A 72089-nucleotide genomic window follows, 5' to 3' on the forward strand; every position below is an offset into this window, starting at 1 on the left:
TCTAAGATCAAAGACTCAAGAGAGTCTTTGCTGGTAGGAATGCAAACTTGTAAATCCGCTCTGGAAATCAATCTGGTGCTTTCTCAGAAATTTGGAAATAGTTCTACCTCAAGACACAGCTATACCACTCCTGGACATATATCCAAAAGATGTTCCAACATACAATAAGGACATTTGCTCAACTATGTTCATAGCTTGAACTATGTTCTATGTTCATAGCAGCATTATTTGTAGTATCACAAAGCTGGAAAAAAAAACTAGATGTTTCTCCACAGATGAATGGTTATAAAAAATGCAGTACATTTACACAACGGAATACTACTCAGCTATTAAAAACAAAGATTCATGAAATTTGCCGGCAAATAGAAAAGATCACCCTAAGTGAAGTAACCTAGACCCAGAAAGAAAAAAATGGTGGATGCTCACTTATAACCAGTTATTAGACCTATAGCACAGAATAACCATACTACCATCCACAAACCCAAAGACACTACGTAACAAGAAGGTCCCAAAGGAGGGTGCTAGAATGTCACTCAAAAGGGGAAATAAAGTACACAGCAGAAGTAGATAAAGAGAGGGAACAGAGGAGGAAATCGAGTGGGGAGGGAAATAAGGGTAGGAATCAAACATGAGGAAACAGGGGTGGGAGGTGAGAGGGTTGGGAACAAGACAGAAAACTGAGAAGGGGTCACCTCTTTGTGAAGCTGGAGGCCTGCAACAGGATAGGCTCCTGGGAGGAAACGGGTGTGATGCTAGCTGAGTCTAACAAGGTTGGGGAAGAGGGTGGCAGGAAGACTAAAGTGACTGCTTCCTCGCCAGGCAGGAGTAGTGGAAGGAGGACAACACCCACCCATAAAACCTGCCATCTAAAAATTACCCTGCTTACAAGAAGTGCAGGGAGACATGGAGAAGGAGGGAAGACTGAGAGAAAGTCCAACCAACAACCGGCCCAACCTGAGACCCATGCCATGGCAGAGACCCAGCCCCTGACACTAATAATGATATTCTGCTCTGCTTTCAGACTGTCCTCTGGGATACTGTAGCCAGCAGATGATTGAGACAAATGCTGGGAACTTGTAGCCAAGCATGGGGCAGATCTCCGGAGGTCATTTGGAAGTGTTGGGAAAAAGATGGAAGGACCTGGAGGAAACAGGAACCTCACAAGAAGACCAACAGAGACAACTAACTCAGTCCCACAAGGGCTTACAGAGAAAAACACATCAGCTTAGGAGCACACATGATCTGGACCTAGGCCCCGTGTACATATGTAGCAGATGGGGTTCTAGCGGTGGAGGCCCACACAGGTAGGATTTGCTAATGGAGGCCCAGGCAGGAGGATCATGAGTTTGAGGCTAGCCTGGGATACACAGTTTGTTTGTTTGTTTTAAGAAATGTGGCATAGGCCCTTTAACTGAGAAGGAAGAAGTGTTTGGGGTTAGATATTGAGGGAAAAACTAAAGGTACAAAATAGTCTCAAGTGTGGGACATGATTAGACTGGAGAGACATATTAGATTTCTAGGCAGTGTTGAATTCCTATTTGTCGTATGTGGTCATGAATTTTAAGTGAAACCAGTAGGGAGGAAAATCAAACTTTGCCTTGGGTTTGATTTTGCTCTGTCAGAGACTATTTCATTTCATTTTTTTTAATGCTTCCACAGGAAAGAGTGAGGCAAAATATTCCCATGTGAGTACATATTCAACATGATATGTTTGCTTACAGATTAAATAAGCAAATTCTTATACTAAATCTTTCATATTTAAAATTATAAATCTGATGACAAATGATGCTTACAGCTTTTATGATCATCACATGCCTCGTAGTTAAGGATTAAATTTAGAGGTTTTTCAACAGGAATTTTACACATAAAATTCTGTTTTGTGATTCTGAATTATGAACTTTAATATCTTTGATTTAAATATGGAAATACAAGTTACAACTTCATTGGATGAGGAGCCTTGAGAGGGCTATAACTTTGATAATATAATTATTCTGATGGTGTTAGAAAAGTATTCATTTCAGAAAGAGAAAGTTAGAAAATGTTTACATTTCAGTAATACTACAAATAAAATGATTTCATGAAAGCTTAAAACAGGGAACAAGACAGGAGCCAACCACACAGGGCCTCTGAAGGATTCTACTGATCAAGTTATTGAAGCAGAGGCTGAGACTTATTGCCAAATTTGGGCAGCGTGCAGGTAATCTTATGAAAGAAGGAGGAGATAGAAAGACCTGGAGCGGATAGGAGCTCCACAAGGAGAGCAACAGAGCCAAAAAACTGGGCCCTGGGGGCCCTATAGAGACTGATATCACAACCAAGGAAGAAGTATGAAGAGGACCTAAAACCCTTGCACAGATGTAGTCCATAGACTCAGTGTCCAATTGGGTTTTCCTAGTAAGGAGAGCAGGGGCTATCTCTGGCATGAACTCAGTGACAGGACTTCTGATCACCTCCCCCTGGGCTGGGGTTGAGGGGATGCAGCCTTACTAGGTCATAGAGGAAGACAATGCAGGTAGTTCTTATGAGACCAGATAGGCTAGGATCAGAGAAAAGGGGAGGATGACCTCCCTTATCACTGGACTTGTGGAGGGGCTTAGGAGGAGAAGGAGGGGAAGTAAGATTGGGAGGAGATGAGGGAGGGTGCCACAGCCTGGATACAAAGTAAATACATTGTAATAAATAATAAATAAAAAATTTACAGGAATAAAGAACAAAATGAATGTGGAAAAATACGGCATGATGAATGCATAATTCTCTACTTCAGCACCAGCTATGTTGAACAAGAAACAGGCTTCTCAGTCACTCTAAAATAGAAATCACTTAAAGTGAGCTTTGTATGAAAATAAGATGGCTTCTGAGAAGGACCCAATGTTCCAAGTTGAGGAGAGAAACAAAGGTAAGCTCCTGTTACTTTCTGTTCCGTATTTAGTTTGCGTCCAGAATTTTTGATGCTTTTTATCAGGAGTGGCACCATCGAGCTCCAGGGATGGGCTGTGATCCTACAGAAGGAATAGCACACAACACCCTACACCTGTGCCTTCCTTCAAGACCCTTATTAAAGTCAATATGTGTGATTATTATGTTTTGTTTTGTTCTGTTTGTCTCTGATAGCTACCCTGTTGTTACTTGTAAATCTCTCCAGCAGACCATTCATGGGTTATGACCCTGACCTTCCAATTTCTGACTTTGGTACACCTCACATTGTGTTCAAATGCCATTAATTTCGTTAATATCAAAAGACTAGTCCCGATTCCAGATTTATATTTGAATATACTCATTGTACATATTTACATTTATAATGATATTTTCAAATATGTTCAGCACACATTTTGATCAATATCTTATTTTTTGGTTTTCACAGTTTTTGACATTTTCACTACTCCTCTTCCGTTCCCCAACCAACCAGGTCTGCTTTTCTGTCATGGTTTTCAGACACTTTGCACACTGGGCTGGACTGCAGGAAGTGAAACTTTGTTGGGGAGGGAGGGAGGCAAGCAGGATCTGAGACAGCGTGAGTGCTAGGGAATCAGCCTTCTAGGAAAACAATTTATAGTGAAATGGCTCTCTTTATGATGGTTGGGAGTAAAGGCTAGACAAACCTTGGGGAGATGGTAGGGGTTTTGAGGTGAGTGTACTTCATTGCCTGAGACTGAGTGCTTGGAATGCTTAATTTACTTGAAGAGGAATTTCCAGTATTTGCTGGAGAGACAAAAGCAGCAGAGGTGGTTGTCACAAGGCTATCTGTGCCAGGACACACAGGCCCAGAGCAGGAAGGAAGCAGTCCTGTTCCTGCTGGTTTCAATATGAGATTTTCTGGATTTGAACATTTCTGTACCTCACTCTTTATTAGACCAGCTCCTCAGATTGCATGGCTTTCTGGCTCCACACCACCCACTTTTTGTTTTATAAAGGGGAGGCATCTCCATAGTAATCAGTCTCTCTGTTGGGAATGGTTTGGTATTGAACCAGAGGCTGACTGGCAGTGATTTTTGCAATACTAGTACTTATCAGCCATTTTAGAAATTAAATGAGGCAGAGTACCAGGAGGAGGAGGGCTCCAGTGGACAGGGTGGGGCCAAGGAGGGGAATAAGCCAACAAACCACCACGGAGTTTGAGCATCATGGGGTAGGAATGTAGGGCACACAGTCAGCACGGAGAACTTGCTGGAAATCTTTGAGCATTTGTATATATTATTCTAGAAGTCCAAACTCATTGATATAGAGGCAACATTCCTTCCCCAACACAATGCAAGTCTCTTTGTCCAACAGCCAATAAGTCCAGAGCTCTCTTGTTTTGTGGAAAACCCCAGCAAGGGAGGTCATCTGTTGCTGGAGGGACTCAAGCCTCTCCATCGTGGGGTAGAAGCCATGGCCCAGTCAAGTAAAGTGGTGAGCCAAATGGTGTGTTTGGATGAGGGCTGCTCTAGTACCTCCTGTGGAAATCAGTGAAGTGATGAGTCCCAGTCCTATAAGGAAAGGAATGAAGGTCTCCCTATTTTTCAGTCCCCTCCCATCTGGAGAGTGAGTTTTTGGACTCATAGAGATAAACCTGGGAACAATCATTACAGAGGTGCAGAAACCTTGAAGAGTGGGTTTAACACAGGAACTGGTAATGTTTGCGCCAGAGAAGGGGTGGTAGTGGGTAACACATATTGATGTGGTGACGGTGATTTTCACAGGGATACAGAAGATGGGACATTGAAGCAGAAAATGGGGAGGGATAGAGGGAAGAGAGGAATGTCACTTCTATGTAACTTCCGTGTGGGTGAGGGCCAACAGGCTTCCTGGATCAAGATATTAATGTGCACAGCTGGCATTAGTGGCAGGGAGAGCGAAGCTCAGATAAAGCACTGAGGAGTTGGGGTGATTAGTTACTGGAAGGAGCTCAGCTCTGTATTAAATGCATTACAGTCAGAAGAAAGGGTCCTGCATATTCTGGATTTTTATCCTCCTGTTGAGGAATGGTAGCATAGGTAAAGACAGGCTTGGAGGCAGGGACAAGCTGGTGGGAGACACATAGGTCAGCTACAGGGTATTTACTATAATTATTAGGATAGATGTAACCCACGACTTCCACAGCAAAAGCATAGGAACCCATGACTGCCCACCTGAAGGATGCAGGCACCATATTGAGATTCTTCTACTCCTGCATTCCATTACCATGACCCACAGCCCTTACCTCTGCTTTCCTTACTGCACACAGGTGACGGCTCCCAGGAGGCCTCCATATATGGAGGTTGAAGATATTGAGAAGCTGACTTGAATCCACCAGTTTTGGTGGCACTGGGCTTGCCAAACATAAAACTAATTTTCAGCTTTCCATCAGAATCCCTGGGAAGAATGATATCTTCTTAAATTGTTTCAAAGTCTTGATGTTATAATTATACAGGTCTTTCATTTGCTTGGTTGGAGTTACCCCAATATATTTTATATTATTTGTGGTTATTTGTGAAATGGGTTGTTTCCATGATTCCTTTCTTACTTAGCCTGTTTGTCTTTTTTATATAGGAGGGATACTATTTTTTTTTTTTTTTAGTTAATCTTGTATCTAGGCATTTTGCTGAAGGTGTTTATCATCTGTAGGAATTCCGTGGAAGAATTATTGGGATCACTTATGTATACTATCATATATCTGTAAATAATGATATTTAGACTTCTTCATTTCCAAATTCTATCCCCTTGATTTCCTTTAATTGTCTGAACGCTGTAGCTAGAACTTCAAATACTATATTGAATAGATATCAACAGAGGAGGGAGCTTTGCAGAGGAAAGCAACTAGAAGGGCTCTTGTTTTAAAGTCCGCTTTATTTGACATGTTCAGGCCACTACCTCCTTCCCACCAACACCCCCCCCATTTAAGTAGGAGAGAGGAATGATTAATGGGGAGAGGTGACCCAGAACCCTTCACTTCTCCTACCTAGTTAGGGTCAATGGGGCTCTTTTAGGGCTCTATACCAATCTTCATCAAATGTAGATGCAGCTAGCCTTCTCCTCCATGCCGCCACTGTGTCCCAAAGCATTTCTCTCCATCTGTTTGCTCCAAACTGCCACACTGTCTCTGATCACTGGTCTCTTCAGTCTCTCCAAACTGCTCTACACTACATACCAACAGTAAACTACAATCTAAACACCACCGAGTACCACAGTCTCTTTCTCTGCCTCATATTTACACTCTCAGAGTCCTAGACCACACCTCTCTCCATGCAGCATGTGGAAGGCTGTTACCTGCTGCAAAGATCATTCTCTGACAGTTAACAGGCATGGACAAACTACAGCCCAACTACAATCTCACATTTGGGATTAAAACAAAAGCATATATACATAACATACAAATAAACCAAAACTTCCATTACACAGCCTTGTCTTATTCCTGAATTTAGTGTAATTGCTTTGAATTTTTCTCCATTTAATTTGATGTTAGCTATAGGCTTGCTGTAAATTACATTTATTATGTTAAGTATCAAGAATCTCTCTCTAAGACTTTTATCATGAAGGAGTATTTAGGCTCTTTATCAACATTGAATAAGATAATTCTTTTTCTTTCAGTTGTTTATCTAGTGGAGTACATTGACATGTATTTCTTTTTTAATTGATTTAATTTTTCAAAGTTATAAATTATTCACTTTGTATTTAATCGTAGCACCCTCCATCATCCCCTCCAATCGCCTTCTCCCTCCCTCATATCCTCTCATGACCCTCCCCAAGTCCACTGATTGGGGAGGTCCTGCTCCACTTCTTTCTGACCCTAGCCTATCAGATCTTATCAGGACTGGCTGTATTGTCCTCCTCTGTGGCCTAGTAAGGCTGCTCCCACATCAGAGGGAAGTGAGCAAAGAACCAGCCACTGAGTTTATGTCAGAGACAGTCCCTGTTCCCATTGCTAAGGAACCCACTAGGAGACTGATCTGTCATGGGCAGCTAGGTTATCTTCATGCATGGTCCTTGGTTAGAGTGTCAGTCTCAGAAAAGTCACCTGGACTCAGATTTCATGGTTCTGTTGCCCTCCATGAGGAGCCCCTGTCCCCTCCAGGTCTTTCTATCCCCCACCCCCTTCTTTCATAAGATTTCCTGTACTCAGGCCAAAGTTTGACTGTCTCAGCATCTGTCTAAATATCTTGCTGGGTAGAGTCTTTCAAAAGTCCACTGTGGTAGACTCCTGTCCTGTTCCCTTTTTTTCTCCCTCTCTGATGTCCATCCCATTTGCCTTTCTGAGTGAGGATTAATTGTCTTTACCCAAGGTCTTCCTGCTTGCTTAGCTTCTTTAGGTGTATAGATTTTAGTATGTTTATCCTTTATTATATGTCTAATATGCATTTATAAGTGAGTATATTCAATGTGTGTCTTTCTGCTTCTGGGATATCTCACTCAGGATGATCTTTTCTAGTTCCCACCATTTGCCTGCAAATTTCATGATTTCCTTGTTTGTCATTGCTGAGTAGTATTCCATTGTGTAATTGTACCACCCTTTCTGTATCCATTCCTCAATTGAGGGGCATCTGAGTTATTTCCAGATTCTGACTATTCCAAATAAATTTGCTGTGAACATGGTTGAGCAAATGTCCATGTTGTATATTTGAGCATATCTTAGATATATGCCTAGGTGTGCTTTAGAAGAAAAAGTGGGAAGAGCCTTGACCTCACTGGCACAGACGACAACTTCCTGAACAGAACACCAACATCAAAGGCTCTAAGATCAACAATCAATAAATGGGAACACAAGAAACTGAAAATATTCTGTTTAGAAAAGGACACTGTCATCAGATCCAAACAACAGCCTACAGGTTGGGAAAGGATCTTCACCAACCCTATATGTGACAGAGGGCTAATATCCAGAATATATAAAGGACCTAAGAAGTTGAACAGCAACAAAACTAGTAATCCAATTAAAAAATGGGGTACAGAGCTAAACAGAGAATTCTCAATAGAGGAATATCAAGTGGCAGAGAAACACTTAAAGAAATGCTCAACATCCTTAGGCATCAGGAAAATGCAAATCAAAATGACTCTGAGATTTCACATTATACCCATCAGAATGACTAAGATCAAAAACTCAAGTGATAACACATGCTGACATATTTTTCTATGTTGAACCATCCCTGTATTTCTGGGATAACTCCTTGATAATCATGCATGATCTTTTGTTGTTGTTGTTGTTTTATAGTTTCAGTTTGTGAGTATTGCACTGAGTAGTTTCCATCACTGTTCACGAAAGAAAATGTATTTCTTTCTTTGTTGAGACTTTGTGTATTTGGAAGACTTTTAATGACTGCTTCTATTTCCTTAAGGGCTGTAGGTATACGTAAAGTGTTTATCTGATCTTGATTTAACTTTGGTAGATGGTATTGTTCATTTCTTTAAAATTTTCCAATTTAGTGAAGTACATGTATTTGAAGTATGATCTAAAAGTTTTTTGGATTTCCTCAATGTCTGTAGTTATGCACCACCACCACCCTCCATTTTGTTCCTTATTTTACTTTGGATGTTCTTTCTGTACCTTTTAGTTAGTTTGGATAAGGCCTTTCTACTTTGTTGATTTTCTCAAAGAACAAGCTCTGCTTTTCATTGATTCTTTAATTCTTCTCTTTGTTTCTATTTTACAGGTTTTGGCCCTCAGTTTTTTTATTTCCTGCCATCTATTCTTCTTAGGGGTGTTTGCCTCTTTTTTCCTAGAGCTGTTAGGTGTGCTGTTAAGTTGGTAGTATGAGATCTCAGTATTTGCTTTATGAAGATACTTGGTGCTGTGAACTTTCCACTTAGCACTTCTTTCATTGTTTTTCATAAATTTAGGTATGTTGTGCATTTTCTTTTAATTCTAAGAATTGTTTAGTTTCTTCTTTGACACAGTAGTCATTCAGTAGAGAGTTGTTCAATTTCCATGAGTCCATAGGCTTTTTCTTGAAATCCTGCTTTAATCTGTGGTGGTCTGATAGAAAACAGAGAGTTATTTCAATTTTTTTTTCTGTGTGTTGGAACTTACTTTTTTTTTTTTTTTGAATTTTCCAAAGAGTTTTATTGGATTGTTTTATGAATTAAATGTTCAAATTGTCATAAGTTACAGTTCATGAATCTGAGGCAATGTTAGCTCAATTTTTTTCCTTCCTTTTTTTTAATTAATTACACTTTATTCATTTGTATCCCCCCATAAGCCCCTCCCTCCTCCCCTCCCGGTCCCACCCTCCCCCCTTTCTGCATGCATACCCCTCCCCAAGTCCACTAATAGGGGAAGTCCTCCTCTCCTTCTTTCTGATCTTAGTCTATCAGTTCTCATCAGAAGTGGCTGCATTGTCAGGGTTCTAGGTTATCTCCACGGATATTCCTTGGTTGGAGTATGAGTTTCTGGGAAGTTCCCTGTGATCAAATTTTCTTGTTCTGTTGCTCTCCTTGTGGAGTTCCTGTCCTCTCCTGCTCTTACTATTTCCCACTTCTTACATAAAATTCCATTCACTCTGCCGGTCAGTTGGCCATAGGGCTCAGCATCTGCTTTGACAGTCTGCAAGGCAGAGGCTTTCAGGGGCTCTCTGTGGCAGGTTTCTAGGTTGTTTCCTGTTTTCTTTTTCTTCTGATATCCATTCTCTTTGCCTTTCAGGATGGGGATTGAGCATTTTTTAGTTAGGGTCCTCTCTTTTGCTTAGTTTGTTTAGATGTTCAGATTTTAGTGGGTTTATTCTATGTTGTATATTTATATGAGTGAGTATAAACCGTGTGTGTCTTTTTGCTTCTGGGACAACTCACTCAGGATGATCCTTTCCAGGTCCCACCATTTACCTGCAAATTTCATGATTTCCTTATTTTTCATTGCTGATTAATACTCCATTATATAGATGTACCACAGTTTCTGCATCCATTCTTCAGTTGAGGGGCATCTGGGCTGTTTCCAGCTTCTAGCTATTACAAATAAAGCTGCTACAAACGTGGTTGAGCAAATGTCCTTTTAGTGTACTTGAGCCTCTTTTGGGTATATGCCTAGGAGTGGTATGGCTGGATCTTGAGGAAGCTATTCCTAGTTGTCTGAGAAAGCGCCAGATTGATTTCCAGAGTGGTTGTACAAGTTTACATTCCCGCCAGCAGCGGAGAAGGGTTCTTCTTTCTCCACAACCTCTCCAGCATGTGTTGTCCCTTGAGTTTTTGATCTTGGCCATTCTGATGGGTGTAAGGTGAAATCTCAGGGTTGTTTTTAGATTTGCATTTCCCTAATGGCTAATGAGGTTGAGCATTTCTTTAAGTGCTTCTCTGCCATTCCATATTCCTCTACAAAGAATTCTGTTTAGCTCTGTTCCCCATTTTTTAAGTGGATTACTTGGTTTGCTGCTTTTCAGCTTGTTTAGTTCTTTATATATACTGGATATGAGTCCTCTGTCAGATAAAGGGTTGGTGAAGATTCTTTCCCAATTTGTAGGCAGTCGATTTGTCCTACAGCTGATAAACACCTTCAGCAAAGTGGCCGGATACAAAATTAACTCAAAAAAATCAGTAGCACTCCTGTATACAAAAGACAAAAGGGCTGAGAAAGAAATTAGAGAAATAACACCATTCACAATAGCCACAAATGACATAAAGTACCTTGGTGTAACCCTAACCAAGCAAGTCAAAGACTTGTATGAAAAAAATTTCAAGTCTCTGAAGAAAGAATTAGAGGAAGATATGAGAAGATGGAAAGATCTCCCATGCTCATGGCTTGGCAGGATTAACATAGTAAAAATGGCCATCTTACCAAAAGCAATGTACAGATTTAATGCAATTCCCATCAAATTGCCAACACAATTCTTTACAGATCTGGAAAGAAAAATTCTCAACTTCGTATGGAATAACAAGCAACCGAGAATTGCTAAAACAATCCTCTACAATAAAAGATCTTCTGGAGGTATCTCCATCCCTGATCTCAAGCTGTACTATAGAGCATCAGTTATAAAAACTGCATGGTACTGGCATAGAAACAGAATGGTGGATCAATGGAACAGAACAGAAGACCCAGAAATAAACCCACACACTTACGGACATCTAATATTTGACAAAGACGCCAAAAAAGATAGCATCTTTTTTGATGCTTCTTCAACAAATGGTGCTGGTCCAACTGGATGTCTACATGTAGAAAAATGAAAATAGATCCATACTTATCACCCTGCACAAAACTGAAGTCCAAGTGGATCAAAGACCTCAACATAAAACCAGACACATTAAATTGGCTAGAAAAAAAAGTGGGGAATACCCTAGAACTCATTGGTACAGGAGAGAACTTCCTGAACAGAACACCAACAGCACAGGCTCTAAGAGCAACAATCAATAAATGGGACCTCATGAAACTGAAAAGCTTCTGTAAAGCAAAGGACACTGTCATCGAGATTTACTTTTTGAGCTAGTATGTGATCGATTTTGGGAAAAGTTCAGTTATTATTTTATATTTGTGAAATGTTCTGTAAATATGTTAGGTCTATTTGAGTCACAGTGTCTGTAAATTTCATTATTTCTCTGTTTAGTTTTTGTTTGGATGACCTGTCCGTTGGTGAGATTGGGGTGTTGAAGACTCCTACTGTTAATGTGTAGAGTTCAATAGGTATTTTAAGCTTTAGTAATGTTTCTTTTTTACAAATGTTGTTGTATGTGTATTGGATGCATAAATGTTCAGAACAGAGACATCATTTAGGTGAATTTGTGTTTTGGTCAGTATGAAGTGTTCTTTCCCAAAACGTTTAATTAATTTTCCTAGGAAGTCTATTTTGTTAGGTGGCTACACTACTTTGTTTCCTGAGACCATTTGCTTAAAAAATCTTTTTTCAAGCCTTTACTCTAAGGTAATGTCTTATTTTTGATGTTGAATTGTGTTTCTTGTAAGCAGCAGAAGGATGTTTTTGGATCCATTCCCTTATCCTGTGTCTTTTTACTTTAAAATTGAATCCATTGATATTGAGAGATATTAATTACCCATGACTATTAATTTGTATTAATTTTGTTGTTGATGATGATAATGGTGATAGTTTTGTGTGTGTGTGTTTCTGTGTACATACACATACATATGTGCTTACATTCTTTTGATTTGCCCATGCAAGTTTTTTTTTTATTTCCTGTATTTTTATGGGTGTATTTAGTCCGCTTGAGGTGACGTTTTTTTCCCTTAGTACCTTTTGTAGGGGAGTTTATGGAGAGACTCTGTTTAAATTTGACTTTGTTATAGGATAGCTTATTTCCTCCATCTATACTGATTGAAAGTTTTGCTGGTGCAATAGTCTGGATTGGCATTTGGTTGGTTTATTTCTGGATCTTCAATTCAATTACATTGATCCACCAGTCTGTTTCTTTGCCAGCACCATGATGTTTTTATTACTGTTGCTCTATAGTACAGCTTGATAACAGGGATGGAGATACTTCCTGAAGATCTTTTATTATATACGATTCTTTTAGCTATTCTGGGTTCCTTCTTATTTCATATGAAATTGAAAATTATTCTCTCAATATCTGTAAAGAATTGTGTCAATATTTTTATGTGAATTGCATAAATCTGTAAAATGATTTTGGTAGGATGGCTATTTTCACTATGTGAATCCTACCAATCCATGAGTGTAGAAGATGTTTCCATTTTTTAATTTCTCCTTCAGTTTCTTTCTTCAGAGACTTGAAGATTTTTTCATACAGGTCTTTTACTTGCTTGGTTAGAGTGACACCAAGGTATTTTATTTGTAGCTACTGTGAAGTGTATTGTTTCCTTAAGTAGTTTCTCAGCCTGTTTGCAGGAGAGTTTCAGATGTTTTTGAGTTAATTTTGTATCCAGTCACTTTGCTAAATGTTTTTTTCTTTTCAACTTTTTTTTTTTTCTTGACACAGGGATTCTCACAAAATCTGGAATGTCCTTACAAATTCAGCAAGTGTAGCTGGCCATTGGAACTCCAGGACTGTAGTAGGATTATAGTTACACAACAGCAAGCCTGGTTTTTAAATGGATGCTGGCCATCAAACACAGATCTTCAAAGTGCAACAGTAACTCATGTTCTAGCATGCTAGAAAAATCTCACAAGACAATATGCTAAATTTCCATTCATTTATGTAGTTGTATTTGATAGGGCAGGATCTCAAATATGCCTCCCTGCCTGATATAAAATTTACTGTGTAGATCATGCTGGCCTCAAACTGACAGATCTACTTGTCAATGTTGGGATTTAAAGCTAATGCCACTATCCCTGGCATTTTCTAAGTGAATTCTAGATGTTGCTACTTTATTTATATCACCTCTAAAGACTTTTCAATTCCATAATTATAGGTGATTTTGATTAAAATTAGGTGTTATTTTACTTTCCTCTTTTCTGTTGTTATTTTCTTTCTTTCCCTTGTCTTATTGCTGGGTACATCTTTAATCACTTGAATTGAATTATATTGAATAAGAGTGGAGAAAATTATTAGCTTTCTTGTTTCTAATTCTGGTGGCAGTATTTGGAGTTTTCTCCTTTTAGTACAATACAATCTGTATATTGGTCAAAATGGCTGTTAATTTTTTGAGTTGTCTCCTTCTTTCCATCATGAAGATATTAGATGTTGTCAAAGAGGGATCCAGTTTTGTCAGTTAACCAGATATATTCATTGTAATTATAGCTTTCACTTTAATGTTAGGTATAATTTTATTTTTATTATTAATAAAATTATTATTATTATTATTATTATTATTATTATTTACAATTTATTCACTTGGTATGACAGTAGTACCACCCTCCCTCATCTCCTCCTGATCCCACCCTCCCTCCTTCTTCCTTTACCATCCCTCTTCCCTAGTCCACTAGTAAGGAAAGTCCTCTTCCCTACTGTCTGACCCTAGCCTATCAGCTCCCATCAGGACTGCCTGGATCTTCCTCTCTGTGCTAGGTAGGTAGCCACACCAGAGAGAAGTGATCAAAGAATAGGCAACTGAGTTCTTGTCAGGGAGGGACTGTCTCTTCCCTGCTTACTAAGGAACCCACATGGAGACTGAGTTGTCTATGAGCTACATAGGGGGAGGGAGGTCTGGGAACTCTCTATGCATGGTCTTTGATTGATGCATCAGTCTCTGCAGTACCTCCTGGGACCAGATTTTTTTGGCTTTGTTCGTCTTCTTGTGGGGTTGCTGTATCCTCCGGGGTCCTTTTATATCTCCTTTCTTCCATAAGACTCCCTGTGCTCCATCCAAAGTTTGGCTTTGAGTTTCTGCATCTGCTTCAATCCCCTGGGTGGAGTCTTTTAGAGGACATCTGTGGTAGGCTCCTATCAGACCTAAAGAAACAGTAGAAAAGAGATATAATTTCTTAGTGTTCCAACAGTTGAAGACACTGAATATTGATGCAGGGTCTAAACTTTTAATGCCAAAGACTAAGGTTATTCTTTCTTTGTTTGTTTTGATGACTGACTCACATAAGGAGACATTATACATGGTGCATTTAGATACTGAGAATAAACTGTCATATTTCTATCATCCATCATTGGTTGCTTCATTTCCATATTTCCCATTACATGTGACTTTAAATGACTATAAATATATGAGAAACTGTTTAAAATCTATGAAAGTGAAATGTGGGTATTAAAAATGAACAGGTAGCAGCATTTCAGTCAAAATCTCTTTTCTCATGTCATCACAATACAGAAAGGTCATCACCATGGCAATTGCCAATGTACAAAGTGTTCTGTTCTCATTGATTTATGGTTATGAACTTACAACATCTATTCCAAACAGTGAAATGATGAAAGATGAAGGATTTCAGTTTCACAAAATAAAGCCCCTGAAAGTTTAAAGGAAACAAAAATTCATGGAAAGAACATACTTTCATTTTACATTTTTATCAATCCTCTTTAAATTTCTGCTCAGATATTTCTTTTAAATTTTGATTTTTCTTTTGAATTTTAAAAGTATTTATTTATTTTCTGCATGTGGAAGAGTACATGTGTGTATTTGTGTAGGTATGTATATGTGTATATATGTGTGTGTTAACTCTGTGTGTGTGTGTACATTTTCGGAAGGGGTGAGTGCCTTGCTATAGGCATGCAGTGGAAGGATAACTTGCAGAAGTTCCATTCTCTTCTTTCACCACATGAATTCCAGAAATTAATTCAGGCTTGGCAGCAAGTATACTTACCAGATGGGCTTCTTACCCAGCCCCCAGGTAATTCTTTCTACATAAAACATTGGCATCCGCCTTTGCTAACTTTTCTCCACACCTGAGACAAAGGGAAAACATCATCAACAACAAACATTTACATTCACTATATATGAATTTGTACAGACCTTTTTGCTTCATATATGTCTCATGTGAACAGCAATGAAAGTAATGAACTACCCTCAATAATTACTTAAACTTTTACAATATACATAGTAATTAAACTACTTTTATACAAAATTTAATATTTAACACAATATATTAAGTTACTTCAAAAAGTTACTTCAAATCTCACTGTATAAGGTGCTATGCTTTATCGAAAAATATAAAAATTAAATGTAGTTCATACATGCTGTTTGCTGTTCTGGTTTTAGTAGATGCATTATTGCACAAGGAGCTTACCCATTTGCTGTGTCTCATTTTTCTCACTTAAAATACTAGATATTAATCAGCTCCTCCACACTGTTGTATAGAAAATAAATTTGTGCATTAAAAAAACATACAAAGGCTCACTTGCATTAATAATCAGATTCTTAACATAGTACGATTAACTGACTTAATATCCACTGATATTAAACACTATGGGACTAAAAGGGAAGGCTTAATATTTCTTTTTAGAATAAGAATTATTATAAAAATTATTTGATATATAATCTCTGCAGAAAGAATGGACAATACCTGGTTGGTGGAACCTATAAAGGGTAATTCCAGAAAACAGTGAAGACGCCTCAAAATAGATGTGCCAGAGTGCATCACACTTTGAACAATTCAAGCTAGTGTTGCAAAGCTTAAATTACAGTCTCTAAAAACAAATTGCTGAAAATGGTGATAGGAAATATATTCCAGGGTCATATCTTAGCACACTCCTTCAAGTCAAGTTATTTTACCACCACTTTATTATTTACCTACAAGTATGCGAATTGCTAAGTTTTTTTTCAGAATAAAATCACAAAGGATAGCTGCATGAAGATGTATCCAATTTTATTAAGTTCATTATATATGGTCTTACTGTAATGTAGACCTGAGAGAAAAGGAAACCAAGTGTGAGATAACTAAGGAATGCAGCTATCAGGATGGATCATGCTGTGCATTGAATCTGAAATAATTCAATCAGGCTCAGGATTTTTATAATTGATCCATAGTTGGTGACAGTACTTTTAAGGCCATAGACAGTATGGAGACTTTAGACGGTAGAGCCTGGCTAGAGAAAAATAACACACTAGGAGTAGGCTCATAGAGATTATAACTATGATTTTCAGTCTAGTTCTACTTGGTTTATTTGTCAACTACCAAGAAAACGAACTGCTAACAAATTCTCTCATAAGATATAATCAACTTCTATGTCAGGCCTTATATACATCTACCCTCTAAAACTCTAGAGCAAAGTTAACTTTTCCTCTTGCGATATTTCCATCAGGTAATTTAGGCACAGCAATACACAATCATACACACACACACACACACACACACACACACAGAAGGGGGGTAATTCAGAAGTTAGGTTAAAATTGCCCTTTAATAGTAGAAATAGTCATTGTTTTTCTTTTTTGTTGATGTTTCTCTCAGAATTTATTTTTATTAACTCAATTTATCTTTAACAAAATGACTGTATTAAAATTAGGACAAAAAACTTATTCCTAAACTTTTTTTCTATGAACACTGGACACTTGTTTATCTTTATCGATGATCTGATACTACCAATACCCTGTTATAACTCATGCCAATACTTTGGCCTTCTAGATGCTAAAAAAATAAGTGTGGCATTGGTTTGTTTTCCTTCCTTCATTAACTTTTTTTTTGTGTTTTTCTAATAGTTCCTGGAGAAGTCAAGAAAGTTAAAAAAAAAAAAAAAAAAAAGCAAGTTTCATGCCATGAAGCCAACAACTGAAAGCAGAGTCTAAAGAAGGAAAACATGCACAATAGAAAATGTTAGAAACATTTTTATAACTCAAATTCTCCAGTTCTGCATTATTTATATTTTATTTTTTCATTTGTGACAGGGTTCCACAATGTAGTCGCTGTGGGCTTCAAACTAAAGACGCTCTAGCTTGAGTCTAGCGGTTCCCGGGATTACAGATATGGGCCATCATCCTTAGTTCATGGTCTGCATAGATATGAGCCCTGTGGTAGGTGACCACTGGTATAAATTTTGTTACAGTACATTTAATCGTAAAATGTAAGTAAAGGCTGCGCAATGTTACTCTAGACAGTATTAAAACAAGTAAACAAACCATAACAAAGCTGCTGCTCAGAACAAGAAAGAGTGTTTTCAGGAGAGAGATTTGGGCAATAAATCTTACAGTGACAGAAAGAGTGTACACATAAAAGACCAAAATCTAGCATCTCGAAAGAATTGAAAATACTTGGCAGAATGAGACTCTTAAGACTATAAACAAAAACTGGGCACAAAACACTGGAAGAAGTATTATGGCTTCCGTATAAGTGGAGTAAAAATAGCTGATATAAGAAAAAATGTACCAGCAGGTAGGTGCAGTGCAGAAAGTGCTTAAATATCATTCTCTCTCTTTCTCTCTCTCTCTCTCTCTCTGTGTGTGTGTGTGTGTGTGTGTGTGTGTTAGTGTGTTACTATCAAGAGATGATAATAATCCAGAGAAATTTACAGCTGCAGAGAGCTGGCACAGGCAGGGCATAGAGCTGTGCGAGATCTCACAATGGTGCGAGATCTGGATATATCCGGCTTTAGCTAATACAAGAAAACAATTACAACTGAACATATCCAACAATATTCTAAAAAGTGACAGGATTTAACTACATTGAATTACCAAACCTATTGATTGTTAAGGATTTTTAATTTAATTTTTTTTATTTTAATCCAGCACACCTTTAATTTTTTTTTTAATTTTTTATTAATTACACTGTATTCATTTTGTATCCCCCCATAAGTCCCTCTCTCCTCCCCTCCCGATCCCACCCTCCCTCCCCTTTCTGCATGCATGCCACTCCCCAAGTCCACTGATAGGGGAGGTTCTCCTCTCCTTTCTGATCTTAGTCTATCAGTTCTCATCAAAAGTGGCTGCATTGTCCTCTACTGTGGCCTGGTAAGGCTGCTCCCCCCTCAGGGGGAGGTGATCAACAAGCAGGCCAATCAGATTATGTCAAAGACAGTCCCTCTTCCCATTACTATGTAACTATGACACTGAACTGCCATGGGCTACATCTGTGCAGGGGTTCTAGGTTATCTCCACGAATAGTCCTTGGTTGGAATATGAGTCTCTGGGAAGTTCCCTGTGTTCAAATTATCTTGTTCTGTTGCTCTCCTTGTGGAGTTCCCGTCCCCTCCAGCTCTTACTATTTCCCACTAATTTCTTTGGTTGGAATACAGACTTTACTACACACCGTTAATTCCAAGCAATGTAGATGAGGTCAGCTTGTAGAAGTAAGTAACTATGCTTGAAAATGGTATGTAACTGAGGGGCAGACAAGTGAAAAATCAGGGAAAAGTCTGACAGAATGAGTCAGAGAAAGGATATGCCCAACTCTCAGGAGAATGGAAAGGAAGCCAACATTAAGAGAGCAGCAGAGAAAGAAAAATAGGAGAGTGACAGAAACAGAGATAGAGAGACATACAGAGAAACAGGAAAAGAGAAAGTGAGAGAGCAGTTTTACCAGGAAAGTTTTCCAGAGACAGGTTGAAGAGAGAGCAAGCTAGACACAGGGTAACACAAAATGAGCCAGATGGCTCAGCAATTAAAGACTAGGCTTACAACCATATACATAATTTTTGTCAATACATTTTTTATTGGATGTAATATCAGGGTAATAGGATAAGTTGATATAAATTTCCACAACAGAACAGGTAAATCTAGTGATCAAAAACTGAATTTTTTCAAGAATGAATTGTATTGAGCCATGTACCTTTGGCTATGGAACAGAAGTGATGATAAGGGGTACTAGAATAAGTGCCTGGATCAAGTTGATTATAGAATTAAAGAGTTCAGAGTGGGAAAAGATCAACATACTCCATAGCAACAGCTACAGAAGAAATCAAAGATGAGGCAATAGAGAATACTTTTGTAGAAGACACGTTTTCTGATATGGCAAGATCCATTAGGCTACCACCAAGAGCTTGATGTGACACAGTCAACAAGAGAGAATTACAACCAAAGATACAAGTACAACTGGCTGGATTCCATCTACTAGTGGTCTTATTTAATGTAAATTTAGATGAATATTTTCAACCTTTGAATGATCTACTTTTTCAGAATTTTCTAGAAACCTAACAGATGTTCACAAGAGATAATTTTAATGTCAGAAAGAAAATCTATTTAAAATTCAAAGGAGTAAACAAATTTTAGTTCTCAGTGCATAAGTCATACATAGCAAGTCATTGACTTACTTTGCCTAGTGATTGAATTTTTAAATTTATGAAAATAACTACATTCACTAGTTAAAAAATTTAAAAAGGTATGAAATGTTTGAGAATAATATGCATGATGCTTGATTTTTAACTATAATTTTTATTATTTCATTTATCATCTTTAGTTATTATTATCAACAGCAGTACAACTCACAGTTGGAATGTGTATGCAAAATAAATACAGTTGTTCAAAGTCCCCAAAAAGAATGCTGCCATTCTCCCAGGTCTATGAAGAATTGTTGGTATTTTGATGGAGATTGCATTAAATCTGTAGATCAATTTTTATAGGATGGCCATTTTTATTATGATAAACCATTCTCAACTTAATATGTAAAACAAAAACAAACAAGTGTAATACAGAGAATAGCTAAAAAAAAATCCTATAAATAAAATATCTGAAGGTATCTCCATCCCTAATCAAGCTGTAGTATAGAAAAACGATAATAAAAATGACATGATACTGACATAAAAAGAGTCTGGTGAATCAATGGATCAAAAAGACCCAACACAGCTATGGACACCTTATTTTTGATAGAGAAGCCAAAACCATACAATGGAAAATTGTATATCATCTTCAACAAAAGTTGCTGGTCTCACTGAATGTCTACTTGTAGAAAAGCACAATTAGACCTATCTAACTTATTAAAAATTAAGTCCAAGTGTATCAAAGGCCTCAACATAAAACCAGGCACACTAAACATATTAGAACAAAAAGTGCGGGAGAGCCTTGAGCTCATTGGCACAGGAGAGAACTTCCAGAGTAAAACATCAAGCTGTCAGGATCTAAGATCAACAATCACTAAATGGGGTCTCAGAAAATTAAAAGCTTCTGTAAAGCAAAAGACACTGTCAACAGTACAAATATACAGCCTAAAAACTAGGAAAGGTTCTTACTAACCCTACATCTGACAGAGAGCTAATATCCAGAGTATATAAAGAACTCATTAAGTTAAACACCAACACACTAAACAGTCTAATTAAAAAATGGGGTAGAGAGATACACAGATAATTCTTAACAGAGGAATATCAAATGACAGAGAAACACTTAAAGAAATGCTCATTGTCCTTATTCATCATGGACGTGCAAATCAAAATGACTCTGAAATTCCATCTTACACCTATCAGAATGCCTAAGATCAAAAACTCAAGGGACAACACATGCTGGAGAGGATGTGGAGAAAGGGGGAACCTCTTCCATCTCTGTTGGGAATGTAAACTTGTACAGTCACTTTGGAAATCAATTTGGAAATTTCTCAGAAAATTGGAATAACTTTACCTCATGACCCAGCTATACCAATCCTAGGCCTATATCCAAAAGGTGCTCAACCACACCATAAGGACAATTGCTCAGCTTTGTTCAAAGCTGCTTTACTAGTAACTGCCCAAATCTGGAAGCAATGTGGATGTCCCTCAACCAAAACTTAGGGTACATTTACACGATGCAGTACTACTCACATGAAATTTTCAGGCAAATGGATAGAACTAGAAAAGATCATTCTGAGTCAGGTGATCCAGAAACAGAAAGACATGTGTAGTATATACTCACTTATAAGCAGATATTAGCCATATAATATAGAATAAATGTACTAAAATCTGTACACCTTAAGAAGCTAAGCAAGAAGGAGGACCCTAGGTAAGATGATCAATCCTCATGGAGAAAGACAAAGGGGATGGACATCGGAAGAGGGAAGAAACAGGCAACAGGACAGGAGCCTACCACAGAGGGCTTCTGAAAGACTCTAATCAGGATGATATCGAGGCAGATGCTGAAACTCATAGCCAAACTTTGGGGAGAGTACAGGGAATCTTATGAAATAATGGGGAGGTTGAATGACTTGGAGCAGAGAGGAGCTCTGCAAGGAGACCAACAGTGCCAAAATATCTGGTCACAGGGGGTTCTACAGAGACTGATGAATCAACCAAGGACCATTCATGGAGAGGACCTAGATTCCCTTATCAGATGTAGCTCATGGACAGCTCAGTCTCCATGTGGTTTCCCTAGTAAGGAGTGCAGGGGCAGTTTCTGGCATGAACTTGGTTGCCTACTTTTTGATCACTTTATCCCTGGCGAGGAGGCCTTACTAAACCACAGAGGAAGAAGATCCAGGCAGTCCTCATAAGACATGATAGGCTAAGGTCAAAAATAGGCGATGAGGACTTCCCTGTCAGTGGACTAGGGTAGGGAGATAAGGTGGAGGATTAGGGAAAGAGGCTTGGGCAGGAGGAGGTGAGGGAGTGAACTACAACTGAGGTACAAAGTGAATAAAATGTAAATAATAATCATAATAATAAAGATTTGAATGCAAAAAAGAATGCTCCCATTCTCACTGTCTGATCTCTATTTCACCAAAGAATTGAGATTTGTTAAAATATGCTAGCAGATTATCAAGGGAAATGTAGTTTAATTACTTGCTTTGGGAATTTGTTTCCCACACACTGTCTTATTTTTATTATAGAAAATTGAAGAAATTAATAGATAAGATTATTTTATTAGATATACTCTCTAGTGTTTAATTATCAGTTTCAAATTATTCTTGCTGTACTGAAGAAGTTTACACCCTTGACCTTTTTTTTACATAAACACCTAAAGCCAAGGACCAAGAATACAGAACAGGTTTTGAGGAATTTGGCTCCTTTTGACATTGACATGTCATGCTGTAGAGTGCCTACAGAACTCTAAATTTTCTCTTAAGGTTAAAAATATATCCTTTTGTATAGGAATACAGTTTACATATTAATTAACATTAGAATATGATGATTTTTTTGTAGGTTAAAACAAACCAAAAATAGAAAAAATATATGTGTTTATAGAGTACGAAAAAAAAATGGTTCTGTGTTTAAGAGCTAGAAAAGATCAATCTGAGTGAAATATCCCAGAAGGAGAAAGACAAACACAGTATATACTCACTTATATAGACCTATAAGATATGATAAACATAATGAAATCTATACACCTAAAAAAGATAATCAAGAGAGCGGACATGGAGTAAGATGATCATTCCTCGTTTAGAAAGACAGATGGGATATGCATTGAACATATGACAGGAATCTACTGAAGGCATCTGAACGACTCTAACTAGCAGTGTTTTCAAAGCAGACACAAAGACTCATGACCAAACCTTTGGCAGAGTACAGGGAATCATATGAAAGAAGGGGAGTTATTATGATTGGGAAAGGATAGGAGCTCCACAAGGACCAAATATATCTGGGCACAGGGTCTCTTCTGTGACTGACATTCAACCAAGGACCATGTATGGATATAACCTAGAACCTCTGCTCAGATGTAGCCCGTGGTAGCTCAGTAACCAATTGGTTTCCCATAGTAAGGGGAACAAGGACTATTTCTAACAGGATCTCAATGGCTGTCTCTTTGACCTCCCCACCCCCCAAGGGAGGAGCAGTCCTGTTAGGACACAGAGGAGAGCTTTGCAGCCAGTCCTGAAGATACCTGATAAAACAGGATCAGATGAATGGGGAGGAGGTCCCCCCCATCAGTGGACTTGGAAAGGGACATGGTGGAGATAAGGGAGGGAGGGTGAGATTGGGAGGGACTGAGGGAGTGGGATATAGCTGGGATACAGAGTTAATAAAATGTAACTGATAAGAAAAAAATAAGAAGAAAGAAAGAAAGAAAGAAAGAAAGAAAGAAAGAAGAAAGAAAGAAAGAAAGAAAGAAAGAAAGAAAGAAAAGAAAAGAAAAGAAAAGAAAAGAAAAGAAAAGAAAAGAAAAGAAAAGAAAAGAAAAGAATTAGGAAAAAAAAAACTACCTACCTGGAGAACAAAAACTGCATTATGTATAATATAGCACTGTTTCTTGACTGCCATAATGCATATTTCATTGTTCCTGAGTGATGCTGTTTATTACATGTTTTATGAGACAATGATATAAGACAAATCCAATTAGAACTTAAAAGTGTAATACACAGCACTTAATATGTATGTCCATCAAATGTTTCCTAAGATCTTGAGTGCCAAAGCAGCCACATGAGTTATATCAATTTTAAATATGATATTCCTTCAAATACAACTTGAATAAATCTTTAAACAGTTACAAAAAAAAAAAGAAAAAAAATGTCTGTCTATTCTTCTTCATACTCTTCCACAAGGCTCCCTGTGTCTAGAGCAATGTTTGGCTGAGAGTCTCAGCATTTGTTTCAATCCAATGCTGGATTGAGCCTCTCAGAGGACAGCCATGCTAGGCTTTTACCTGAAAGCATAGCAGACTGTCTTTAATAGTGTCTCTCTCATTGGGAGGGTCTCAGGTTGTGCCAGGCACTAACTGCACATTTCCTTCTTCTCTGCCCTATCTTTATCTCTACATATCTTATAGGCAGGGTAAGTTTAGATCAAAGTTTATGTGGGTAGGTTGGTGTTCCCCTTCCCCCCATACTCATATTCCTGTCTAGTTAGAGGGTGGCCTCTTTAATTTCCATGACCCCCACAACTAGAGTCACCCTCATATCCTCCCAGGAGCCTACTCTGTTATAGGTCTCCAGCTTGTCTCAGAGGTGCCACGCCCATGGTTTTGTTCTCTCTGCAAGCCCTCTGGCCTCCCATCCCAGCTCTTCCAACATCTGATTGCCATTTCCACTCCTCACTCCCTTTCCTATCATGTTCAATATTTTCAACCACTTTTGCTGTGTATTCTATTTCCCCTTCTGAGTGACATTCTAGCATCCTCCCTTGGGCCCTCTTTTTTACGTAGCTTCTTTCAGTCTTTGGTTTGTAATTTGATTATTTTGTATTATATGGCTAATATCCAGTTATAAGTGAGTACATATCATATGTGTCTTTCTGTATCAGGATGCTCACTCCCAATGATATTTTCAAGTTCCATCCATTTGTCTGAAAATTTCATGATTTCCTTGTTTTGAGTAAGGACAGGATCTCTACAAGAAGAGAAACAGAGGCAACAACCCTGAGCTCAGGGAGGAGGGGCGCTTGTGGAGACTGAAGAACCAACCAAGGACCATGTCTAGACTGGACCTAGGCCCCTACCCATAAGTAACCAGTTGATGCATTGGCCTTCATGTGAGTTTCGTAGTAAGAAGAACAGGGACTGTCTCTGACATGGACCCTCTTGCATGCTTTCCAATAACTTCCACGTGGCAGCGCTGCCTGGCCAGGCCACCACAGAAAAGGATGCACTTAGTCCTGACACTACTCCATGTGGTGGGGTGAATGAAATGGAGAGGCTTCCCTTTTGCTGAGATGAAGATGGGAGAGTGTGGGACAAGGAGAAGAGGAGGGGTGTGATTGGATTGTAAAGTGAATAGCCACATACATAAATTCAATGAGAAAAAATTGTGTCCAGAAATTCTCAGTAGCAATCCACTAGCAGTATTTCTATGTTCGGAATATTTGAATCTGCAGAAGGACAAGAGAAAGTATTACCAATTGCTAGAGAAAATGTTACTTTAGAAGAGACTAGACACCGAGTGAGGAAAAACCTAGGCTTGTAAATCCAGTACTTAGGAGGTTGAGGGGCCAGAGTCAAGATTTCAGTCATCCTCTATTACATATTTTTACTGCAAGCAAGTATGGACTCCATAAGGCCTTGTCTCAGAGAAACAAGTGCTGGCCTCCCATATAAGAAAAGATAATTATAAACCATGAAAAATCTATATAATCATTGCCATACAAATCCATCTAAAGTCTGATCTTTTAGTCTGTAAAGCCTGATCAGGAATGAACATATATATATATATATTCACACACATATGTGGATTTACTATTTAAAATTTCCATTATTTGAAGAGTTTTAGTTTCATAAACATACCATGTATTGTTTCCAAATGTTTGTGAATAAATACCGCGTATTGCTTGCCTTTGAATATATGTTGCAGTGCTGGATAATTGCTCCCAATGATAGTGAATACAAAATAAGTGTTCCCCCTCTTTATCCAATTTTTCAGTGATATGCATGCTCTGACAATTAAAACAGTTGCTGTGTATTGATCCAAGCAAATGTTTACAGTCAAGAATTGTCAAGTTTGTAAAGTAAATATTGGCAGTTTCTGATTACTATAGACAGATGGTAGATATATAAAATAATTCTCTAGCTTAGCTGCCTTCAAATATATTACTGTGAAAGTAGGACTCAGAGTAGATTCTGCTACAATTAAGTTTTTGTTATGAAGTGCACACAAAACCAATCACATAATTTATTCTATGATTTGGTGTTTATAATGTTTTTAGTTTTTCAAACAGGATATTGAAGTTTTTAACTTAATGAGAGATACATAAAATGATATATTGATGATTAGAGCAGGCATCCTAGCTTTGGTTATGAAAAGGAGAAGAGTGAGGAAGGTTAATGTAAATGCATTCTACACTTTTTCTAAGCAACACTTAATAATAATCATAATGTATTTCTTCCAAAAATCATTTTAATGTTTATAATGCTAATCATGAGCCTTCTGTTACATATTTACTTAATGATGTATAATGAGCTCATATGGGAGCTCTGAAAATATAAATTCTTGATCAAGGGCCTTATGATAGTAATCAGTCATTCTGGATTCTGAATCCCCAATTAGAGACCTACAAACACCTTCTAAGTATCCCTGGTGTATATGTGAAAATGAGTTCAAACACATTAACACATACTGCTTTTCACACTGAAAGCCTTATATATGAGATATTGTACATTTCTGCAGTAACCAATATGATATAATAAAAGGAGAAAGTGGCCATCATATCATTTACCTGTTTGGCTTCAGATGGGGGATGGCATGAGGAGGACCCAGGCCCCCAAGGCTGTCTCTGACATGAAATCTGTTGCCTGCTCACTTTTCACAGGGAGACAGCCTTGCAGGGCCACAGAGGAAGAGAATGCAGACAGTCATTATGAGACTTGATAAGCTAGGGCCAGATAGGAGAGGAGGAGAACTTCCTCTTTCAGTGGACTTGGGTTAGGGATTAGGGTAGGATGAGAGAGGGAGGGTGGGACCAGAAGGAGATAAGGGAAAGAGATTTTAAAAAAAGACTTTGAAGCACTAACCACAGGCAATGACTAGACAGGTGACCTCTAGAAAGCCTGAAGATGACACAATGCAAAGAAGGAGGAATGGAAGATGAGACACTTTTCCAAATATTCATCACAGTGGCTACAAGGACCATACCACCCTTGTAGTCTTGAAGATATGGATTATTTTTGCTACTACAAGTTAAACTGAGAAGAACTAATTATCATCTTTCCCTACTCTGCTTTGAAACTTAAAAAATAGGAGGAATGGATGCAGAAATGGTGGTACATTTATACAATGAAATACTACCCAGCAATAAAAAAAAAAAAAAAAAAGGAAACCATGAAATTTGCAGGCAAATGGTGGAAACTAGAGAAGATCATCCTGAGGTATCCTAGAAGCAGAAAGACACACATGGTATATACTCCTAATAAGTGGATATTAGACATATAATATAGGATATACATACAAAAATCTGTAGTCCTAAATAAGCTAAACAACAAGGAAGAACTTGGGTAAGATGCTCAATCTTCATTCATGAAGGCAAGCAGAATGGACATCAGAGGAGGGATAAAAGAGGGAAAAGGACAGGAGCCTACCACAGGGGCCTCTGCAAGACTGTACCCAGCAGGATATTAAAGCAGATGCTGTCCATATGAGTGAGTATATACCATGTGTGCCTTTCTGCTTCTGGGAGAGCTCACTCAGGATGATCCTTTCCAGGTCCGACCATTTACCTGAAAATTTCGTGATTTCCTTATTTTTCATTGCTGAGTAATATTTCATTGTGTAGATGTACCACAATTTCTGCATCCATTCTTCAGTTGAGGGGAATCTGGGCTGTTTCCAACTTCTGTCTATTACAAATAAGGCTGCTATAAACATGGTTGAGCAAATTACCTTATTGTGTACTTGAGCCCCTTTTGGATATATGCCTAGGAGTGGTATGGCTTGATCTTAAGGAAGCGCTATTCCTAGTTGTCTGAGAAAGAGCTAGATTGCTTTCCAGAGTGGTTGTACAAATTTACATTCCCACCAGCAGTGGAGGAGGATTCCCCTTTCCCCACAGCCTCTCCAGCATGTGTTTTCACTCAAGTTTTTCATCTTGGCCATTCTGATGGGTGGAAGGTGAAATCTCAGGGTCATTTTGATTTGCCTTTCCCTAGTGGCTAATGACTTTGAGCATTTCTTTAAGTGTTTCTCTGCCATTCAAGATTCCTCTACAGAGAATTCTCTGTTTAGCTCTGTTCCTCATTTTTTAATTGTATTACTTGGTTTGCTGCTTTTTAGCTTCTTTAGCTCTTTATATATACTGGATATGAGTCCTCTGTCAGATAAAGGGTTAGTGAAGATTCTTTCCCAATCTGTAGGCTGTCGTTTTGTTTTGATGACTGTGTTCTTTGCTTTACAGAAGTTTTTCAGTTTCATGAGGTCCCATTTATTGATTGCTGCTCTTAGAGCCTGTGCTGTTGGTGTTCTGTTCAGGAAGTTGTCTCCTGTACCAATGAGTTCTAGGGTCTTCCCCACTTTTTTTTTCTAGCCGATTTAATGTGTCTGGTTTTATGTTGAGGTCTTTGATCCACTTGGACTTCAGTTTTGTGCAGTGTGATAAGTATGAATCTATTTGCATTTTTCTACATGTAGACATCCAGTTAGACCAGCACCATTTGTTGAAGATGCTATCTTTTTTCCATTGTATGGCTTTGGGATCTTTTTCAAAGATCAGGTGTCCATAAGTGTGTGGGTTTATTTCTGGGTCCTCTGTTCGGGTCCATTGACCCACCATTCTGTTTCTATGCCAGTACCATGCAGTTTTTATAACTATTGCTCTATAGTATAGCTTAAGATCAGGGATGGAGATACCCTAGCTAGAAACCCACCACAGAGGGCCTCTGAAAAGCTCTGCCCTGCATACTATCAAAGCAGATTCTGAGACTTATGGCCAACTGTTGGGCAACATGCAAGGAATCTTATGTAAGAAGTGGGAAATAGTAAGATCTGGAGAGGACGGGAACGCCACCAGGAGAGCAACAGAACCAGAAATTTGAACACAGGGGTCTTTCCAGAGACTCATACTCCAACCAAGTACCATGCATGGAGATAACCTAGAACCCCTGCACAGATGTAACCCATGGCAGTTTAGTTTCCAAGTGGGTTACACAGTAATGGGAAGAGGGACTGCCTCTTAATTTGATTGGCCTGCTCTTACTCACCTCCCCCTGAGGGGGAAGCAGCCTTACCAGGCCACAGAAGATGACAATGCAGCCACTCCTGATGAGATCTGATAGACTAAGATCAGAAGGAAGGAGAGGAGGACCTCCCCTATCAGTGGGCTTGGAGAGGGGCATGCGTGAAGAAGGGGGAGGGAGAGTGGGATCGGGAGGGGAGCAAGGAAGGGCTTATGGGGGGATACAGAGTGAATAAAGTGTAATTAATAAAAAAATAAAAAATTAATTTAAAAGAGAAAATAAGAAACTCAAAAATGTCTGATATATTCTGGTTTTTGCCTTATATTCCTTTCCAGATTTTCTGTAAACTAAGAGATTTATATGTTGCAAACACAGCAATCAAGTGTATACTGCAACATATGTGCATTTAAATTTTTGTTTCACATTTTGGGTAATATAATTGATACATTTATTTCATATATGAATCTTAAAATGTTCCAAACTAAAGCTCTTTGTGATAAAAAGTTTAAACATGGAAAAAGCATTATTCAAATGTGCCATAAATCTTGAGGAGGGAGACAAGCAATATAAAACTTTCCATAAACATTTTAGTTATTTCTCTATATTTATCTCCAATACAAATATAATTGTCACACAGACAATTACTTACAGAGTACTATAAGCTGATGCCATAAATCTGTTTTCACTCAGTTAAAAGCAAACTGCATGCAACATTGTAATTTTCATAGACAATAAGAAATCAACATATTTTGTAATAATTATCCCTCCATTAAAGTTCTGCATAACAGTATTTAGTATATTTAAATGATGTTGTAGCTATCATCTACAAAGTTTAGACATTATAGTCACGGTACTATATAATAAAATTTTAGTGATTGTTGACATATTTTGATGCTTAATTTTATTTTGAGTTCTAATAATTATAAAAACGTAACTTTATGTTTCATGTTAACAATTTTGTTACTTTGTTGTTAAAATAAATGTTTGATAAAAATTCATAGAGGCAAACATGCCCTAAAATCTCTTCCTACCCTTCCTTCTTTCCTTCCTTCCTTCCTTCCTTCCTTCCTTCCTTCCTTCCTTCCTTCCTTCCTTCCTTCTTTCTTTCTTTCTTTCTTTCTTTCTTTCTTTCTTTCTTTCTTTCTTTCTTTCTTTATTTCTCTTCTTATGTTGCTCAAACATCATTATAGGTATCACTAACATTTGGCACACTATTCACTAATTATTTTGTTTATTTTTTTCTGCCTAATAAGTCTGAAGTAGTTTTAGTGGATTATTTGAAGATACCTGAACACTACTTTCTTGATTGAGGGCAATCCAGAAGAGGTATATGGCAATTATTTGTAATCACATAATTTGGATATGTGGCTACTGTATTTTGTAGTATGCACAATTCACAAGATTGTTCAATAAAGGCTTATTAGAGTGGTAATCACAATTCTCATCAATGGTATAAGCATTGGTGTCCTGTCTCCAAGAACATTTTGCTCTGTGTCTCAAATTAAATGCCCAATCTTTTCTTTATTCAGAACTCTACTGAGATCTGTTACACAAGAGGTGCAGAAATTATTATAATTAAGTATTATTAGACTGGAAACAAATAACTCAACTGAACTACAAAAATATGGAAATCATGGTTATAGTAGACAGCATGGGAGAATAGAATTTGTTAGTGAGAACTTACTGAGGGTAAAATACAGTCTCAGATCAGGGGATTATAGTGAAATTTATCTACTAGAATTTTTGCTGGAGGTAGAATGTCTATACCTAAGGAAGTTGGAAGATGGTTTGATCATACACCACAGATGTAAGATTGTGCATAAATAATCCTCCTACATTTTCTTGGTTGTGGAAGAAAACTGTTATCCCCAAGCCCTCCCCAAAGCAGATAGATTGTAGTTCAACTTAATTTCAAAGGAATTCCTTAACCCTGTAGTAAGGCTTTTAACCAAAATACGTCCAGAGGTAAGTGTAACAGAGGAATTTTACTAAACATATCAGTTTTAGTGTGATTTTATATGCACAAATGAAATATGTTTTTAAAACTATTATGTATGGTAGATACACTTGAAATGATGTTTCTACAAAGGTAGAAACTGAGGCACTCTAAGTGACTTACTAATTCTAAAATTGGGTAGTGAATAAATGTGTATTATTGACATGACCATGGACGTGTCAAGGGCCCCCATATTTTAGACGTATGGAATGGTAACACTTTCCCCAGGTAAGGTTTAGAGAAATAGCAAAGTCTTCACTTGGTCCAAGTATAGATGTCAACAATGTATAGAGAATCTATTAATCACAGCTTCCTTGAATGAAAGTTGAAATCTGAGACTGCTCAGAGATTTGCTCCTGAAATTAGCTAGATTAATATATATATATATATAATATTTATATATTTTACATATATTATATATTATATATTTTTTAAAATTTGTGTGTATATAGTAAGCACATTGAGTTTCAAAACTTGCTGCTGAAGTGTAACCATCAGAGTGCATGGCCAACCCAGTCCCAATATTTCTGTATTTGTGTCTGTAACGACTTCTTTAAGCTCCATTATGGTTATGTTATATGAAATTTAAGGAAACATATTTACTATAATAATAAAATACAGCATAAATATGATAATAATAAATACAATCTATTGTATATTGATAAAACATTTTGATCATCATATTTAACATGGATAATTTCAGGGTGCTGAGTTATAAACAGGTATAATTATAAATTCATGAGTATCAGTTAATTTTAATATTAACATGCATGTTTTCTAAAGTATAAAGAACGTTGCTTTCAGAATCTGCACTTATAATTGGAAATAGGCAAAAGTTTATTTTGAGTAACTCTTCCAAAGTCCAGGAAGCAACTAAGTGAGACCAAAATCTAAAAAGAAAATTATGAAAAAAGATATCCTATGAATTTATATCAAAATATTCTGCTTATAAACTGCAAAACAATTCAAGGTGAAAAAATAAGTCCCATAATAGAAAAAAAAATAGTATTTATAGACACTATTTCTGAGGAAAGGTTAAAAAGCAAAATATCAATAAACTTCTTTAATGGGACGACTTTTTAAAAATGATCTCAGGCTGGGTGAAGGCTCAGAGTTAAGAACGCTTATTGCTGTTTCAGAAGACATGAGCTCAGTTTGCAGAACCTACACAGTGTCTCAGAGCAGTCTCTGATTTGCTTTACTGGGCTCCTGGGCTCTTTCATGCAAGCAGTACATTTGACCTCGATGCACCTAGTCATATGAAGGCTCACATATGTAGACATACATAAAAATATATTGATACTTAAAGATAACCTTATTGAAAAATACTGCATGGAGGTAAATAATATATCATGAAAGATAACACATGGATGTCAGCTGGATATGTGAAAACCATCATCATCAAGCATATATAGGCTGAAACTACTGTAGTTGCCATTTCTTTCTTGTAAGAATGTGTGTTAAGAAAGCAGTCCTGTTAGGCCACAGAGGAGGACTTTGCAGCCATCCCTGAAGATACCTGATAAAACAGGGTCAAATGAAAGGGGAGGAGGTCCTCCCCTATCAGGGGACTTGGAAAGGGACAGGGAGGTGATCAGGAAGGGAGTGTGGGGTTGGGGATGGAATGAGGGAGCGGGATACAGCTGGGACATAGAGTTAACAAAATGTAACTAAAAAGAAAAATAAAATTAAAAAAAAACAATCAAAGTTAACAAGTTTGATAAATGGCTACTGAGAAAGACCCCTTGAAAACTATTGATGAGAATGAAAATCATAGACATTATGAAAGAATATATGCAATTTTCATAAACAAAGGGACCAACAAAGCCAAAAGGACCTGGACCCATGGGGGACTGCAGAGCTGCAACAACTAAAGACCATGCATAGAGTGGACCTAGACCCCTGCTCAGATGTAGCCCATTGACAGCTCGGTCTCCATGTGGGTTCCCTAGGTAGGGGAGAAGAGACAGTCTCTGACATGAACTCAGTTGCCTGAACCTTGATCACTTCTCCCTGGTGGGGCAACTTAGCCAGCACATAGAAGAAGAGGATCCAGGCAATACTAATGGGACCTGATGGGCTACGGTAAGACAGTAGAGGAGGAGGACTTCCCTTATCAGTGGACTAGGGGAGAGGGGTAGAAAAGGAAAAGAAAAGGAGTGTGGGATGGTGAGGAGATAAGGTAAGGGGCTACAACTGTGAAAGAAACTGAACAAATTGTTCAACACAACAGGAATTCATTTATTATGCGCTTCATTTACATACATATTGCTTAATTAGAATATTTTTCTTATTCATTCATTTGGTTTGGAAACTTATGTTTGAATGCTACAACAATTAACATAGTAAATTTCTTTACTTATGATATATACTCATTTATGAGATCATTGTATCAAATTGCTGTCATTTTATTTTTTTCTTTAAATTTTTTGAAGTTATTCATCATCATCATCATCATCATCATTATTTACAATTTATTTACTTTGTATCCCAGTTGTAGTTTCCTTCCTCATCTCTGCCTGGTCCCACCCTCACTCCCTCTTCACCCCATATCTCCCTCTCTTAGTCCACTGATTCCTCCTCCCCCTACTACCTGACCCAAACCTGTCAGCTCTCTTCAGGACTGCCTGGACCTTCTTCCTCTGTAGTCTCATATGGCATGAAAAATAAAATCATACTGCTACACGAAAAGGAGTTGCAGCTACTCAGAACATTTGAGTTACCTGAGCTTAGAAAAGCAGTAGAAAATGTGTAAGAAAGCAAATTGTAGAGGAGCATACCATGCTTCAAGAAGAGACCTACCTACTGTTTCTATTTCAGGTGTAAACCCTACATTGCTGTACACTAAGCTGAAAAAGTATTTGTCAAGGCAGAATTTGACATGTCTCTGAGCTATCTCCTTATTCTCAGTTATGAACTTGTAGAATTTATTGAACGACTCTGTAGGACTTCTAGTCTGATGCTAATCTCTGCTTTTGGCTTTGGAAGTACATATCCTGATGCAGGTTTTGTTTCCCTGCTGTTCTTTCCCTCTTCCACTAGTCCTATAACCATACTGGTTCATGTCTCTCGTTTTACTCTTTTGTTTATACTGTGGAATATGCCAGCATGCCAGCTTGTGTGACCAGTGAAAAGACACATGTCTTTTATGTCTTTTTTTTTTTTTCAAAATTTGTCAAAATACTCTTTGGATCAAAGGTTTTGTCGTTGATTTGTTAATCACCTCCCTCCACTAGTCCTATCTGGCTAAGAGGTGGCAACTTCAGCCTTCATTTCCCCCCCACTCCCTTAGAAGTATTATCTAGAGTCACACCCATGTCCTCCCAGGAGCCTACCCTGCTGCAGGCCTCCAGCTTGACAAAGAGATGTCCCTCCAGTTTCCCTCTAGCCCTTCAGACCCCAGCCCTCTCACCTCCCACACCCGTTTTCCTCAGATATGATCCCTACCCTTCTTTAAATCCACATTCTTTCCCCTGCCCAGTTCACTCTACTTCTGCTGTCTATTGTATTTCCCCTTCATGTGACATTCTGGCACCCTCCCTTGGGCCCTCCTTGTTATTTAGCTTCTTGGAGTCTGTGCTTTGCAGTATCTTTATCCTGTACTATATTTCTGATATCTGCTTATAAGTGAGTACATACCATGTGCATCTTTCTGGGTCTGGGTTACCTCATCCAGGATGATCTTTTCTAGTTGCATCCATTTGCCTGCAAATTTCATGATGTCCTTGTTTTTTTATAGCTGAGTGCTGGTCCGTTGTGTAAATGTACCACTAATTCTGTATCCAGTCTTCAGTTGAGGGTCATCTAGGTTGTTTCCAGTTTCTGGCTAATATGAGTAAAGCTGTTATGAACATCGTTGAGTAATTGTCCTTGCTGTAGGGTGGAGCAACTTTTGGGTATATGAAGATTACCCTGCCTATGAGGAGTGCAGGGATAAAGAGGAAACAGAGATTGAGAGAATCTCCAAATAATAATTAGCCCAACCTGAGACCCACCCCATGGTAGACAGCCAGCCCCTTGCACTATTAATTATGCTCTATAGTGTTTCTGGACAGGAGTCTAACATAACAATTTGGAAAGAGTTTTTAATAATCACTTTTCTTTTTCATCTTTTTTATTCATTTAAAAAATTATTTATTCACTTTTTAACCCAATGGTAGCACAGTACATCCTCTCCTCCCTGTCCCACACTCCCTCTCCCTTGGCTTGTCCTTCCTCCACTATTCCTCAGAAAAGTGTATCCCCTCCAACACCACCGCTACCAACCCATCTAGTCACACCAAGATTCATCACGATTGAGCACATCCTCTTCTCTTGTTTCCTGGTCAGGCAGCTTCACCAGAGGAAAGTGATCAAAAAGCATATAAGCATATAAGAGTCCCCTTACTAGGGGACTCACATGAGGACTAAGCTGCACATCTGCTACATATGTGAAGAGGGCCTAGGGCCTAGGTCCATTCCATGCGTGGTCCTTCAGTCTTCATATGCTCCCCACCTCTTGGGCCCAGGTTAGTTGACTCTGTTGATCTCTTGTGGAGTTCTTATTCCTTCATGTCCTATCTTTATCCCAATTCTTCCACAAGTCTCCCTGTATTCTGCCTAATGTTTGGCCATGAATCTCAGCATCTGTTTTGCTCCTCTGCTATGTGGAGCCTCTCAGAAGACAACTATGTAAGTTGCATAAGTTGCTCTGCAAGCATAGCAGAGTATCATTAATAGCATAAGGGATTGGCTCTCTCCCATGGGGTGGGTCTTAATTTCAGCGAGGAGTGTTTGGTTGGGCATCCCTTCAATCTCTGCTCTAACTTTAACCCTGAAGTTCTTGTAGGCCTGGTAAATTTTGAGTTGCAGTTTCTGTGGGTGGCTTGTTGTTCCCCTCCCTCCACTAGAAGTCCTGTCTAGCTAGAAGGTGACCTCTTTCTTCTTTATGAGCCCTGCTGCTAATCAGTTTTCTTAACAAGAAGACAAATCATGATAGAATGTTTTCCCTCACTATAAATTACAAAGTGCAGTGAGAAAACCTTGCTCTTTTAATAATTGATCAAGACAAGTAGTAGGACCTTGAATAAACATTTTTAAGCTCTCAAAGTTAAGAATTCATCACTTAAAAAAATTTATAAAGTAAGCACCTGCATCACAGACCCCCCCCCACAAGATTTAGGTAATAACATATGAGTACCACACATTCCAAGTTTTTTACTGTTGGATATATGTGTTAACTTAGAACAAGAAAGATGGTGGGAAAATGATTTTAATCTTTGCTTATTAAATGAGGGTTCTTGGTGAAACAGGAGGATGGTTTTACCATTATGCTCTCTTCTCAGGATGAGGTGAATTAGATACATGATAAGGTTCTTGAAAGTTACATTTCCATCTGCTTTTATCCTTCACACCTTTCCATTAGTCAAGACAAAAATTAGAATAGTTTTTTTTAATTTTTATTTATTTATTTATTACAATTTATTCAATTTGTGTCCCCAGTGCAGCCCCACACCCTTGTCTTCTCCCAGTCCACCTACCCTCGTTATTCTCCCCTATACCCTTTCCCTAGTACCCTGATAGTGGAGGATCTCCTCTCCTTCTTTCTGACCTTAGCCTATCATGTTTCATCAGGGCTGGCTGTATCATCTTCCTCTGTGGTCTGGCAAGGATGTATCGGAAGGTGATCAAAGAGTCAGCCACTGAATTTATGTCAGATACAGCCCATGTACCCCTTACTTGGGAACCCACTTGGAAATTGGGCAGCCTATGGGCTTCCCCTAAACAGGGGGTCTAGGTTCTCGTCATGCATGGTCCTTGGTTAGAGTATTGGTCTCTCCCCTGTGTCCAGGTTTTTGGCTCTGTTGGTCTCCTTGTGGAACTCATGTCCCCTCCAGGTCTTTCTATCTCCCTCTTCTTCCATAAGGTATCCATCACTCTGCCCAAAGTTTGGCTGTGAGTCTCAGTATCTGCTTTGAAACCCTAGTGGGTAGAGTCTTTCAGTGGTTCTTTATGATAGGCTCCTGTCCTGTTCCTTGTCTTCTACTTCTTCTGATGTCTATCCTGTTTACCCTTCTGAATAAGGTTTTAGCCTCTTTCCTAGGGTCCTCCTTGTTGTTTATCTTCTTTAGGACTATAGATTTTAGTATTTTTATCCTATAACATGTGGCTAATATTCACTTATAAGTGAGTATATACCATATGTGTCTTTCTGCTTCTGGGATACCTCAATCAGAATGACCTTCTCTGGTTCCCACCATTTGACTGCAAATTTCATTATTTCCTTGTTTTTAATTGCTGAGTATTTGGGAAAAACAATTACAACAACCCTGATATTTCACCTCACCCCCATAAGAATGGCTAAGATAAAAATTCAAGGGATGCCACATGGTGGAGACATTGTGGAGAAACATCAACCCTCCACCATTGCTGTTGGGAATGTAACCTTGTACAACCACTTTGGAAATCAATCTTATGCTTTCTCAAACAATTACCAATAGTGCTACCTCGAGATCCAGCTATACCACTGCTAGGTATATACCCAAAAGATGCCCCACAATTAAATAAGGAAATTTGCTAAACTATGTTCATAGCAGCTTTCTTTTAATAGCCAGAAACTGAAGACAGCTTAGATGTCCCTCAACAGAGGAATGGATACACAAAGTGTAGTACATTTATACAACAGAATAGTACTCAACAATTAAAATACTCCTCAGCAAGTAGTTTTTAAAGAAATTTATTTTTTACAAATGGAACAAGAGATAGAATGGACACTAAAACCAATCTCTTAACAAAGCATACAGTTCTCTTGTTGCATGCTTGTTTTATATTCGAAGCTTAAAGTTTTCCTTTAAGTAGACATCTGTGTTTAAATAAAAAAAGAAAAACCTGAAACACAAAAAAGGCAAAAATGGTGAGGAAGAAAGTGTAAATAGCGTTTCTTATGGTATGTATGCTTTTTGATATAGATATATACTCAAAATTAGGATTCATAAGATAATTATTTCAACTAATATATGTGGTATTCTCATAGCGGTACTCACTATGTCTGCAGGCTGGTATGGTGAAAAGTAGAGCCAAGACAATCTGAAGCACTAAGCTTGGACTGATGCCAATAAATGGCAAAGCTGATTTATAGCTATAATAAATACTAATATGAATAAATGAACTGTTTGCTTTAATTACTTAAGGTTCACTTTCACTGACTGCATGGGTGATGTTCAAGCCAAAATGTATGAATAATAAAAAGCTCATAGAGTTTTGCTACCAAGCCTTCCAAGATTGTGCATCTTAAAGCAAAATAAATATATGATAGGAATATTTGAAGATATCAAAGTGGTTTTCACAAAAGTTTGATTTTAAACAGTATATTAGAAGGAATGTCTCAAAGCAGAATTCTTCTCAGAGAGCTCATTTTTATTGATACATTTATGACTTCATTCCAATGTTAGTAATTCTGCAATAAAGCATATTATTCTTTTGTCTGATGCTTATTCAACAAAGGATAATATGAATGAAACTTTAAGCATGAATGAAATGCAATTATCAAACTAGAATTTATTTTAGAAGACTAATTATAAATGGAATCCAATTAAATAACTATAACTAATTGCTACCCAACTAATATTAGAGCAAGCATTGTTGCGGTGTTGCACTGTTCCATTTAAAAAAAAATAGTGGATATTTCTGCTGTTATTATTGAGAATAAAGTACTGTGGTTAAAGAAAGTTTATTATAAGTGTATTCTATTTATGAATAAATGCAGTAATAATGCCTTTTGTAAACAAAGTAATATTTTAAATGAAATGAGCTGCTTTTTTCATTTTTTATTAATTACACTTTATTTGCTTTGTATCCCCCCGTAGTTCTCTCCATCTTCCCCTCCCAAGCCCTCCCTTCTTCCTTCTTCTCTACTCATGACCCTCCCCAAGTCCACTGGTAGGGAAGGTCTTCTTTTCCTTCCTTCTGATCCTAGTATGTTAGGTCTCATCGAGTGGCTGCATTGTCTTCCTCTGTGGCCTGGAAAGGCTGCTCCCAATTAGTTCATGTCAGAGACATTCCCTGTTCCCATTACTATGGAACCCACTAAGAGAATGAACTGTCATGGGCTATATCTGTGCAGGGGTTCTGGGTTATCTCCATGCATGGTACTTTGTTGGACTATCAGTCTCAGGGAAGACCCATGTGCCCAGATTTTTTGGATCTGTTGCTCTCCTTGTGGAACCCCTGTCCCCTCCAAGTCTTACTAACTCCCAGTTCTTTCATAAGATTACCTGCAATCTCCTCAAAGGTTGGCCATAAGTCTTAGCATCTGCTTTGATAGTCTGCAGGGCAGAGACTTTCAGAGGCCCTCTGTGGGAGGCTCCTAACTTGTTTTCTCCTTCTTCTGATGTCTATCCTCTTTGCCTTTTGGGATGGGGATTGAGCATGTTACCCAGAGTTCTCCCTCTTGATTAGTTTCTTTAGGTGTACAGATTTCAGTAGGTTTATCCTATATTATATGTCTGTATGAGTGAGTATATACCGTGTGTGTCTTTCTGCTTCTGGGACAGCTCACTCAGGATGATACTTTTCAGTTCTCACCATTTACCTGCAAATTTCATGATTTCCTTATTTTTCATTGGTGAGTAATACTCCATTGTATAGATGTACCACAGTTTCTGCATCCATTCTTCAGTTGAGGGGCATCTGGGCTGTTTCCAGGTTCTGGCTATTACAAATAAAGCTGCTACAAACATGGTTGAGCAAATATCCTTATTGTGTACTTGAGAGCTACATTTTTTGTGAGTTGTATATCATGAAGAATGGAGGGATATTACTGAAAGAATTTTTAAAAACCATAATAGAATTCATAAAAAATATATGAAAAAATTTTGCCTTTAATTTTTGTTTTTAATTTAATTGGAAATTGGAGTGGTAGCTTACTGTGATGAAACTGAAATTAATCTCTGAAAATATAAAATAACACTAAAATAGAAAAAAAATACCAGTTATCATTATACATTATAAAAGTGAGTCTAATCTCGTTCCGATGATGATGTAACAGGTTGTTGACTATTTTCCTTAGTAAATTTTCATTAAATTATAATCTAAAACAAGTTCCAACACAAAATTCATAAGATATTAAATTCTAAGTAGTAACAAATTTTCTTTCCACAAATGTGAAAATGCCTTTGTCTTTGCTTCATTAACTCAATAGATAAATAGTGAACTAAGACAAAGGGGTTGGGAAGTACTTACATCTGGTTCCCAGTTCTGAGATTTAACCCAACTGGTAATAATTTCACCTTTTAGTGACATTTCAAAGAAAATTATGGCCTTGGATAGCTGTCACCGAGGAATATTAAAGAGCGTGAGACAGAATACATGAGATTATTAGAGTGCTTTCTAGGCATGTGCAAAACAAGGGAATTTCAAGAACTTTCTACTGGAGTCTGTTGTGTCATCGGCTGTTTCTTTAGTCACTTACAGGTAATATAGAAAATTTATGTAGTAAGACAGTGCTCACCATCTACTTACATCAATGCGATATAAACAAGGAGAATCATCCTTTCCAATTTTTTGTATATTGAATTAGACTAATTTTTTACTAATGTCATTATGAGTCCCTCATGAAGCTAAATGTATTCAAAAGTCTTCAAATTCTTTAACAATTGCAACACTGTATGAAAGTCTAAGTCATGTATGAGACACTGAACCATTTTTAAATGTAAGTTCGTCCAAAATCAAAACAAATTCCTTATTTGTAGTAGAATAAGCACTCCTAAAGGTATTTCAAGGCAAAGTTGGACTGAAGCAAAACTAAATCCAAACAAGCAAGACGCAAAATAATACACCTTATGCTTTTCCTTACATTGTTGTTTTTACATTATCTTTTATCACTGCAACAAGAATAGTCAGTAACAATACAAATGATGTGAAAAAATTAACTATGAGATACTTAGTACATTGGACTTGTTTTTCAAGGAGTGTAGGGCCCTCTTAGCAGCAATTTCAGTTCAGGCTTTATTCTTTAAAAACAATATATATATATATATATATTTTTTTTTTTCACAAAGATGGAGCCTTGTTTTATGAGATGTTGTTCCATATATGTGTTTGTTAACTGCAACAGATATAGGCTGTACTTGTATCAATTATAAGACAGTAGCTTTGGCAGATGTCCCTAGTCTTGACATCTCTAATCCTAGATTCTCTGTTAGAACCCAAACTTCATGGTTACAGCAGTAAGGCAATGAAGTCTGGGGAATTCTTACAGAAGCTCTAACAGTGATACACATTTCCTAACCTCAGTGTCAATCTGAATCTATGGAGCAAGAATATGTGACACTCTCCCTTTTGCATCTGCCATGATTTCAGAACCTGATCTATGTGTACACCTCCACCAAGCTCTGATATTAGATCAAGGTGGATCCAGGTCCCCTTCAACCACAGTCACGTCAGCTTCTGCATGCTGACATTGAATCAATTGCATACCTACACAATTATTTTCAAGAAGCATATAATGTCCCTTTTAGCATCAATTTCAGTTTTGGTATTATCTTTCAAATCTGCATTTTTCACAAAAGTGAGCCTTGATCTATGAGGTGCTGTTCTCAAGGAATATTTCCATTCTACTACTGAATTTAAACAAGCCTCTTTTAAACAATATTAGTTTTTAACAGTTAAAATAGTTTCTAATCTGTCTTTTTTTGTTGTTCAAATCACCAAACATGCTCACACACAACTTTCTCATCAGTCTTCCTCTATTTCTTTTTTCTAATATCCTTTGTGTTCTTTTTCACTGTTGACCTGAATGGAACACTGACCACTATCTATGACACAGACTGTTTTGTCTTGAAATCAGTCCATTATTTTTATGAGAATCTGCATTTAAGTTCTCAAGACATTGGAAAAGTAAAGCCAGATTCTATGCAGATTGTTGAAAATATGATTTGAAGCTCAGCTCATTATAGATTCCTTGTTCAGCTCTAAAATCTAATAAACCAGTCAACCACTGTCCACATTTCTCTTTTGATTCTCATCTTCTAAACTTCAACCAGAATGAACTATTAAGCAGTGCTTGCAGCACATTCAATGGCTTTCTGAAATTATTTTATAACCTTTTCACAAACAGTCCAAAGGACTAACTATCACATAGTTAAGGTTTTCACATCAATGTTCCTACTCTAATGTAGAAAATTTATGTTACTATTTATGTTACTGTGATAAAAATAACCTGACAAGAGCAGTTTAAGGGGAAAATGGGATTTTCTGGTTCACACTTAAAGGACATAGTTTATCACAGAAGAAATCCAGGAAAACAGGAACTACGGGTTGCTACTGGAGTTGTGTCCACAGAGTCATACATTTTGCCTTTGTTTCTTTTCTCCTTTCATTCAGTCTATAAGTTAAGATTGACCTCCCTCTATCAAGTAACTACATCTAGACATCTAACAGTCGTAGTCACAGGCTTGACTCCTATTTAATTTTAGATTATGTTCCATCAATAATCAATATTAACCATCACATAACAAAAGCCTGGGCTCATTTTCAGTATAGTGTGTTAAACAGAGAATATTGGTAGAAAGTTAAAAACATGTACCATGAATTGATTCCAAAGATTATCACTTAAAAATACTACTAACACATTAATTTTGGATTTTTGTCTAAGTTAAAGTATTTCAAATACCATAGTTAAGTTTATTTTTTTTTTTTTTTTTTTTTGCTTCAAACTTTTATTATGGTGCATTGCAAGCACCTTCCCCCCAAAATTTTTATTTATTTTTATTTTTTGATTATTAAAATTTATTCACTTTGTATTCCAGCTGTATCGTTTAAACTCATTAAACTAGACACACTAAATCAGTTAGAAGATAAAGTGTGTAAGAGCCTTGACTTCATTGGCACAGGAGACAACTTCCTGAACAGAACACCAACAGCACAGGCTCTACGATCAACAATCAATGAATGGGACCTCATGAAAATGAGAAGCTTCTGAAAAGCAAAAGGCAGTGTCATCAGAACAAAATGACAGCCTATAGACTGAGAACGATTCTTCACCAACCCTACGTCTGACAGAAGGCTAATATCCAGAATACAAAAAGAACTCAAGAAATTAAACAACAACAAACAAAGTAACACAATTAAAAAGAGGGTACAGAGCTATACAGAGAATTCTTAACAGAGGAATATCAAATGGCAGAGAAATAAATAAAAAAAAAGCTCAACATACACCCTTAGTCATCTGAGAAATACAAATCAAAATGACCCTCACACCCATCAGAATGGCAAAGATCAAAAACTCAAGGGATTATGAATGCTGAAGAAGATGTGGAGAAAGGGGAACCCTCCTCCATTGCTGATGGGAATGTAAACTTGTACATTTGGAAATAAATCTGGTACATTCTCAGAAAATTAAGAATAGTGCTACCTCAAGATCCAGCTATACCCACTCCTGGAGATATATCCAAAAGATGTTCAACCATACAAGGACAATTGTTCAGTTATGTTCACAGTAGCTTTACTTATAATAGCCAGAATATGGAAACAAACTAGATATCCCTTAAGTGAAGAATGGATACAGAAATTGTAGTATATCCACATAATGGAATACTACTCATCAATTAAAAAGAAGGAAATCATGAAATTTGCAGGCAAATAGATGGAACTAGAAAAGATCATCCTGAGTGAGGTCACCCAGAAGCAGAAAGATACACATGATATGTTTTCACTTATAAGTGGATATTAGACATATAATATAGGATAATATTACTAAAATCTGTATACCTAAAGAAGCTAAGCTAGAAGGAGGACCCTGGGTAAGATGTTCAATCCTCATTCAGAAAGGCAAACAGGATAGACATTGGAAGAGGGAGAAAACAAGGAACAGGACAGAGCCTACCACAGAGCGCTTCTGAAAGACTTTACCCAGCATGTTATCAAAGCAGATGCTGAGACTCAGCCAAACTTTGGGCAGAATGCAGGTAATCTGTTTAGTCAATAGTTGTTTATTTTCTCCATTCTTTTATTCTTTATGAAAGTACAGGTTAAGCCAACATATTTTTTCACATTAACTCAAAGTGCAGAAATCATTGTCTTACTATAAAAACAAAATTGCTAAATTTTGAATATTTTAACAAAAATTTCTATAAATACAACTGGTCTACCACCCTCTTTAATCACCCATTAAACTGATATAATTAATCAAGTTTTTTTTAGAAGATATGACCTTGAAATTAAACGGATTTATTGAGATGGTCCTACCTTGTTTCATTAAGAATAGAAAACCAATTCAGAAGATGATATATTGACTAGCATTATAAGTAAAATAGAGTAAAATAGAAAGTAGATTTTTAAATATGTTTTAAAAAAAAACTCAGTACAAACTGTATTTTGACTAACCTCAGTAAAAACTAAAATTTTGTCAAAGGAAACAAAACCGATGAGCTCATTCCAAGAAAAGAGACTATAGGGTAAAAATACACAGTTGACTCTATCCTGGCAATTTAATGGTGCCTAGGACACTTGTGCTTCACTGAGTTGCTGTAATTGTTCTTACCTTGATAGATTTATTGGGCTCCAAGGAAGTTGGTGGGAAAGGAAGCAAAGACAAATGTTTTGGCAAAGTATAAATCTAAAATAACATTATTTTTTGACGATCCTTTAGATTTATTGACGGTGCATTTGAAAGTGGGTCATAGGGATTTTAATGATTTGGCAGTATGTATTTATGTTGTTGTGGTTCAAGGACGAAGATTTCAAGATAGAACAATGTGACCAAAAAAATGGAGCTTTGTGTCCTGAGTACCTGTTTTGTCACTCTTTTTCATTTCTGTCTTGACTCCGTGGAGTTATTTTTCATCCTGTACACTTTCTGTGATTTTATTTTCAGTTCACAGATCTTTTCCTATATTAGCTCATTCTTCTGTTGAGCCTTGTCATGTGACTTTTTCTGAATAGATATGAATCTACCTCTGTTAATTTCTACAGGACATTGGTGTCATACCTCTGAAACAATTCAATACAAGTCTAGCTTAATGGATAAATATATTTGTACAATTTACATGAACATGGATTCTTCCATGTAATTTTTGTCATACAATAAGTTTAATTACTCTTTGTTGCCTACATGAGGATAGATGTATTATTGATAACACCACTAACTATAAATCTGAATAAAATATCTTCACTTAACCAATAGCATTACTTGCCTATAGTTTCTCTAGATGACATGGGACTGCCTATGGCTATTTTGAATGCCCTATCTGAAACAGGTCTTATATAAATAATTACAGATGATGTAATTTAATGAGTACCATGTATATATAAATTCTAAATGGTTGGAATTTGTAGCATTCTTCTTCTTTCAAAAGAACTTTCATTACTTGTTAACCCTTCTACCATGTCCCATGGGATTCAGAGAAGTATGTAGAAGTCCTGGTTAGTATTTAGCATTCAATAGTCTCCTGTTCTTAGAATATTGAACAGTTAAGAATTTCTGTAGTAGCTGAACTTCAAAGGAAGATTATCTGACTCATCCTGAGAGCGGCATCAAACTTTGGGCAAAATAACATACATATTTTGAAGGCAAGTTGGAAAGAATATCATTCCAATTCAGCAGAAAAATCTAGATGCTTACCACATAAGGCTTATGACCTTCTGAAGTACCCAAATTTTGACCAGATTTACAGTACCACAAATAAACTCTCTTCTATGAAATAAGTCTCTAATCTAATCAGAAAAGACGTTGACCAACGTCACTGTTGTACAACTTTAGCACCCTTGGGCAAGTCTTGCCAAGTAGTCATTAGTGTTGCACTGTGACAGTTCTACAGATGCCTGTATTCCATTTCCCAGAGGTATAGAAGTTCATCAGCAAAGAAGAAGCTTCTAGTTCAGTTACAGATTGAACTCTCTAGGTACAGCCACCAAAGCATTATCCTCATGAAGAGGATGTTTAACAACTTGTTTTAGTAGTCAACCATGATAAGTGATCAAATTCATTTGTCTGTATATTTTGAAGGAATTTAAGTCCTTCAAGGGTAAGTGCTCATAGAGAGGCCCTTCACCTTGCTCTGCGGTTCTCACCTAATCAGCTATGGCTTCTAGAAGTAGCTTTACCTTCTTATTCAGGCTGACTCTACTCAAACTTATTTAAAGACAAGAACAAAGTTTTAATGAGCTCATAAATTAAACAGTTTTCCTTAATGCTTTTGCATACATTCTTCAAATTTGTGCATTGCAATTAATAAATTCTATTTATGGAACTCATTTTGTAATTCAGATTATAATGAAGCATTGAAGGTTTTTATCTCATTTTCTATTTTTTGAGACTTTTGTAAAGAGTGTTATAATCTTATTAAACTCTCCCACAATACTGCCAGATCCATCCTTCTGTCTGTTTCTGTCTTCTCTTTTTTATTGTTATCTTTTTATTTTTAACCAGTAGATGACAATTTGTGGTGTTTACTCATTTTGGACATGTTGCTTTCCACTGAAGTGTGGTTGATCCCACTGGTAAGGGGGATATTATCTTACAGAAAACAGGCCTTTTTCAAGCATGTATCAACTGTCAATTCTTTAGATATATGTGAAATTTCAACTGGAATTAAGGATGAAAAGCTAGGGTAGAAGAAGAAGAAATACATTTAAGGATAAATAACACTAAAGACCTTTCAAAAATTTCTATGGAAATCTACTTTATAGGAACATACACACACACACACACATACACACACATATTGAAAATTTTTTACCATGGCTGCTTTCAAATATATGCCAAAAATTATAACATTCCCTTTGTATCCATATTAACATTTTTTGTCAATTTTGGTCATTGGGTATGAGACCTTGTATACTATTGCTAAGACTGAAATTATTGATTGAAGAGTGGGTATTTTCACATTATATCACAGGATTCTGGGTCTTACTCAAACCTTTTGTTTAACTAGCTATTTCTAATAATTTAGCAGGGGAAAGGATATGAGTATTCACTGATTAGCATTAATTTACCTTCCTTTTCATGAATGATGACTCACCCCTTTAATTCTGGCACTCAGAAGACAGGGGCAGGCAAATCTCTCAGCGTGGTCTACATAGTGAGTTTCAGGAAAGCCGGAGCTATATAGTGAGAGATGGTCTCAGAACAAAACAAACAAAAAAAAAATATATGATTTCCTCACCATCTTCCACTGATAATAGTGACTGAGATTTCTTTAAGAGAACAAGGGATAAAAGGTAGCGTTTTATCCTTCCATGTGAATTTTATTGACACTACATTGTGGCTGGTCTTCATTATACTTTAGTGAATATCCCCATTCTGTCTTAGGTATTTCTAATCCAAGATTAATGTGATTTGTGACTTGCAGTATGATGAGCCCCCACTCCCAGTGTAGTCTCTTGTGGCACCATAGTTTGTAGCTATTGTTCACTGACTGGGGCACTGGGGCATAATCTACAGTGTATGTATGTTTCTCTAACATCATTCCAGCTGAACTCTAAGATGAAATTCAGTTTGCTCACTCGTGTTTGGCTAGTATAAATAGGACGGAAGCTGCAGTTTTGATGTTATTTTTCTGAAGCAAGCAAGGAAATACCATTTTCCAGTTTTCTCTCATGATAAATTGTTCTGTCTTCTGGTGTTTTTGCCACAACAGGCAGACTATTTGGTGGGTTTTTACCGTGCAAAGCTATCAATATTTTGTGGTACTTAACTTGTTTAGTGTCAAGTCCAGAACAGCTACAGTGGAAGCATAAAGAAATGTAATCTCATACCATTCAGTCACTCATCATTCCACAAATGATCTACATTTTTTTTTTTTTTTTTTTGCTTTCTACCTTACAGTCTTCTTTTTTTATTTTGTACGTTTGGTTTCTGGGAGTTTAGTTGTATTTAAATATGAGTTATAAAGAAAATTGCTGTGTGTGTGTGTGTGTGTGTGTGTGTGTGTGTGTGTGTGTGTGTGTAACTTCAACATTTGAAATTTGGTTTCTTGTTCCTGTGAATTGGCTCCATAGGTGATGGTGTTGGAAGTCAAGCCTGATGCCCTTTGTTCAACTCCAAAAACTTACATGTTGAAAGGTAGAAGTTGACTCTTGAAAGTTGTCCATTAACCTCTAGAACCATTATATATGTGAGTGAACAAACACAAACCCATTAACAGACATACATAATACATTTCGCTAAGTACAAAATTCGTGAAAATTTGCCTTCTTTGTATTTTAAAAATGTTTGCTGTATTTATAACAAATCAAAAGATGTCTCAATTAGAACTCAGCAAATCTTTCAAATAATAAAATACATTATATACACATGCATATATGTTACATAGTATCTGAGAAGCACATTGCTTTAAGAAGATTTATTTAAGAAAATGATGGCATAAATAACCTTATGTGCTTTGTTATTAATTCAGTGGATTAATATATATACTTAAAGATTAAGGATTGAATGAAATCAGCAATATTTTGAAATAAATAGGATGTCAAAAACTTGAACATATGCATTAGATGTTGATGAGTTTCTTTGTGTACAATCACTATCATTATAAACAACGTATCTCAGAGGAATTTTAATAGTGGGTTTCATTAAAAATTAATTTAAGTGCAATATTTTCAATGAAAGAGAACTGGAAAAATGTTGGAAGCATAGCATGAAGATCTTTGAGCTCACAGTTCTCCAGGGAAACCAGGAGTCTTAAGCACAGAGGATTGTCTATCCAATGGAAAAGATGAAAAACCTGTTCCTCCATCCCAAAATCTGAGAATCGGAAATGATTAAGAGCCTGATGATCTGTTTTACCTGTTGGGCCAAGCCATATCATTCTTCTACAACCAGGACCAGAGGTGACTAGTAGTCTGTATAACTGTTATAGCCATAGGCTCCTCAAATCACCCACAACCAGGACCAGAGCTGGCTAGTAGCCCAAATGACTGTATGCCATCTCTATGACAGAGAACAGGCAAGAATTTGGGGCCCAAATGCAAGTACAGGTAATTTATCACTACAACTCAATTTCTTGGAAGAAATGACACATAAATTGAGTTGAATTTAAATGTATTTACACTTCCTTGTACATTTGGGATGTATTACACCATAATTTTTCCCCAAATTTACTGTATTTACATTTATTGGAAATATACAACTTGATATTATACTCTCTGAAGTCTTGATCCAGGTTGATGAGGTCAATCTGTTCAGGGTTTTTATTCTTACCTCTTCCCAATGTTTGCTTCCCTATATGACACCTACAAAAACTACCTCAGAAAGGAGGAATGTATTTTCTAGTTGTGTGTTTTGCTTAATTAAATGTGAAATCACATCTTGACCACAATGACCTTTTATTGTATGAGAATATGTCACCATCTATCTATATGCATTCAAGGTGGACATTAGTAGTTGAAATGTTAATTTCAAACTTCCTTACCAGGAGGAAAAAAAATTAAAAATAGCATTTCACTTATTTAAATTGGAGTTGCAGCCAGAGACTGATAGCTCATCCCAGCACAAAAATCAGAGAATAGTAACATTCATGAATATTTGAACTATGGAAAAACTTTGTTTACCTAAGGGAAGATGATGCTTTCACATCTAATTACTATATAATCATCTTGTTTAAATTGATAGTAACAAAAGGAATTTTGGTTTGTCCTAAAAAAAATGACAAACATGTACAGATGTGTTTCTACCTAACATCTACTTTGTTGTTAGAGGTTCAGAAGTGAGAACTGAAGATACTTCAACTGAAATAGAAGAGTGAATTGCCCTTCTGCATTGTCTTTATAGCTGTCAGGCCTGAAAATAACGTGTTACGGGCTAGATTTCTCTCTGATACTAAGATTTATTGAAGTTTGACTTACAGATAAAAGACCTCCCTTACTCATGTGACAGGAGTTTATTAAATAGCTTCACTCTTATGTCTCCTGTTCAATAGGAATTTACATTTTAGAGCTATTTTGAGAGAAGGAACGGAAATGTTAAACAGTCTTCCCTAATCATGTTTTATATATTGAGGAGCCTGATGGATTTACATAGTAGGGAGTGCTATATTTATATTTAATTATATTAATGCACATTTAATGATACTTATGTAACTTCCCACACTTATCCTAGTTGTAAAAAAATCCAAAATTTTAAGAATTCTATAGAAATTCTTGATATAGAGCCTATCATCAATTAAATGGATCATTCTCAATGTATTTCTAGATACTTTATTGGAACAAACCATGTAGAATAAAACAAATCGGACAAGAGGCTTCCATCTTTGTTGCTGAATTTTAAAAAGTATTATGTCTAGCCCAACAAAGAAAAATACATTTCATTTCTAGAGAAATCAAAATTTTCTGATAGCCTATCAACATGCATAGCAATGCTCACTATGACAATAATAACGAACAAAATGTCTTTCACTAGTGGGATTTGTTTAAGGACCACCTGTAGAATGGAACCTGCCACAGCAGGACAAATGAATCTGGTGTGGCTATTTCTCTTCTTAACTAAATTTTCAGAATACCTGTTTCATTATCTAAATTTAAAGTTGGCATATTATAAGCGTTTTTACCTAATTTTCTTTTTTTTAATGTATTACTATAAAGTTTAGAATCCAGCTGTATGAGCAAACATGTTGTATTGTCTTTCTGACTTTACTTACATAATACTTTCATGACAAATAACACAGTAATTTTGAGTATACTGCTCATCCTTTGCTTTTACCATTTGGCTGCTTTCCTATTCTCTGCTGTCTGCTATCTTTGGGATATATTTATTCAGTCTTTCTCATAAAATTTAACATTGTCTAAGCTTAAGTACATTTAAAATAACTTATATAGCCAATGTACTTAACTTAAATTAACAATGTACTTAACTTTGAAAAATAAATGCTCTCATTGACAGCTAACTTGGTGAAAACCACAATATGATGAATAATCACTTTTTAATAGACAGGAATTTCAATGATTAATTTTATATATAAAACTAAAATTAATGAATGATTATTTATACTATTTGACACGATATTCTACTATATTATTTATGTAATTTAATATGCTATATCCATTCATGAAAATGATGTTATCAATGTGAGTTTATTATTTTATTTACACCTTTGATTTTGGATTCTAAATTTCTGTATATGAGTTCAGAACACACTTGAATTAAGATTAATATTTTAACAATTGTTTGATGAGTAGAAAAGAAAATTAATGTTATACATACTAACTGTGGGTTTTGAATATCACCTCTAAGTACCGATTCAAATAAAATAATATCTTCTAAGGCAATTACTATTATCCTTTTTCAGATCTCTTTGAAGTTCTGAGATAGGAAATTGTTTTCTCAAGGTGACATGTTCATATGTGTCCAATTTCAAATACTAACCCAAATTCTTTGCTTTGGCTACTTTTTAATTCTAATATTCTGAAGTGTGTTAGTTTGGTAATTTTATAGAGAGTAATTATGTTTAAATATGTCTCGCTCATCTTGCTCTCTGTATGATGACACTTGTACTGTACATGTGATCATTCATAGCTGTGAACACACTAGACAGCAGAAAACATATTTTTATAAAGTGCCTTTGAAACAGCACATGCATCTGTGGGTTTGTTGCCCTGTGTGTATCCCCAAGGTGAAGGAGGAAAAGGAAGTGCAGAGGGCTGATTCCAGGCTTGCAAGTACAGCATATTGTCTGGCTTTCTTTTCTCCGTTTATTGCCTGTGGGCCCTCAAGAAACAAAGTTTGGGGCTGAAGGATTAGCCTCAGCAGATCCACTTATTTGATTAGTGTCTTGCCTGCTCTGCTTTTCCTCAGGTTCATTGATCAAGATGATTGCATTCGCTGTCCTTTGCTGGACCAGCCAGGCAGAGGAAAGGGATCATTTGCTGAGAAGTGAGTCCTCGGGGCAGGCCTATGTCTGTGAATGCACAGTCGACTAGTTAGTTTGCTATGGTGTCCAGTAATAAAAATAATAAAATGAGGGAAATGGCCCCTCTGTTAGAAGGAAATACCATTCTGCGTGGATTCACAGCCAGTAGGCTTGGACTTTGACACAGCTAGTGAACTGTGTTTGATGGCAAAATAGTCTCACAAAGATGAGGCAGATGATCCATAACTTGAAGAATTTTAAAGTGGTATGATCATAGTCTGACACAGGAGAAAATAAGAAAAAAAATGCTTTCCAAATATATCCAATAATGTGCACGTGGCTTGAATTTTATCATATCTAACTCAAATTGGTAGCATAAAAAGTCTAAAAGAAAACGCGAGATCATATCGAATGAGGATTTAGAGAAAATCTCACCCTCACAGTTTAGTAGAATCATTTTGGAACCATTACTCTCACTGTAATAACTTAGCTCAAAATTTATATGTTTTAAAATAATGATAAAAGCAAGATGCATAATTAAGGCATTTTACTGCTTTTGGAGAAGCCAATGGGGCTGGGTTCCAAGCACCCACTTCTAGTTGATTATGATTACGTGTAACTGTAGTCACAGAAGATCCAAATGGCCTTTGTTGTTGTCTGTCACATAAATAATATAGTTAAAAATCACTAGTGTTTAGTTTATGTAAGAAAATATGGGATGTTGTATGTTTATTTCTCCAAGGAAAAATATTTTATTTTATTTATTTTTTTTTAAGTGCAAAATGTTTTTAATTGGATTTTTTTTTATAACCAAGTTTTACAGCCGGGAGAGATGACTCAGTGGTTAAGAACACTGGATGCTCTTTCAGAGAACCCAGATTTGATTCCCACCATGAAGGTGGCAGTTCACAACTGTCTCTAACTTCAGTCTTTTTTTTTTTTTTTAATTTGGTCTTGAAATGGTTTAATTTAGTTTTTTTTTTCTTATCAGTTACATTTTATTAACTCTGTACCCCAGCCGTATCCCGATCCCTCATTCCCTCCCAGTCCCTCCCTCACTCATCTCCACTGTGCCCCTTGCCAAGTCCACTGATAGGGGGCACCTCCTCCCAATTCATCTGATCCTGTTTTATCAGGTATCTTCAGGACTGGCTACATAGCTCTCCTCTGTGGACTAACAGGACTGCTCCTCCCTTGGGGGGTGGGAAGGCCAAAGAGCCAGTCATTGAGTTCCTGTTAGAAATAGTCCTTGTTCCCCTCACTATGGGAAACCAATTGGTTACTGAGCTACCACAGGCTACATCTGAGCAGAGGTTCTAGCTTACATTCATTCATGGTCCTTGGTTGCATGTCAGTCTCATAAAAGACCCTGTGCCCAGATATCTTTGGTCCTTGTGGAGCTCCTATCCTTTCCTCATCAGACTAACTCCCCTTCTTTCTTATGATTCCCTGTACTCTGCCAAAGGTTTGGTCATGAGTCTTTGCTTTGAAAACACTGCGAGTTAGAGTCTTTCTAATGCGCTCAGTAGACTCCTGTCAATGTTCAATGCGCATCCCATCTGTCTTTCTAAACGAGGATTGATAATCTTACCCCATGTCTGCTCTCTTGATTATCTTTTTTAGGTGTATAGATTTCATTATGTTTATTATATCTTATAGGTCTATATAAGTGAGTATATACCGTGTTTGTCTTTCTCCTTCTGGGATATTTCACTCAGGATGATCTTTTCTAGATCCCACCATTTGCCTGCAAATTTCATGATTTTCTCCTTTTTGATTGCTGAGTAGTATTCCATTGTGTAAAAATACCACAATTTCTGTACCCATTCCTCCGTTGATGGACATCTGGGTTGTTTCCAGGTTCTAGCTATTACAAATAAAGCTGCTATAAACATGGTTGAGCAAATATTCCTTTTGTGTACTTGAGCAAACTTTGGGTATATACCTAGCAGTGGTATAGCTGGGTCTTGAGGAAGCACTATTCCTAATTGTCTTAGAAAGCGCCAGATAGATTTCCAGAGTGGTTGTATCAGTTTACATTCCCACCAGCAGTGGAGGAGGGTTCCCCTTTCTCCACAACCTGTCCAGCATGTGTTGTCCCTTGAGTTTTTCATTTTGGCCATTCTGATGGGTGTAAGGTTATATCTCAGGGTCATTTTGATTTGCATTTCCCTGATGGCTAATGAGGTTGAGCATTTCTTTAAGTGTTTCTCTGCCATTCGATATTCCTCTGTCGAGAATTCTCTGTTTAGCTCTGTTCCCCATTTTTTAATTGGATTACTTGGTTTGCTGCTTTTCAGCTTCTTTAGTTCTTTGTATATACTCGATATTAGTCCTGTGTCAGATAAAGGGTTAGTGAAGATTCTTTCCCAATCTGTAGGCAGGCGTTTTGTTTTGATGACAGTGTCCTTTGCTTTACAGAAGCTGTTCAGTTTCATGAGGTCCCATTTATTGTTTGTTGCTCTTAGAGCCTGTGCTGTTGGTGTTCTGTTCAGGAAGTTGTCTCCTGTGCCAATGAGTTCTAGGCTGTTCCCCACTTTTTCTTCCAACAGATTTAGAGTATCTGGTTTTATGTTGAGGTCTTTGATTCACTTGGACTTTAGTTTTGTGCAGGGTGATAAATATAGATCTATTTTCATTTTTCTGCATGTGGACATCCAGTTGGACCAGCACCATTTGTTGAAGATGCTGTCTTTTTTCCATTGAATGGTTTTGGCTTCTTTGTCAAATATTGAGTATTCATAGGTGTGTGGATTTATTTCTGGATCTTCTATGCGGTTCCATTGATCCTCCTTCCTGTTTTTATGCCAATACCATGCAGTTTTTATTACTATTGCTTTGTAGTACAACTTGAGATCGGGGATGGAGATACCTCCAGATGATCAACTAGAAGTGGGTGCTTGGAACCTAGCCCCATTGGCTTCTGCAAAAGCAGTAAAATGCCTTAATTATGCATCTTGCTTTTATCATTATTTTAAAACATATAAATTTTGAGCTAAGTTATTACAGTGAGAGTAATGGTTCCAAAATGATTCAACATACGGAAATCCATCAATGTAATCCACCACATAAACAAACTGAAGGAGAAAAACCACATGATCATCTCCTTAGATGCTGAAAAAGCATTTGACAAAGTCCAACACCCATTCATGTTTAAAGTCTTGGAGAGATCAGGAATACAAGTCTATCTACTATCTAAACATAGTAAAGGCAATATACAGCAAGCCGATAGCCAACATCAAACTCAATGGAAACTTAAATCAATCCCACTGAAATCAGGGACAAGACAAGGCTGCCCACTCTCTACCTACCTCTTCAACATAGTACTTGAAGTCCTAGCCAGAGCAATAAGACAACTAAAGGAGATCAAGGGGATACAAATCAGAAAGGAAGAGGTCAAAGTGTCACTATTTGCAGATGATATGATAGTATATATGAGCGACCCAAAAAATTCAACCAGAGAACTCCTCCAGTTGATAAACCCCTTCAGCAAAGTGGCAGGATACAAAATCAACTCAAAAAAATCAGAAAAAATATTTTAACCTTAGGCTTTTAGGAAAATGAAGGCTTAGAGAATAGAAGAGCAAGTGTCTTATTAAGCAAAATATCTTACTTATCTAGTTCCATCCATTTACCTGCAAATGTCATGATTTACTTGCTTTTAATAGCTGAGTAGTATTCCATTGTGTAAATGTACCAAAATTTCTGTATCCAATCATTATTTGGAGACCATCTAGGTTATTTCCAGGCTCAAAGTTCCGGAAAATATTTTCAAGAAAATTATAGAAGAAAACTTTCCCAACTTAAAGAAGGAGATGGCCATAAACATACAAGAGGCCTACAGAACACCAAGTAGACTAGACCAGAAAAGAAATTCTTCATGTCACATCATAATCAAAACACTGAACCTACAAAACAAAGAAAAACAAGCTGGAGTAGCCATCCTAATATCTAATAAAATAGACTTTCGACCCAAGTTAATCAAAAAAGATAAGGACGGCAACTATATTCTCATCAAAGGAAAAATCCACCAAGAGAACATCACAATTTTGAATATCTATGCCCCAAATACAAGAGCACCTACATTCATAAATGGAACAATATTAAAGCTTAAATCACACATTGATCCTAAAACCCTAATAGTGGGAGACTTCAACACTCCACTCTCACCAAGGGACAGATCAACTAGACAGAAAACAAATGAGGAAATAAAAACACTTACAGAGACCCTAAATCAAATGGACCTAATAGACGTCTACAGATCTTTTCATCCAAACTCAAAAGAGTATACCTACTTTTCAGCACCACATGAAACCTTCTCCAAAATAGACCATATAGTTGGTCATAAAGCAAGCCTTAACAGATACAAAAAGATTGAAATAATCCCTTGTATTCTATCTGACCACCATGGACTAAAACTGGACCTCAAAAACAACAGAAATAACAAAAAGCCGACACACACGTGAAAACTGAACAACTTGTTACTCAATGACAGCTGGGTTAAGGAAGAAATAAAGAAAGAAATTAAAGACTTCCTAGAATTCAATGAAAATGAAGGCACAACATACCCAAATTTATGGGACACATTAAAAGCAGTTCTCAGAGGAAAATTTATAGCACTAAGTGCCTGCAAGAAGAAATTTGTAACATCACATACAAACAACTTAATGGCCCAACTGAAAACCCTAGAAAAAAAAAGAAGCAGATACACCCAAGAGGAGCAGAAGGCTGGAAATAATCAAACTCAGGGCTGAAATCAATCAATTAGAAACAAATAAAACTATTCAAAGAATCAATGAAACAAAAAGCTGGTTCTTTGAGAAAATCAACAAGATAGACAAACCCTTAGCCAAACTAACTAAAAAGCAGAGAGAATCTTTCCAAATCAGCAAAATCAGAAAGGAAAAGTGTGACATAACTACAGACACTGAGAAAATCCAAACAATCATTAGGTCATACTACAAAAGCCTATATGCCATAAAATTTGAAAACCTAAATGAAATGGACAATTTTCTTGATAGATTCCATCTTCCAACATTAAGTCAAGATCAGGTAGAAAGACTGAAAAGACCTATATCCCCCAAGGAAATTGAAGCAGTCATTAACAGTCTCCCCTCCAAAAAAATCCCTGGGTCAGATGGTTTCAGCGCAGAATTCTACCAGACTTTCAAAGAAGTGCTAACACCACTTCTCCTCAAACTATTCCACAAAATAGAAACAGAAGGTACATTACCAAACTCATTCTCTGAAGCGACAGTCACCCTGATACCTAAACCACACAAAGACCCAACAAAAAAAGAAAACTTCAGACCTATCTCTCTTATGAACATTGACGTAAAAATACTCAATAAAATACCTTCAAACTGAATCCAAAAACACATCAAAGATACCATCCACCATGACAAATAGGCTTCATCCCAGGCATGCAAGGGTGGTTCAACATATGGAAATCCATCAATGTAATACACCACATAAACAAACTGAAGGAGAAATCCACATGATCATCTCCATAGATGCCTAAAAAGCATTTGACAAAGTCAAACACCCATTCACATTTAAAGTCTTGGAGAGATCAGGGATACAGGGCACATATCTAAACAGTAAAGGCAATATACAGCAAGCCTATAGCCAACATCAAACTCATTAGAGAGAAACTTAAATCAATCCCACTGAAAACAGGGACAAGAAAAGGCTGCCCACTCTTTCCATACCTCAACATAGTACTTGAAGTCCTAGCTAGAGCAATAAGACAACTAAAGGAATCAAGGGGATAGAAATTGGAAAGGAAGAGGTCAAAGTGTCACTATTTGCAGATGATATGATAGTATATATGAGCGACCCAAAAAATTCAACCAGAGAACTCCTCCAGCTGATAAACACCTTCAGCAAAGTGGCAGGATACAAAATCAACTCAAAAAAATCAGAAGCCCTCCTGTATACCAAAGACAAAAGGGCCAAGAAAGAAATTTGGGAAACAACACCCTTCACAATAGCCACTAATAACATAAAGTACCTTGGTGTGACTCTAACCAAGCAAGTGAAAGACCTGTTTGAGAAAAACTTCAAGTCTCTGAGGAAAGAAATTGAAGAAGGTATCAGAAGATGGAGAGATCTCCCGTGCTCATGGATTGGTAAGATTAACGTTGTGAAAATTTCCATCCTGCCAAAAGCAATCTACATATTCAATGCAATTCCCATCAAAATACCAACTCAATTTTTTACAGACCTTGAAAAAAAGATTCTCAGCTTCATATGGAGAAACAAAAAACCCAGAATCTACAAAACGATCCTGTACAACAAGAGATCATCTGGAGGTATCTCCATTCCCGATCTCAAGCTGTACTACAGAGCAATAGTAATAAAAACTGCATGGTATTGGCTTAGAAACAGAAAGGAGGATCAATGGAACCGCATAGAAGCCCCAGAAATAAACCCACATACCTATGAATACTTGATTTTTGACAAAGAAACCAAAACCATTCAATGGAAAAAAAGACAGCATCTTCAACAAATGGTGCAGATATAACTAGATGTCTACATGCAGAAAAATGAAAATAGATCCATATTTATCACCCTGCAAAAAACTAAAGTCCAAGTGGATCAAAGACCTCAACATAAAACCAGATACTCTAAATCTGTTAGAAGAAAAAGTGGGGAACAGCCTAGAACTCATTGGTACAGGAGACAACTTCCTGAACAGAACACCAACAGCACAGGCTCTAAGATCAACAATCAATAAATGGGACCTCATGAAACTGAAAAGCTTCTGTAATGAAAGGACACCATCATCAAAACAAAACGACTGCCTAAATATTGGGAAAGAATCTTCACTAACCCTTTATCTGACACAGGACTAATATCGAGTATATACAAAGAACTAAAGAAGCTGAAAAGCAGCAAACCAAGTAATCCAATTAAAAAATGGGGAACAGAGCTAAACAGAGAATTCTCGACAGAGGAATATCGAATGGCAGAGAAACACTTAAAGAAATGCTCAACCTCATTAGCCATCAGGTAAATGCAAATCAAAATGACTCTGAGATTTCACCTCACACTCATCAGAATGGCCAAGATGAAAAACTCAAGTGACAACACATGCTGAAGAGGTTGAGGAGAAAGGGAAACCCTCCTCCACTGCTGGTAGGAATATAAACTGGTACAACCACTTTGGAAATCTATCTGGAGCTTTCTCAGACAATTTGGAATAGTGCTTCCTCAAGACCCAGCTATACCACTGCTAGGTATATACCCAAACTTTGCTCAAGTACACAAAAGGAATACTTGCTCAACCATGTTTATAGCAGCTTTATTTTTAATAGCTAGAACCTAGAAACAACACAGATGTCCATCGATGGAGGAATGAATACAGAAATTGTGGTATTTTTACCCAATGGAATACTACTCAGCAATCAAAAAGGAGGAAATCATGAAATTTGCAAGCAAATGGTGGTAGCTACAAAAGATTATTCTGAGTGAAATATCCCAGAAGGAGAAAGACAAACACGGTATATACTCGCTTATATAGACCTATAAGATATGATAAACATAATGAAATCTATACACCTAAAAAAGACAATCAAGAGAGCGTACATGGGGTAAGATGATCAATCCTCATTTATAAAGACAGATGGGTTGTGAATTGAACGTATGACAGGAGTCCCTTGAAGGCATTTGAAAGACTCTAACAGTGTTTTAAAAGCAGATACAAAGACTCATAACCGAACCTTCTGCAGAGTACAGGGAATCATATGAAAGAAGGTGAGTTCGTATGACGTGGAAAGGATAGGAGCTTCACAAGGCCCAAATATATCTGGGCACAGGGTCTTTTCTGAGACTGACATTCAACCAAGGACCATGTATGGATATAACCTAGAACCTCTGCTTGGATGTAGCCCGTGGTAGCTCAGTAACCAATTGGTTTCCCATAGTAAGGGGAACAAGGACTATTTCTATCAGGAACTCAATGGCTGGCTCTTTGACCTCGCCACCCCCCAAGGGAGAAGCAGTCCTGTTAGGCCACAGAGGAGGACTTTGCAACCAGTTCTGAAGATACCTGATAAAACAGGATCAGATGAATAGGGAGGAGGTCCCCCCATCAGTGGACTTGGAAAGGGGCAGAGTGGAGATGAGGGAGGGAGGGTGGGATTGGGAGGGAATGAGGGAGTGGGATACAGCTGGGATAAAGAGTTAATAAAATGTAACTGATAAGAAAAAATAAAATTAAAAAAATAACATAAAGCTGCTATAAACATAGTTGATCAAATGTCTTTGTTGTATGGTTGAGCAGCCAGCCTACCATATAACAGAGGAAGAGTATCCAGGCAGTCTTGGTGAGACCTTATAGGTTAGGGTCAGAGAGTGGGAAAGGAGAACTTCCCCTATCATGGAATAATGGACAAGACTAGAGGAGGAAGACCTAGGAGGGTGAGTCCAAGAGGTGATAAGGGAGAGGCTACAACTCGAATACAAAGTGAGTAAATTGTAAAATATAATAATAAAAATTAAAATAATTTCATGTTACTTCACAATATAATAAAATGAATAACTAATTCATTTTGGTTTTTACAAATGAAAATTGTCATTCAATAGGCCATCTAACTAAATAAGTAAAATTTTAAATAAAAAATACTGTACACTAACAGAAACAATAATTAGTTTTATTGCAAAAAAATTAACCTTCCCTTTTCATATTTTTATCATAAAATGTATCATTTGAAATTATTCTAGGACCCACTGAAAAAGCATATCCATGCAAAGCATGATTTAAAATGCCCCTTATATGTCATTTCTCAGTTTTTTTCATCTAAAGTAAAATGTTACATAGAACTCCAGCCTTAAGTGCAGCATTCATGGTAGTGTGAGAGAACTTTTATTAGAATACATAATTGCTTCCCAAGAACATTCATTTTGCCTTTTTACATGAGATATAATTTCAAATGAAATGTCATTTTGAAGACTTTGTTGCAAATGAACAAGCATCCTTTGATCTACAGTCTCCTCTACTTATTTATCTTATTTAGAAAATGAATCAATAAGAAATTACAGAGCTGTAATGATACAGATTTAATATTTCTTCTATGCTGCTCTATCATACCACAAGGACACTTGCTAAATTATGTTCATAACAGCTTTAATGGCAATATCCAGAAACTGTAAACAACTTAGATGTCCCTTAAACAAAAAAAGATAAAGAAATTGTGGTACATTTACAGAATGCAATACCATTAAATTATTAAAAGCAAGGATATCATGATATTTGCAGGGAAACGGATGGAACTAGAAAATATCATCCTGACTGAGGTAACTCAGACCCATAAAGATACACATGATTTGTACTCACTTAAAAGTGGATATTAGTCATAAAGGATTCAATCCTCAGACTCAAAGAAGCTAAGTAAAAAGATCCAAGGGAGAATGCTTGAATCTCATGTAGATGGAAAAATTAAATAGTTATCTGAAGTGGATGGAGAGAGGTAACTGGGTACAAAAGAGGTAAGTTAGGGAATAGGATTGGGGATCAGGTGTGGTGATGGAGGGAGGCTGGTTGATAGATTGGAAATCAGTGGAGGAGGGCATCTTTGGGATGGGAAAGACTTCCAGGAAGGAGTCTATGGTGGTGACCTTAGCTGATCCTCTACCAGTGTGGAAGTGTGTGTGGTGGGGAGCACCAACTCCTTCACCATGCCTTTGATTCAAGATGTGTCCTGCCTACAATTAGTGCAGGGATAAAGATGGAACAGAGATATAGGTAATGGCCAACCAATAACTGGCCCAACTTGAGACCCACCTCACTGAAGAGCTCCAACCCTTGACACTATTCATGGTACTCTGTTATGCTTGCAGACAGGAGCCTCGCGAAACATCATCTGAGATGCTTTATCCAGCAGCTGATAGAAGAAGATACAGAGACTCACAGCCAAGCAGTAGTGGGAGTCTTATGAAAGAGTGGGGGAAGAATTGGGAGAGGCAGAGGACTCAAGGGCACCACAAGAAGACCTACACAGTAAACTAACCCATGGACACTCACATATACTGAACTACCAACCAAAGAACATGCATGGGTTGGTCGTAGGCTCCTTGCACATACATAGCAAATACCCAACTTGTTCTTCATGTGGGTTCCATAACAATTAGAGAAGGGGCTGTCTCTGACTCTGTTATCTGTCCTTGGATCCCTTTCACATAGTCTGAGGGTAAAGAGATGGGGAATAGGGAAGGGGTATGAGGACTGGACTGGGAGGAGACAAGGAAGGGAGGCCTGTGATTGGGCTGTAAAGTGAAAAATAGATAGATAGATAGATAGATAGATAGATAGATAGATAGATAGATAGATACATAGATAAAATTTTAAGATATTATATTTTAACAGGAAAATATTTCTTCTATTCTGTTTTCCAGACTATTTTTTCTATTCAAATTTAGTCATGCCAGTCAACCTTTAAATATTCAAATAATTCTTCTCAGTGAAAATGATGCTTTAAAATTATGGTGTGGAAATTTAGCTATTGCACATTTGCTATTATGTTTTTATCAATATTAATTATCTTAAGATCTAGCTTTTGGTAAATATGTTAAAGTAATAGCTGTCTGAATTCTGCTTTTTTATTTTTATTTTTTTACTTTATATCATGAGGGAAGAACGTTAAAATCAACTCATTCATTTGTTTAAAATTCTTTAAACAAATATACACATAGATGCATATCAAAGACTACTGCTCAATCAGTTTTCATAGAGCTGATTGTACAAATACAATAATCACATGGGCCAAAACACATCATCCACCAAATTCCCTTGTCTTGCTTTCCTGCTCCCAAAGCATCAACTATTAGCCTAATTCTATGGAAAAGCTACCTTTTCTTGTTAAATCAACAGTTTCATTTTAATATATTATAACTGATATACTCACAGTTTCTACTAATCTATTTTCTTGATATCTATGATAATTGGATAGCAAACAATTTGGGACAAAGTTAACTGTTGCCACAAACTCTATTCTCAACTAATTTTTTTTAATTTAATTTAATTTAAATTTATTTATTATAATTTATTACCTTTGTAGCCCTGCTGCAGCCCCCTCCCTCATCTCCTCCCAGACACACTGCCCCTCCCTTTATTCCCCCTATGTCCTTTCCTTAGTTCCCTGATAGGGGAGGACCTCCTGCCCTTCTATCTGATCTTAACCTATCAGGTCTCATCAGGACTGGTTGCATTGTCTTTCTCTGTGACCTGGCAAGGCTGCATCCCCCTGGGGGAGGTGATCAGATAGCCTGAAGAAGACAAATTTTTGACATTAGAAAAATTAAAGTTAAATAATTTTGAAATAGAGAACAAGAGTTTTAGAATGGCACCGTATTACACTTTTATTTTTTCCATTAATCTGATAGTTTTTACTAGATGTCATTTATAAACTTACATTAGTCTTATAGTTTCATAAAAACTCTTCATAGGTGAATTTAAAATGATACTCCATGCTTATCAAAACTGAAAAAAATACAAATGAAAGAGATAAACACACCTTTTGTTTTTCTTAAAGTTTAATTATAGAAACATTGAGAATTTTTGCCTTACGTAATTTGGATTGCTTCATTGAGTCTGGGTTCATCATACTGTTGTTTAATGTTTATCTCTTTGTTTCCCAAGATTTTCTGATTTGTGCTGATTGGTGAAATTCTAATCTCTTAATAGTTAACATAAGTGATAAAAACAGATTTCTCAGCTAACCTTATTGTTTAAAGTTTACCTGTTTAAACATAGTATGTGTGTGGGTGTATCTGTTGACTACATGTGCTGTTGTGTACACTCAAACACATTTACAGATCACTTGTCTAGGCTATGTTTCTATAGCACAGGTTAACTTCTTATCTATTATGTTAGTTTCTATGCTAAAATGATTTTTTTATCTTTTATTTAAAATTATTTTTATAATTTATTCACTTTACACATTGACGTGAATTAGCTCCCTCCCTATCTCTTTCCCCAACACCCTCCCTAGTAGTCAGAAAAAGGGTGTTCTCCTCCCTTACCATCTGACTCCAGACTATCAAAACTCACCAGGACTACCTGCATCCTTTTCCTTGTGGCCTGACAAGGCTGTCTTGCCAGGAGTAAGTGACCAAGAGCTGCCAGCAGAATCCATCTCAGAGAAAGAACCTGATTACCATAGTATAATGTCCATATGGAGACTGAGCTACTTACTGGCTACATCTGAGCAGGAGGGTCTATGACCTCTCCATGCATGGTCCTTGGCAGGTGCATCAATCACTTCTAGCTGCCACTGGCTCAGATATGTTGGCTTTGTTGGTCTCCTTGTGGAGCTCCTGTCCTTCCAGATCCTTCGATTCCCCCACTCTTACATGAGACTTTCTGCACTCTGCCCAATGTTTAGCTGTATGTCTCAGCATCTGCTTCCATCCACTGTTGGGTGGAGTGTTTCAGAAGACATCTATAGTAGGGTCCAGTCCTGTTTCAACTCTTCGACTGCTTCAGGTGTCTATTCTTTTTGTTCTTTTGAATGAAAATTGAGCATCCTTCTTCAGGTCCTTCTAGCTTCTTTAGGTCTGTGGATTTTAGTATTGTTATCTTGTATTATATGGCCAGTATCCACTTATAAGTGAGTATATACCATGTGTGTCAGAGCTTCTGGGATTCCTCAGTCAGAATGATCTTTATAGTTCCATCTATTTGCCTGAAAATTTCATGATTACCTTGTTTTTAAAAGCTAAGTAGTATAGCATTGTATAAATGTACCTCAATTTCTGTATCCATTCTTTGGTTAAGGGAAACCTAGAGTGTTTCCAGATTCTGGATATGATGAATAAAGCAGCTATGAACATATTTGACCAAGTGTCCTTATTGTTTGGTGGACCATCTTTCGGGTACATGCTTAGGAGGGGAAAAGATGCTTCTTGAGGTATCCCTATTCTCAGTTTCCTGAGAAAGTGCCAGATTCATTTCCAAAGTGGTTGTACAAGGTTGCACTTGCACCAGCAATAAAGGAGTGTTTTTTCTTTCTCCACATCCGTGCCAGCATGTGCTGTCACTTGAGTTTTATTATCTGATCCATTCTGACAGGTGTGTTATGAAGGCCACAGTCACCTTGATACATAAACAACACAAAGACCTCAAAAAGGAAGAGAATTTCAAACCAACTTCCTTTATGAACACTGACACAAAAAAAATCCTCAATAAAATATTCACAAACAGAATTTAGGTACACATTAAAAATATCATGCACGGTGACCAAGTAGGCTTCATCTCAGGGCTTCGTAATTCAATATATGGACATGCATCATTGTAATGTACTAAATAAACAAACTGGTTGGAAAACAAAACAAAACAAAACTATCTGATCATCTCTTGAGACGCTGCAAAGCATTTGACAAAATCCAACACCCTTTAATGTTAGTCTTGGAGAGATCAAGGATACAAGTCACATACATAAACATAATAAAGGCAATATACAGCAAGCCTATAGATAACACCAGACTAAAGAAAGAAACTTAAATCAATTCCACTGAAATCAGGGACAAGGCAAGTCTGCCCACTTTCTCCCTTTCTTTTAAATGTAATACTTGAAGTCCTAGCCAGAACACTAAGACAACTAAAGGACATCAAGAGCATACAAGTTGGAAAGGAAGAAGTTAGAGTATCATTATTCGTGGATGATATAATAGTATTCATTCGTAAGTGAGCACAAAAATTCTACCAAGGAAGACCTAAAGCTGATAAACACCTTCAGCAAAGTGGCTGGATACAAAATTAAAAAAAAAATCAGTAGCCCTCCTGTATAAAAATAAAAACAGACTGAGTAAAAAATTAGGGAAACAACACCCTTCACAATAGCCACAAAAATATAACCAAGCAACTGAACAATTTGTATGGAAAAACTTCAAGTCTCTGAAGAAAGAAATTGAAAACAATATCAGACAAGGACAAGATCTCCCATGCTCAGGGAAAAGTAGGATTAACATAGTAAAAAAATGGCTATCCTAACAAAAGAAATCTGCAGATATAATATAATTTTCATCAAAATACCAACACAATTCTTTACACACCCTGAACGAACAATTCTCAATTTCATGTGGAAAAAACAATAACAGAATAGCTATACAAAAATGCTTAAGTAGGGAATCTACTTTTCAGTCATCTTGACGTTCTCTATTCTCAGTAGAATCAATGGGGAAGAGTTTGAGAAGAGCTAAATAATCAGAATAATACTCTAATATTTTTTGTTTTGTTTGTTTTCTGAGGCATGGTTTCTCTGTATAACCACCCTGGCTGTCTTAAAAATTACTTCATAGATGAGGCTGGCCTTCAACTCATACAGAAACACCTGCCTCTGCCTCCCTAGTGCTGGGAAAAAAAGACATGAGCTACTTTACCTGGATTTTATAATGTTTTAAGCTAAAGAGGTACAATGGAACTATGAAATACTTTTCTATATTTTAATGAAAAGGAAAAATGGAAGGAATGAAAAAAAGAAAGAGGAAATGCAGAAAGTCTGTCGTGTGCATCATGTACAAAGGAAGAGAGTGACATGAGAGGTAATGGCTGCTTGTCCATGGCTGAGCTGTAAAATTTTTCTTGGTAAGAAAGTAACTACTAATAAGAACGTATTGTTAAATCTGTCTAATCAGTGAACAGAAAAAAAAAAAAGGCATATGCGTCTTGGTCTTTGCTATGTCTGACTGTTACTTTATATTTATATTTAATTAAATATTTTGGGGCATGTGATTTTATTCAAGGATTTTAGAATGAGAGAATATCTTGGAAGGTTCTGACATACTTCTATCTCATTTCATATATTCATATGAGAACAAGGCAAAGCAAAGTTTAGCACACATAGAAGCACGATTAATGAAACATGAGTCGATGGAACAAATTAAAGTGATGCATCCATATAGTGGAACTAAATTGCTTAATTCACGATGGCAAGGGGTGTCACTTTAGAAATATTACCCTCTTTCTTCCCACATTTCAGTGATATACTTCTTACACCTCCCTAGTTCTTACCTCCCTTAAGTTTCTCTCTCCTCCCCGTAGATGTTAATCTATTAAAACATAATGACTTACGTGATGAACAGGCCCAGAGACCTGGGGATTCATTCTTTTCCCAAGGACTACAACTATGAATTGAATTTTCTTGTGGTCCAAGCCTTAGCATAACTGCTCTTCCAAATTATTTCTGAACCTGATTATACCAGATTATTTTATGGATTTTTATTCATGTCATAGGAAAATGCACAGAGAATGCCATGCACACAAATCGAACACAAATTTATGTGCCCTAGAAACCCTTAGGAGCCTATAGCACTCATCCAGTGGGATTGCAGAGTGAATCTTCTACTCTGGAAATCCATTGAACATTTTCTTAACTTGATTAACATGTTAAGACGTTTAATAATTTTTTAACATGGATTAACAAAAACTAGATGAGCAAAAAGAGAATGAACATTCAGTGCCATTTGCTCGTAGTGCATCAAAATGAAAGGCATTTGGAAACAGTCTCTCGTTCAACTAACTGTATGACTTCATGAATATTGATATTTTTGTCTCTTTTCTGATCCCACGTTGGATATCTCTTGCACCTGATCAGGTTTCAATTCTTTACACTTCTCTGATTTTAATTCTCTACTTCCCATTGTTAGAGAGAAAGGACCCAATGTTAATTTCAGAACAAAATTATCTAATAGATACTCCTTTTGTACACTGAAAAGTTATAATCAAGAAAAAAAAAAAAAACAGGTTAAAACCTAATTGACAACATGTATTTCTCATGAGTCCTGAGCATTTGCTACACTAAGAAATATGGACTGGCTTCCTAAAAGAGTATGTGCGTGTGCGTGTGTGTGTTTGCCTGTGGGAACATACCTTAAAACCATAGATATGCTGCTTGATCTAGTTAGCAGAAATATTATGTCCCTTATCATATGGAATAATGCTGAAATAATAATATAAGTAATAAATTACAGGTAAAATCTGAAATATTTAGTTTAAGAAAACCTTAAAAATAAAGGTTATAATACATCATAGCCTTAATATATATCCTTATCACATATTCTTCATATAATTTTTGTATTATATGATCCTTGGAAATCAATGGTAGTAAATTTTTTTTGCTTAGGGTATTAGTCACTTTTATTATTGTTCATATTGTACCATCTATCCAATCGGCACTGACTCTTTTCAAAACAAATTACTGGAATACTTCATTTATTAGATTATATAAATGATCCAGGCTATTATGCACAATATTTATCTTAAAAACTTAATTAATAAAATATCATGCGTTGATTGCTTCAGTACATTTTAGTTAAGTTTCTAAATTAAATTAAAGTAACACATTATTTCTAAAACATTACAAGCTTTATGCCAAATTTAATACAAATTTCCATACTTCATACAAATTTTGCTAAGCGAATGTAAAGTAATTTACATCTTAAACGTTTTAATCAAATATAATATTATAATAATATTGTTTGCTCATGCAATAAACAAATGATTGCTTCTCATTAATCATGACTCTGATTAGGAAAACTGAATTTTCAGTTTTTTAACTGAATATTTTCAGACATGTAGATATAATCAGATTATAGTAATGCTACATGAATGAAAAAAATCTCATAACATGGAATAAATTAGTAATATTTGCTTGACAACCTACACTTATTATTTCTTTAAAATGAAAATAATTTTCAGATGAAAAGATGACTTAGAAGTGTGATTGGTTGTTGCTGATAAATCTGAAGAGATAATTTAAAACCTCAGAATCCCTGTTTAAGAAAGAGAAGACCAACTAATGCAAATTATTCCTGATTTCCAAAGTAGACACCAAATAAGTATAAAATTTAGTTTACATATAATTTAAAATATAAACATATCTGAAAATTTACAGATTAAAAGTTTGAACAATGAAAAGTTTTGCAATTTTTTTCTGATAATGCAAATAGAAATCTCCCCTCTTAAATCTATCCATTATGCTACATGTTCCCTGAAAATGAAAATAGTAATCTATTTCAATATATATAAATGGGACACAGGAAGTTATTTCTTAATTCACAAGTAGACATCATAAAAAGGAAGATAGCTTAATTATTAGAAAATGTCAACATTAAGTATGATTGAATGCACATTTCACAGGACTTACAAGTTCAACCAAATTGTTCACATAAGAACTTGATAATTCTCAGACTCCAGGTGAGAATGCGCCTTATACAACACAAATGTCAATAGCCTTTCTGAATCAAGAAATATCAGTAGATAGCTTGGAATTTTTTTTATTTGTATATAAGTTGGAAGAGATTATTAAATTGTACCTAAAATTCAAAGTAAAATGCTAAAAGAGGAAAAATAATGAGTTAGGTTTGAAGATGGCATCAGTACGAGCAGATAGTATGTTCCACATTTCCTATCCAGAAAGTCAAAGAGGATGGACATCAGAAGGAGAAAAGAGGGAACAAGTCAGGAGCCTGACACAGAGGACCTCTGAAAGGCTCTGCCCTGCAGAGCATCAATGCAGATGCTGAGACTTACGGGCAACCTTTGGGCAGAGTGCAGGGAATCTTAGGAAAGAAGTGGGAAACAGTAAGATCTGGAGAGGACAGGAACTCTACAAGGAGAGCAACAGAACCAAAAAATCTGAGCACAGGGGTCTTTCCTGAGATTGACACTCCAACCAAGGACCATGTATGGAGGTAACCTAAGACCCCCTGCACAGATGTAGCCCATAGCAGTTCAGTATCCAAGAGGGTTCCATTGTAATAGGAACAGGGACTGTGTCTGACATGAACGGATTGGCCTGCTCTTTAATTATCTCCCATTGAGGGGGAAGCAGCATTACCAGGCCACAGAAAAAGACAATGCAGCCACTCCTGATGAGACCTAATTGACTAGGATCAAAAGGAAGAAAAAGAAGACTTCTCTTATCAGTGGACTTGGGGATGGGGCATGCATGCAGAGGGTAGAGGAAGGGAGGGATTGGGATGAGAGGAGGGAGAGAACCACAGGGGGGTTACAAAGTGAATAAAGTGTAATAAATAAATAAATAAATAAATAAATAAATAAAGTCACCAGATATAGCAGCATAATAGTGATGATATTTTCTTGTGTGTGTGTGTGTGTGTGTGTGTGTGACATGTATCTACTTGTGTATGAAGGTCAGAAGTTGATATTTCCTATATTCCCTTAAAATTTTCCACCGTACTTTTTGAGACTATGTTATCTTCTCTGTACCGGCAACCGGCAGCTAATTGATTGAAGCCCGTGGGTGGAGAGTAACTGTAAGTACCATCTGTTTCTCCTGCCCCAAACCTAAGATTAAAGACAGTTACCTCCACACCAAGCTTTTACATGGGATGCCTTCTGTTCTGAGGCTTCTTAAAAGGTTGTCTGTGAACATACTTAAAATGTTTACTATGTGTTTGTAGATATGACTCCATTCTGTCAGGCTCAAGTACTTTGAAACATTTTACCCAAATTCTAAATGAGGATTCTTGTTGACTTCAGAAATATCTAGGCTAAAATATTCTATCCCCCTTTAATAAAGCTTCACACTTATTTGAAAAGATTAAGTAGCAACATAAAAGATTATCTCATTAAATTTTAATTGTGCTAAATAAATTAATCAGCTTAATGTTAGACTGAAGTAGTAATTTAAGCATTCTACTTGCAAGATAAAAATCAAATTTCAAACTATACAAATAAACTTATCAGCATGTTTTATCATTTCTGTGACCCAGTGTATTTGTCTGTGGAATCCTCACATTGTAATTGTTGTGCATGGTGAACTTACTTTTCTACATTATTCTCTATAATTTATTCACTATGTGCATTGAATCTTTGTTTCCCAGTCTAATTTATTCAACCAAAAAAAAGTAGATATTAAAATATGGTAAAGATTGAATCATATCACATCAAAACAACTAAGGTATTTTTTTTTTTTTACAAAATGGTCATGTGACAATGCAAATTTCTCTAAAGAAAAGGGAATATAAACTGACTTGTAAAAGGCTTTATTACCTACCCTCCAATGGAAGGGAAATTTATTTCCAGGATCATGTTGCAACAAGTTTTTAAATATACCCATATGTTCTCCTCTGACTTCCATATACATGCAACAGTATTTGTTTTTCTGTGTAGCAGTCTTCTCCAAGAGTTACACAATCCTTAAAACAATAACAACAACAATAAACCTCAGTGATGCAGGAAGTAAACAACTAAAAATAGTTTCAGAAAATCCCTGAAACTGAACAGGTTTACTGCGAGGCCTCTGATTCCCAAAAAAGTATATTGATCTTAAAGACTGATGAAAAAGTGTCAGAAAAACCCAGCCCCCTGGAAGAAACAGAGAGGATCTTGCTAGCCTGATATAACCTGAAACAACCTACACCATCCCTGAGAACAAAAGACCAGCCTATTAGAGGATTAGACCAATCCGGTCACCTTGAAATGACACTCTCCAATGTGTTGAACGGTTTACAGGGTGTTCAGTGAACACCAGGTTTTCACCATTTGTGTGCCGTTGGGGTTAGCCTTGATGATGCAGCTGTCTTTGAGTTATACCTGCTCCTGTAATTAACCTAACTGATATTCCAGAACGGAAGCAACCCCCATCCTAAAGAAAAAATAAACAGACAAAAATCAAAACAAACAAAACATTGATTCTCAATGGTTTTGATAATATCAAAACATTGGTCTGCTGTGTCCTTCTTTTCTGGGTTAGTAGATATAAGTGAGTTACATCTTACCAGGAAAATATGTTACACCAACACTTGTGCACCAATAGGCACACAAAATGTAACACATATAAAGAAAGAGTATCAATGAGTAACCCCAAATTAGTGTAAGAGTAAATGAACACCAGCTTAAGAAAAGGGACTATAAAAGTCTATTGGATTTATAAATGGATATAGAACATATTTGTTACCAAGAATGTTTAAGTTATGCAAAACTTTCATTTGTATTATTTGGTCCAAAAATAAAACCTAAAATAAAAAGTGGAAATGAAGATTAAAAACTATAATTATGATTAATGTGAGTGTAAACGGTAACAACAGTTTAGGAAATAAATTGTCAAAATCTGATAATCATAAAAATGAGCTTTTAGTTCTGCCTGAGAATTTTATTCACAGATGTAAATAATTTCATACGTGATATATGTGTGTACATATATATACATATATATACATATATATTTATATATAATTATATTTATATATTATATATATATTTCTATATAGATATATAGATATATAGATATTTCTAACAACATGCAAGCCATGGTCATTATGACAACAAAAAATGGGAAAAGGTAAAAAGTTGGGGAGTAAACAGAACTGAGGTCATATGATAATAGCATGTACGTGTGGGATTTGAACTTATATACAAGGCAGAGCATATAGAAATGAGTGAAGAAGTTATTGGCATGGTCACTATAGGCAAGTAAAAATTACTTGTAAGTTATTACACAGTTATGGCAACCTAAAACATTTAACAAACAGGTATTATGTAGTAAAGTTTTGTTTATATTGTTATTAAGAACTAAAAATTATATTTTTATGCACATCTGATGTATTTATCTCTTTAGAAACAATCTATAGCAAACATGTCAACTGGATTTCTTAATTCAGGTGA

Source organism: Psammomys obesus, unplaced genomic scaffold (assembly GCF_907164565.1).
Source record: "Psammomys obesus unplaced genomic scaffold, mPsaObe1.curated_primary_1811, whole genome shotgun sequence".
Taxonomy (NCBI): Eukaryota; Metazoa; Chordata; class Mammalia; order Rodentia; family Muridae; genus Psammomys; species Psammomys obesus.